Source organism: Coptis chinensis, chromosome 2, assembly GCF_015680905.1.
Source record: "Coptis chinensis isolate HL-2020 chromosome 2, ASM1568090v1, whole genome shotgun sequence".
NCBI classification, from domain to species: domain Eukaryota; kingdom Viridiplantae; phylum Streptophyta; class Magnoliopsida; order Ranunculales; family Ranunculaceae; genus Coptis; species Coptis chinensis.
This window is the reverse complement of record NC_141457.1, coordinates 29702369-29774457: the sequence shown is the minus strand read 5'-3', so window position 1 is coordinate 29774457 and position 72089 is coordinate 29702369. Positions and strand designations below refer to the sequence as shown.

The 72089-nt window shown below is 36.7% G+C and overlaps 4 protein-coding genes, 1 long non-coding RNA gene and 1 pseudogene across 5 annotated transcripts; 2 read left to right on the top strand and 4 right to left on the bottom strand.

The window, feature by feature from the left end:
• LOC147515713 (uncharacterized) overlaps positions 1 to 2262 on the bottom strand; it is a 3177-nt pseudogene extending 915 nt beyond the window's left edge.
• A 13531-nt stretch (positions 2263 to 15793) lies between these two features.
• On the top strand, positions 15794 to 21351 carry LOC147515712 (golgin family A protein). Its single transcript, XM_086588552.1, has 3 exons — positions 15794 to 16667; positions 16761 to 16886; positions 19738 to 21351. Exons 1-3 carry the CDS (start codon positions 16215 to 16217, stop codon positions 21031 to 21033), a joined length of 1875 nt encoding a protein of 624 aa, XP_086444678.1. The 5' UTR covers positions 15794 to 16214; the 3' UTR covers positions 21034 to 21351.
• Positions 21352 to 22752: 1401 nt separating this feature from the next.
• Positions 22753 to 31152, top strand: MCM2 (minichromosome maintenance (MCM2/3/5) family protein). Its single transcript, XM_086588551.1, has 18 exons — positions 22753 to 22821; positions 22895 to 23094; positions 23180 to 23361; positions 25802 to 25983; positions 26069 to 26258; positions 26348 to 26567; positions 26654 to 26861; positions 26947 to 27081; positions 27171 to 27362; positions 27452 to 27624; positions 27708 to 27896; positions 27978 to 28094; positions 28600 to 28684; positions 28765 to 28917; positions 29462 to 29587; positions 29678 to 29860; positions 30404 to 30565; positions 30649 to 31152. Exons 1-18 carry the CDS (start codon positions 22819 to 22821, stop codon positions 30763 to 30765), a joined length of 2817 nt encoding a protein of 938 aa, XP_086444677.1. The 5' UTR covers positions 22753 to 22818; the 3' UTR covers positions 30766 to 31152.
• Positions 31153 to 32787: 1635 nt separating this feature from the next.
• On the bottom strand, positions 32788 to 34781 carry LOC147515710 (ATP-dependent DNA helicase PIF1-like). Its single transcript, XM_086593022.1, has 4 exons — positions 34162 to 34781; positions 33725 to 34061; positions 32936 to 32995; positions 32788 to 32796 (listed from the first exon to the last, which is right to left on the bottom strand). The coding sequence occupies exons 1-4, from the start codon at positions 34779 to 34781 to the stop codon at positions 32788 to 32790; spliced, it is 1026 nt and encodes a 341-aa protein (XP_086449148.1).
• Positions 34782 to 35260: 479 nt separating this feature from the next.
• Positions 35261 to 36675, bottom strand: LOC147515709 (uncharacterized). Its single transcript, XM_086593021.1, has 2 exons — positions 36036 to 36675; positions 35261 to 35796 (listed from the first exon to the last, which is right to left on the bottom strand). The coding sequence occupies exons 1-2, from the start codon at positions 36673 to 36675 to the stop codon at positions 35261 to 35263; spliced, it is 1176 nt and encodes a 391-aa protein (XP_086449147.1).
• A 3908-nt stretch (positions 36676 to 40583) lies between these two features.
• LOC147515708 (uncharacterized) lies at positions 40584 to 41013 on the bottom strand. The gene is made up of 3 exons (XR_015213500.1): positions 40944 to 41013; positions 40732 to 40866; positions 40584 to 40629 (listed from the first exon to the last, which is right to left on the bottom strand). It is a non-coding gene; the product is annotated as an uncharacterized LOC147515708 (long non-coding RNA).
• Between the last annotated feature and the right edge of the window lie 31076 nt (positions 41014 to 72089).

The window sequence follows — 72089 nt, the reverse complement described above, 5'->3', positions numbered from 1 at the left end:
ATTGAGTTCTGTCCGTAGCACTAAGAAGCAAAATAATTTATCATATGATGATGCATGGTATTCAGGGATTTTAATAAGCTATTACTGATAAAAGAAAACCAAGATAAGCATTTAAAATGAATCTCTTTGTCTTAAGTAAGCATGCCTGTTTTGCAACGAACTCCAAGACTTAAGCTGCACTTAGATTACTACCAGGTTTTCTCACAACAAATGCCATGGGAATCTGCCTTGCTTCTTCAACATGGTACCTATCATAGTAATGCAAAAGAGTGAATCAGAAAATTATGAGCAGCAAGTTAACAACATGGAAAATCAATTAGCACGAACGCACGACTGCAACTCGTAATTAGTAAATTTTACAACAAAAACAAAACACAAAATTGTTTGATAGTTCAAAAACTTCAGATTTTCTACAGAGCTAGTTTCCACGTGTACATTGTTAAGGAAAATGTAGTGTGATCATCAAATTCATTTACTTATAGGTATATTTTGTCTTCTGTGCATGTCAATTGTTATTTTCTTACAAGGTTGCCCAACATTTTAACATATGCAAGAAGAAGAAGTATAGCAAAGTTAAATTTGTCAAACACATACGGGATTAGAGCAACATCAACAATTTTTGGGTGGGACTGAAGCAGATGTTCCAACTCAGCTAGAGGACCTGTAAATTATCTCACAATATTGGTTATGATGTGATAAATCAATAGATACTAACTTAATGTGATCAATCTAAACAGTTAAATGGTACCTAGTATGCCTTATATTTTATTAATTCCTTTAGTCTATCAACAATGTAGAGGAAGCCATCAGAATATATATAGCATAAGTCACCAGTCTTTAACCATCCATCTGAATCTATCGTAGAAGTAGTTGCCTTGTCATCTCCAACATAACCTGCAAATACAAGCATTATGTTAATGAAACAAGATGAACTAAGGATTTTTTTTTGAGAGCAGTAACTTTAAAAACAAATCCTCATGACCCCAAATAATCAATAACACGATCTCTAAACCGTGATTTTAGACCTAAGAATTAAGTAGTTACTTTACTTCACAAATTTTAGAGAGTGAAGAACAAGATTATAAAGCCAAGAGACCAAATAGATATAACTTATGGTTAACTATTTAAAAGTGATAAAATCCAAAGTTCATGTCAACGCTCAAAGTAAATTTCTTCATTTCAAGAAACTTTAACAAAAATAATATACCTTGCTTAACTACTAACAAAAATAATATTCCTTACTTTTTTGAGCTTTTGAGTGAAACTTAACTACTCAAGTGTTGGTGACCAAAAAACTAATTAATCGAGTTCTAATTCATACAACCCTCCAAATGACTTCCCTAAACTTTGTAAGTAAGCTAAAATGAATAGAAAAGTCCAATAAAATCAAGTATAATAGATGGCGTCATTCCTAGTCAAACAACATGCCTAAGATTTCAAGACAGAGAAAAGGGTTTTCTCGAGGACTTAAGAGACATACAATCTAATACACTTTTTTATGTACACAGTATCACTATATACCATTAAATATAGAATAATACAGCCTCCTTCCATATTTGCTATACGAATATACAAGGTATAAAATTAATTGACAAAAAGGTGCTTACCAAGTCTATGATTAACTTAAAATAACTAGTAGTGCTGTAAATATTTTTATAACCATCGCCCAAGCAAAGTTCTTGTTAAATTATGTAATTGGTTTTTAAGCACATCTACTAACAATGGAGTTAAGTCTATCATTTCATAACACTTTCATCAAGTCCAACACTGTTATTCCCCAAAGAATGGAAGGCTTCCATAGTATACCTTGGGAACCACATCAAGGAAAAACAATATACTACTAGAAACCATGGTACGATGAAAACAATTAGAACCAATCATCTTGAAATGGTAACCAAACTATTCAGGAAAAAATGTACAAACTTTGCTATTCCCATACAACATAGAGAGTCTAACCAATTGTTGAGTGTGGAACCTCATTGACATCATTAAGGAAAAATACAAAAAGTAAGTAATAGCTAACAAACAGAACATAAAACAGTGAGATGTTAAATTTGTTCTTACCATATGAATCTCAGAGATGGCAGTTTGCCAGCCAGCTGCCCACAACTGAGGGCCCTCCACTGCAATAGCAAAGGGTGTGAGAATCAAAAGAGACAACATAGACAAACAAGCATAGTAGTTCATCCCACCAACAGACTTCCTTTTCATTCCTCTCTTTGAAAATATGTTACGGAATACAAACGCCAAATTCAATATCATTGCTCCCATAAACCTTATTAAACGACAAATTCCACCCAACCTCATTCAAAAAAAAAAAAAAAAAACAACCATTCCACAAAGTAAAGCAAATAAAATGCCCAAAATGAACAAAATGGATCAAATCAGTATACTAATCAAATTGTACCAAAATTCTTCAAACAAATAAATAACTTACCAATCATATTGAAATTAAGTTCAGTAACAGTAGCAAATGCGCAACCACCAATAATCGGAAGAAGCGATAGATAAACCGGCATGGGAAACGATTCACCCAACAAAAACCTCGAAACCAAAACACTAAAAGCAAGTTCACCACTCTTAATAATATGAGTAAAACGATATAGCCACCTTTGACATACTCACTGTATATTGAATTCACTGGAAAAAAAAATAGTAACAAAAATAATAAGTAACAAAAATTCGATAATCTGCCTGTGTCCGTCAAAGGAAGAGAGAAAAAACTATGTAGCAGTCACAACCTAGGAAATCAAACGTAAAATGTAAAACGTTTTATTTCCTTCTTCACGGGCGGGGTTTGACAGAGGAGACGGGGAAAGTGTTTGATGGAGGCTTGAAGACAGAGACGAGAATGGGAAATCATCGGGCACTATTTTTTTCTATTTAATTTAATATTGTCCGTTAGTTCTGAATATACCCTTCTGGTCATTATTTTAGTTGTTTGCTAACAGATACAATTGTTACCAAACATTAAAATACCGGCTTCAATAATAATTAAAAAAATCAATTGAGATATACTAACGGATACCAACAAACCTCACAGTTATGTCCGTTAGAACGGTAGTAACGGATATATTCGTTACAAATAAAATTTTTGCTCTGTTACAAAATGGCCCTTATGGTGTAGTGTATGAATAAACATATATACAATGAGTAATACTATGAGATGAACTAGCAGGTCTGTTTCTGAAAACTCGGAATAGCGTCCTTAAGTCTCACATAAATGTCAAGACAAAAACCACTTTGATTTTTCCGCTCAAGTTTCGCTACTCTAGTGTGCAGTGGGCACACTTTACCTTACAATCTCAATGATACACAAGGAAGCCGGAGTCGATCAAATACATCTGCCACTTACTATCACACTAACATATTCCTAATTGAGCTAGAGGTCTTTATTAGGTGTTGCGGGGATTAGGAGATGGGTTAAGAAGGAAGGAAATGGATATTCAAAGAGGACAAGTCTGAGATAATAGAGTCTTCATATTATGTAACTAGAGAAAACCTTATTCTTTACTTTTGCTTCTACACTTTGTTTCCATCCTTAGCCATTTTTTTTTTCTTTTTCTTTGGCTTTTGGCTCTTTGATTCTATTTTTGGAGTCCTAACTCTTTATTTCCTTTTATTTATTTTTTTTATTTATTTTTTATTTTTTTATTTGGATGGAAACTTACTTTTTTCTTCTGAAGCAACTAACGAATTCTTGATTTCAAAGGTTCTTCTCTTTTCTATTCTTCATCTCTATTCTCATACTTATTCAAAGAATTAGGTAGGTTGATTTTTTATTTTGTTTTGTTTTGTAACAGTGTAAAGGATTTGTGGTTTGTGAAAGGCTCAGAGGGGCGACTAGCGGAAAATAATTGGCTATATCGATCCAAAGAGGGCCTGAATTCTCGCTTAGGATATGATATAGTGATCAAGTAAGTGGACGTGTGATTTCTCTATCCGGATTTTACTTCTCCCTTGTGTCATTTCTCAAATGTTCACTCATATAAGGCTTTAGGCTATATTCTCACGGGATTTGTAGAATAAATACTCTAGCCTAGATTTCAAAAACTTATTGCCAACAATCATACAGACTCATGTAACATATTTATAGATAGATACAAGGATTATTACCTATATATTAGCCTAAGTTTCTAAAAACTATTATAATGCAAAAGCTACGTGAGACTTCTAGATTATTGAGAGCATAGAGAAAGAAAATAATATCCATATTCCTAAGTGTATAACATACTTTTTATTTATATTTTTTTTAAAATTTTGAATTTTTTAACTAGAAAATAAGTGCATATTATACATATCTATATCTTAACAGATGCCTTAATTACACGTATTTCTATCCCCCCCTCCCTCCCCAAACAAGAAGCATGCTTTGTCCTCAAAGTATTTTAAATAAAGAGGGTAGGAAAATACCATTGAAACGCGTGAAATTCCGTAACATCTACAAAACAAGGTTATAACATACTAATATATAAAAAATAAAAATTGACGCAACTCTATAGGAGTTCCACCCGTTATGGGGTTAATTAGAAATAATTTGTTTGGGACATAAGCAGACACTAACTAAAACTAAAAACTTACCTACACTCCCACTTAATCGTTAACCTCCTCATCATCCTCTTTAAAGAGATGAGGTTCCTTCGTGTCCTGCCATGCCATGATAATTTGCTAGGCTTTACGCCATGTATCATCTACAATTGCTAACCTGTTTAGTGCCACTTGGTCGGATGGGGTGTAAGGGGCAACCAAATGAGGTTGCACCTGCCATCCCGGCCAAGTCATTGCACGGAAAGATCGAATAATAGAATTGGTAGGTCTCACAGTGTCGACCCCTACCTGATCCGTGTAACGGGCATAAAAAACAAGGAAGAAACATAGCATAATATGGCAAACTAAAACAGGCAGAAGAAGATACTTATGCCTCATGTTCTGGGCTCGTGCTAAACTAGACATTAATGTCTTGGGAAGGTCATATAGCAGACGTCCCTCAGCTAGAGCAAGGAAAACATCGCAAGTGGCGTCATTCGCAGAAAAAAAATGCCACTCCCCTAATATGTTTAGCATTATAAAAAACATCACTATGCCCACGTTCATGGACAGGCTACCAAGGGCGACGTTATATTCCCCTTGGTCCTCTATCCTAAAGATTCCTGCCCCATAATACTCATGCAAATCCTCATAGTTATAGAGGTACATATTATCTACCAAATAGGCCCATGAGTCTTGTATTTCAGCTCGCATAGCAAGTCCGAGAGCAAATGCTAACAAGAACTTGGTAATTTCTATCGTTTCATCCTCAACGGTGATGGAGAACACTTGTTCTCCATCCGGTCTATCAAAGAACTTACAATTATCATAAAAATAAGATGTAAGTGCAGGAAAATAAAGTTCATTAGGACTTAGCATTAGTGGTTCCCAGCTTGCTTGTATGATCACCTCGCGAAACCAAGCACCATAGGTGTAACTCGAAAACAAATCTTCGAAAGACTGTTCCGGTATGACTGTAGGAGTTGTCATCTCAAAACTACTTTCTATAACAGCTGCAACTATCCTGGAACAACCCACAAAAAATTCGATTTTTTCGTGCCCACAGAGGTCAGGGTGCTGGGTGCGCTCACCTATGCCTGGATAGGGCGCGGGGTGGTTTGATGAATTTCAAGTTCCAGGCACTTGGGCGTAGGGTGCGCTCACTTTGTGCCTGGTATGGGCGCGGGTCGCGCTCAGGATGAAAACTAGAATTCCAATATTGTGGGCGCAGGTCCCGCTCTGATGAAATTCTATCAGAGAGTGCCTAGGGTGCAGGTCACGCTCCACTGGGGCGCAGGCGCGCTCCGTGCTTCTTATAGTGCTAAAATGGATAAGAAGATGGGAATCGTGGGAGTGAGAGGTGAGAGATGAAAGTGAGGTGTAGTGTGGGCTGTGAGTGTAGAATGAATGAAGTTTTTATAGGTTTTAAGTTGCTAAAACGAATCGAGAAGTTACAAAAAAGTTTTAAGGCAATTGCCGAAAACAAAAAAATTCCAAAACCAAAAACGGAAACAACCCATATTCTCTATTCCGAAACAAACCTAATATCTTTTAGGTTGAATTTAGGATAGAAACTGCCTAATTCATTGAGATTTCATCCTATCACAATATCTATTCATAGTGATGCCCATATCGGCAATATTCTCAACCCTCACTCCAACACAAATTCTAAACCGGAGGATCATATCAAAAATCATGATAATACGTAATACCACCCCCAAACAATTCGGGAAGGTGGGATTAATGATAAAAACAATGCACAATTTAAAAAAGAACCGGATTATATTAAAATGGAAATTCAAACAACATTTAACAACCAAATTCAAAATTAAATACGAAATTCATAAATTAACATCCGAACTAAAATAAAAAGCAAATACAAAACAACATCAACTCATAATATTTCTAAACCACTCGCTGCTGGTAGTGGAAGGGACATGGGAAGGTGATGTCTCCTGAGCTCCTGATGGGCCAGAGTCATCCGTCCTGCGGCGACGACGCTCGTGCCTCACCGACTGCTCCTCAGAAGAAGCACCCCCCTGGGGTGAAAAGCGTGCAAGCATATCATCTCGGAACTTGCGTTGAGCTTCCATCTCGGCCCTCGTCTGTTCCTACCGCTCATCCACGCGCTGGGCACGAGTCTCAAAGTTATGATGCATGGTAGCCTGTCGAGTTCAGAGGTCTTCATAAATAGTATTGAGAGAACGCATGCCACGATGAATCACAGCCATGCGTTCGGCATCCGACCTACACCTCTCCAAGGCATCGGCATCAAAACATGTCGTGTCCTCCTCATCCTCCAAGTCATCCTCTTCGACTACCCTCTCTTCAGGCAATTTCCAAACTCGTTGGATACACTCCGTATAAATATGGGGATTTCGGTGCTCTTTTAGGCAAATCCTATCAAAAGTCGGAGTCGCTCTCAAGGTCATCATGATCTTGGTTATCAAAACAGGGAGAGGTGCAATACTCTTCTCAACTCCTATAATCATGTTACCCAAAAACTCCAAAATACAGAACTTGTACTTCTACTTTTGGAGTATCCATAGAATGTGAAGGCAGTTCAGACCGATGTCAGTGACTTTCTCCTTCCCTATGACATTCCTACCAATCCACTGAGCTGGTTGGTTCTGAGAGACGACTGGCGAACACAATGCGAGCTCGCATTGTAGTTTCCTTCCGAAATAGTTATGTTCATCAAAGGTTCAACCCCAGTAAATTAGGAATCCTGTAGTGTGGCATCGAGATGGCGTCTAGGCGGAATGCCTAAAATCTCAGCTAACAACCCAGTAGATACTTCCCTCCTCCTCCCATCCACCTTAACAAAAATCCTATTTCCATCTAACTCCCTCGTCCTATAAAACTGTCGGACCAAATCTTCATGGTAAAAATCCTCTGTCGAGTACCACAAACCACTCCAATCTCTCCTAGCCATTTCGTCACCGTAAAATGGCGCGAAGTAGTCGGCAGTAAACGCATGCTCCGGTAAAATCCGACATCTTTGAGCCATCTTAAGATTTGGGACGATGCGGGGATGTAGTTTGAGACAACCTCACTAACCAAACAGTGGTGGTGGTGGCGTGGCAGTTCAAATTCCACAATTTATTATTTTTTTTTCTAATGTTTGGTGGTGGGAATTGGTGGGGGAATGATTTGGAGAAGATTTGGGGTGGATTTAATTGATGGACATGGGTGTAATTAGATTTTTTTTTTTTTTTTAATTTTAGGTTAGGTTTTGAAGTTTAAACTTTGTTAATGGCGGTTTTGAGGTGAAATCGCAACTGTTGGGTTGAAGGAAAGGGACGCACGTGCCCGTGAGATTGGGCCCAAGCCCAATTTGATTTTGTCGTTTTTTCACGCAACTTCAAACTAAAATTGCCGCTTCGTTACCAGTCCGATTTTTGCGAATGAGCTATGGAAATAATTAGGAGAGAATTTCCAATCCAATGATCCATAAAACACCCTATTCCGACTGTAGATGACATATAAAAAAATGGAAAATGTCTCGAAGTGCGTGCATGACATAAGTTATGCGAACGAATGAGCTCTAAATTCATAGATAATGTCACTTCGAATCGAAATACGATTAAACGGCCTAAGCAACACAAATGGAAAGTTGAACAATCTATTATAGAAAAACGAACATCCCACCCCCAAATAAATTTTAGACAACGAAGTTTAAAAAATTTGTTTTAAAAGTGGGTATTTTAAAGTCAGATTCCCGAGACTTTCTAAATTACTATTTTTATGATTTTAATAATTTTTATTTTTTATGAATAAGGTTTAATATAAGAAAAACAATAAAGCAATAAATGCATAATTCACACCATAGAAGAACATGACTCAAAATCTGAGAAAACATGCAAGAGTGGAAAACGTGAATTATGTTTAACGTGGACTTAGGATCCAGTACTTACAGCCACACACTCCATAAGGAGGGCCCGGTTACCTGAATGGTGTACTTACCAATATATGAAATTGAAATGTAGCACACCGAAGAATAAAATGAGACTTTTATAGTCAGATACTCAAGACTTTATCTAACACATATGTATATAATAAACATGTAGTTTACCATATATTAATAACCTAAAGAGTTATGGGTCTTTCCATAAATAAATAACATGGATCTAGAACGTAACCGAGTATGCACCTTCTTTTTATTCCAACGAAGAAGTGTCCAAGTGAATGAGTGTGAAAAAATGGATGGTTGTGGAAGATATGGTGGATATGGATGAATTTTAGAAGTAAGGAATTGAAAAAATGAGAATGTGGGTTTAGCATAAAACTCATTTGTGGCATGGGTTGGTATTATCACACAATTGAAAATGAAGGTGTCAGGTGGCTCTTTAGGTAGTATTTTCTTAACAGGAGAGTTTAGAAAATCATGAAGCACAGGAGAAACAAGAGGATCCAGTGCAAACTTTAAGTTCCTTTGAAAGGGTGGAAGGAGGGGAAGCGAGGCGGTTAGTGCGCAAGGTAGTTCTTGATAGGGTGAATCATCACTTGCTCTAAGAAACTCGTCGAGTTCCTCATCCAGCTTGGTCATATCCACATTACTATGGTATTTCTCTGTATCCTTGAGAAAGTCATCAATCTCGTCCTCATCCATAAGATGGTTATCGACTGGTGTAGGGACGAAAACGTCAGAATCTGAACTTCTAAAGGAAAGAAATTTGGGTATCGGATTATCAGGAAACATGTTGTCGAAATAATCTTGAGCGAAGCTCTCGATCATGCTAACCTCTCCATCGACAGTCGTATATGGGTACTGTTGAATCGTCTTAAAAACATTTACCTCAACAGAAAGATGGCCAAAGGATAAGGACATCGAACCATCGCGGCAGTTTATGAGCACGTTGGCAGTAGCCAAGAAGGGACGCCCTAAAATGATAGGAATAGAGTCGTTAGCGACTTCTGTGTTGAGGATAACGAAGTCAGCTGGGTAGTAAAAATTTTGAACTTTAACTAGCACGTTTTCAACCACACCCCCTTAGGATACTTAATAGAATGATCCGCTAATTGCAATGTCATTTTTATTGGTTGTATCTCTTGTAAACCGATTTGTTTATATAAATAATAAGGGAGTAAGTTAACACTCACCCCCAGGTATAATAGAGTAGTTGTCGTGTGATTATCTCCCAAGGTGCATTGTAGAGTAGGACAACCAGGGTCCTTGTATTTAATGATTCCATTATTTTCCGATAGAGTTGGGAACTGTTCAGTTAAAAAGGCGTCTTTAGGAATATTTGTCTTGCACCTAGTAGTGCACAACTCTTTAAGAAACTTAGCATGGTGAGGTAACTTTTTTATCGCTCCAAGAAAAGGAAGGTTTATCGTTAGATTTTTGAAAACTTTCCTAATCTCATTGAAATTCGTATCCTTGGTTAACATTGCTAATCTCTAGGGAAACGGTGGTTTCTCTCTATATTTAGCATAAGGGTAAACAGAATGTTTTACCTTGGCTTTTTGTTTCTTAGGTTGTGGTTTAACTGGTACCTCTACAGGGGTAGGATCTTCAGTTATCATTTCGGTATCTAGTTCGATATTTGGTGTAGGGACTACTGGTGGGATAACCACAGGCATACTTACGGCATTATCAACCACTCTGCCAGAACTGAGAGTGGTGATAGCATTTAACTCACCTACGTTTCTATTTTCATTACTAGTATATCCGATTACCTCAAAGGCTGTATTTGGTGTTTTAGGATTAGGTAACGCTTGACCTGGAAACACGCCTTTTGGTTGGGCTTTCTCTTGGGCTAAATGTTGGGTTAAATGGTTAATTGATTGTAAAACCTGTTGGTTAGATTGAGCCATGGATTGGAAAAGTTGTTGGCTAACTTGTATGAAGGCGTCAAGACGATCCGGTTGTGTAGGTGTAGTGGTCACAGGTGGCGTGACTGGAACTATCTCATATTGATTATTAACAGGTGGTTTGTGATAGTTATTATTAACCGGAATGATACCTCTATTAGCATTATAATTATTATAATTATCTTGTCTTTGTCTCTGGGGAGCTTGGTTGTAATTGGGTGCTGGCATAACATTTTGATTATTATACCCTGGAGGTGTAACTTGTTGATTATTTCGCTAACCGAAATTAGGGTTTTGTCTCCAAGGTGCGTTAGGTTCGCTATTGATGGAATAAACATTGTCCGGCTGTGCGGATGGATGTTCATAGACTAGAAGACAATAGGAGTCGGGATGCCCAGGACTCAAACAGAAATTACAGGGAATAGAGTTGACATTCATGACAGGGGTAGGCTTTTGTTGAACAATAATAGCCTCAACCTTTTTAGTGAGAGATTCGATTAAGTTTTTAAGCTTAGGATCGGGTTTCATCTCTAACATCCCAGCGGCCTTAACTGTTAAAGAAGAACTAGCGGAACAGGGGATATCGTCACTACCCCCAAATTATTATTATGCTTTGTTTGATCTTTTAGAAATTTATAAGCCTCTGAGGCTCCTTTACTGAAGAAACTACCCCCGTTCATTATGTCAAGCACCGCTTTGTGGTGATGTAACAATCCCTTGAAAAAGGCACGAACTAGCGTGTCTTTCGCGAGGTTATGGTGTGGACACTCTATAAGTAGATCGGTGAAACGATTCCAAGCCTCTGAAAATGATTCATGAGGATTCTGTCGAAAGAAATAAATCTTGGAAAGCATTTCATTGGTCTTTAGTGGAGGGTAAAAATGTTCCATAAATAGTTGAACAAGTTTAACCCACGAGTCCACAGAATTTGGCGCTAGGGCAGTTAACCAAGACGCCGCCTTATCGGCTAAAGTGAAAGGAAATACCTTCAGTTTAATTTGTTCAGCACCAACTATAGGATGGTGGAATGTAGTAAGGACTTGGTCAATCCTATGCATCTGCTGATAAGGCTTTTCATGGTCTAACCTATGAAAAACGGGTAACAAATTAAATATATTTGGGAGGATTCGGAAATCCCCAATCGGTCCGGGATAGAATGATGCAAGATTTAGGGGCGCTGCTCAAGGCTTTTGTAAAAGTCGAGAGAGGAGACTCTCTTTCTTTAGCCATTACTTCAAAGGTGTGTGGGTATATTAGTTAGAGGTGTAGTGAGTGGTATACTAGAAATGCGTGTTTGTTGACGTTCTTGGTTGATTACGTTAGGCGTTTTTTCGGCCCCGACCTTAATCTTATGCAAGGCTAAGCCAATCTTAATGAAACACAACAACACTCCAAACAATCCTGATATGCTAGTATGAATCTCTAACAGGAGATGCGAGGTGTGGAAGAAAAGAGTACGTGAATGCCTCCTTGCTTCGCTTATAAATAGCGTCTTGTTTACGCGTGCTCAGTGTGTATAACAAGTTAAAACACTGAAAACTATGCAGAAATGGAAATTTGAAACAAACCTGTGGAAATCGAGCAGTTTCAGCAGAGGGTGCAGGTAGTGCTCAGGTTCGAGCTAGAGTTCTAGGCTCTTAGGTGCAGGGCACGCTCCAATTTAGCCTTGGTGGGGCGCAGGTAGCGCTCAGGGAAAACCTCGAGGTCCAGGCGCTTCAATGCGAGGGGCGCTCGTGTTTTGCCTTGGCAAGGCGCGGGTTGCGCTCAGCCAAATAGTGGAGTTCCATGCACTTGGGCGAGGGTCGCGCTCCGTGTAATTTTTCAAGGAAAATTTTCAGTGCTGAAACGAACAACCACAATGAGAATCAAACAAGGGTGGGTGGGTTATGGGACTTTGGAAAATTAACAATTCTAAATAAAACAATGCTAAAGGCAACTAAGATGGCAGCGGCGCCATTTGATAATCGTAAAATTGATAATTTTACTAATAAATAAAGCGATGAAACTCTAAACGCAAGTAAAACTAAAACTCGACTATACTCATGATTATCAAAGATTTCTACTCTCGATACTATTGAAGTAGAGTTGGAATAGAAGATTCGTTCCACTCCTAGTTCTTTAGCACTCAAGTTTCCTACGACTATCAATCCTACCAAAGTTAATGAGAGAATTACGAATTATACTACGAAATGTTACAGAATACTAAGGTTTAAGTCTAGAATAAGAATTAGGGGGGAATTGAATCCACCTTGAATCCAACTTAAGAACTAGCATAGATTGTTGTAATCCAATTCTTACGTTCTTATGGTAAGAATTGGTCGTTCTAATCCCTAATTATACATGGCATCTCTACCAATTCATAACTAGCATGTGAGGAAGTCCACCCATTCTCATGGCGAATCAACTCCCTTCTAGAGTGGAATAGACTCTTACAACGATTTTACACTACACAATCAAGTTTTCATCAAGGCTTTATCAAACCCCTCTAATGGAGGTTTAGCCTTGATTCATCAAACTATCATTTCCAATTGAATTAAAACTAGACATCATATAAAGATTCTAACTTTACTAAATTCAACTAAACAATAATTGAAATCTAAATTAACAACTAAGAATTCATTGAATAACAAGAATTGAAATTAGATCTAAACAATTTTAAATAACAAAATCGAATTTAACAAGAACTAATTATTTATTTATCTAATCAATGATAAACAATGATTCAAATACTTAATCTAAAACAAGGAATGAAACTAATTAATGGAATGGAAACTAATTAATTAAATCCAAAAACTAGATCTAGAACTAAGCTTTTTAATGGCTACCTTCTAACCTAAGCTAATTCATTAAGAGCTAAGTCTTGTGTGTGGAAATGGAGGAGACCAGATCCACATTTTCGTGCATGGGCTGAGGGTCCATGTTTTGGGCCGGAAAATCGAGCCCAAAGCCCAATTTCTTCAATCCACAGGGCCCTTTTCAGCTAGCTTTGACTTCAATAGGCTTTTCATCCAATTTTTCTCCTCCGATTGGGTCAAGGTTTGGACCATTGGAAAGCTCTTTCCGATCCGGTCGTTTTGACATAAGGTACGCCCAATTCCGAGGTCTGAGTCCAAATATACAATCTTCGGACGTTCTGCTGACTTTTGTGTGTTGTTTCTGCCCGTCTTGGCTTTTAATCCCAGAACTTAGCAACCAACCCTTTGCTCATTTATATCGCCAAAGTGGCACATTTCTGTACATAATTGGCGTCAATGCCTGAAATACATAAAAACACGTAATTAGCATTAGCTCTTATTTATTACTTGCATAATTGGTCTAAAAGTATTATTGTTAAGGGGTTAAAACTTCAGTTTTGGGCTCTTATCAGATAGCATTTATGACCTCTTTTGGTTTGACTCCATCTCTACTTGATCTTCTCAGATACAAGAATCATTTCCATAGCCACTAAAAAATCATAGAGGGTGAATTAAAAAACTTTTATGGGGTGAGTTAAAAGGTTTTTCTCACCTCACCCACCCCACACTCTCACCAAAATATGACTTGGCAGATTCAAGTGTTTAGTGGGTTTGTGCAATTTTTTTAAGTGCAATCAATACCATGAGATTTATTCAAAAATTAGCCAAAAGTCCACAATTGCGGCTGGACTTATAAACTGTTGGGCCTCCAAATTTGACATGGTACTGCATAATTGGCTGACTCAATTGATGTTATTGGACTTATGGATAATGGGCAATTGAGCTGGTTTTGCGCCACGACTAGTTGTTTCGCGTTAAAGGCGCACATACGCCTTGCGCTGAAGGGCATGATGAGTTGTTTTGTGCCGAAGAAGCGACGAATTGTCGGAGATAACGCGATAGGTGCCTCGAGTTATCGCGGGCTGTAGTCACGGGCATACCCTAGTTTTTAATATAACACAAGTCCAATAAAAAAACAAATTGTAGATGGCGTTACCATGTTCACGTCTCATAAATTACATATTTCGGTAAGACTGGTACAAACTAGCACGTTCAAGTAGCACAGCCAAGAGAACACTTGGCAGCATTATTGGAGACAAAAACCAAACTATTGTCATCATTCAATATTAAACTCATTTTGGTCTGCAGCACTCTTGTGTCAAATGCTTTTTTATATATCCTTTCAATTGTAATGTGTTAATATCTCAATTTTTAATCCTAAATAGAGAATATTTTCTGGATGGATATGTTCCCAAGCCATGGCACGAGTCATGATCGGATCATTATCTTAATTCACAATGCACATTTTAAACAATTTATTTAACAAATTAATGTACTACAGGGCTAATTAGAGAGTGACTGCCCACAACTTTAATGACCTTCCCATTTCCATGAGCAACTCAGAATCTTCAGTCTCATAACCAGAAACGGCTACCATTTTGGCAATTTTTTAACAAGTTGCTACTTTAGCAGAGCGATAGCGTATATAATTTTGGGCTCGTTTTACTACCTTCACGGTGGGTCACTATAGCAAAAACTATTTTGATACGGGTTACCCTTAAAATCAAGATAGCCTCTGATTTTATCCACCCATGTTGCCTTGACATGGCTGAGTGCTGACCACTGTCTCAACTCTTGAAACACACTGGCACGTATCTCAAGGATCTGTTCGTCATATTTTCACAATCTTCTTATCTAACAAAACAGGGAGGAGTGAGAGTAAAGATTCCACGTCATAAGGTGAGACGTGGTCGATACACCCCCTAACCATAGTCACTCAAAACTCATAGAGGGTGAATTAAAAAGCTTTTATAAGGTGAGTTAAACAGTTTTTCTCACTTCACCCACCCCCACATAAAAAAAGTCAACATTGGACAAAATTTTTATGGGTTGAATCTTTTATGGGTTTGGAACCATGAACATGGGCTCAATTAAAAAAAAATTGTAATAGTGGAGATAGACATCCAAAAATCACCCAAAAGGTTGGGCTTATAAACTGTTGGGCCTATAAATTTGACGTGATGCTACTTGACAATTAGGTCAACCCAATTGATGTTATTGGGCTTATGGATAATGGTCAATTAGGGGGCCTTTAGCGCCGACGAGTTGTTTTTTGGCCAAGACGACATACACCTTGCCTCATACCAAAAGTGACGAGTTGTTTCATCTGCGGCGCGCTGGCCGGCATTGCGCCGAGGCACGACGTGTTGTTTTTCAGATCAAGACACCGCGCGTTTTGGCACGCGTCGCGCTTTTGCGACCGGGCGCAACAACGAGTTGTTGGGGTGGGTAGCGCCGTTGAGGTCTCACGGGTCGTAGGCACGGGCATGCCCTAGTTATTTACATTAGATGACTTTATCCAAAAAATAAAAAATAATTTACGTGCAGGGTGTGTGGGCCCTAGTTATTTACGTTACATGACTTTATCCAAAAAATAAAAAATAATTTACGTGCAGGGTGTGTGGTGTAACTGGTGTCACTGACAGAACAGAGATGTCTCGGTCAAAACAAGTATGTATCTCAGTCTCACTCGTGTAAACTCTGACGGCGCCCCCCCCCCCCCCTAAAAAAAGAAAAACCGGCTCGGACGCCTATGTTTCCAAATCCAGACGTCCACACTTATATCTCTCTCTGCTCTTTAGAGCAATCAATTTTGTTTCAAAATAGTAGAAACCAATAGTTTAGGAAACTAGATAATATCACTTCCCTGCCTGCCTGTCTGCTTTTCTTTCTTTCTATCTATTTCAAGACCCCGGTATCCAATTTTGATTTAAAAAAAGTTGCTGGTGGGGCATTTTATATCATTACCAAAATACTAATACTAATCACTAATTAGATCATCAACTTTTTGTTCATTTCGCTTTTTTCATACATAATTCACCACCAATATACAAAGTAAAAGAAAATTCAATCAAAATGCCAAGGCACCACCGAAATAGTCTGGAGAATCTGATAAATGGAAAATGCAAGATTCGGAAACGAGGATGTTCCTCATCATCCTCCACAACATCATCACTAGTACAACCAAATTACAAATTGAAGCGTGCACTTTTAATCAGTAAAAGAGGAGGATCAAGTACACCTGTACCAAGATGGAGGATGAGTTCTAAATCTCCTGCATCTGTTTTTAAAGTCCCTGAATCACCGAATCATCACCCATTAATGTATAATGGGAAACAAGGTCCTGTTTCTGCTAGAAAGCTTGCTGCTAGTTTGTGGGAAATGAATGAGATGAATTCGCCAAGGTTTAAGGATAATTCTGGGTTGAAAAGAGTTAAGAAGGAGAGGAGGAGGAGTGTCGCGAGATCGGTTCAATCTGGGTATCTTCCTCAACATTTATCCGATCCATCACATAGTCCTGTTTCTGAGGTGTGTGTTTCTGTTGATGCTTTGTAACTTAGATGTTTATGTTTTGTTAAATGTTGTTTTTTTGATTGATGTGTTGTTTTGATTTTTTTGTAGAGGATGGAACGTTCTGGAATTGGTGGTAGTCATTATGGAAGAAATTCTATGTACTCTCAGAAGGTTCGGGTTCCAGGTCGTAAAATTGGTGGGATTGATTCTATTAGCAATGCCAGTTTAATGGAGGTATATTCATATATTAGCTTCTGTTGATGTCATCTGAATTTATAGTTGATATTTATTGATACTAGTTAGCAATGTCGAGTCCATGACACATTACGGATAACATTCTTCTTATGTCTATAGGACCACAAGTATAATGTAGTCAACATCAATATGAGATTGCTTTTCATGGAAAAATGACCTTAAAAAGAAACTATTTCACAACGTAAATTAGTAAGCATGCATTTTGGCGTAATAATCATAGATGAATTTAGCCAAACCATAATAATAATCATACTTCTTAGCATCGTCACGTGGGTAAGTATAAATTAACATTCGTTGCAAATAAATAACATAACTTAATAGCAGACGGAGATAACGCCTTCCCAAGGTTTAAAAAAACAAAACGCGCTGAGGCTTAACCCTCAAGGCGCGCCTTAAGCCTTTTATGCTTTATCACCTTGAGACTTAAGCCTCACATGCTATAATATTGTGTTTTCATCTTTTCCATTTTTTATGACTTAACCCCTTGTAACTTCTTTTAAGATTAAAATATCCCTATTAGGTTATGTTTAACTAGTAAAACACCTCATTTCTATTAGAAATCAAAAAAATTCCATCATCAAATACCATTTCGTCTCATTCTCTTCTCTCTCTTTATTGCAGTTGAGGTTTGAGGGGTTTGAGGCTCGCCTCAAGCCTCACAGAGGCAGAGAGCCTTGAGGCTTTGATGTGTTTTTTTAAAAACTGTGCCTTCCTCAACATTATTTTCTTTTATGTCCTTTTCCTTTACCAAGGCTCCAAGTATGGACCAAAAAGCTGTTTCGTTTGAACAGTTTTTTTGTACATGGAATTAGGTTCTTTTCATTCACAGCAAACAAACACAAGCAAACTGTGGAAAAGGCGGACGGCTCCATAGATTTTCTTTTCTTTACTTGCTTAAATGGGATTTAGGGTTTCCTTTGATGAAATTTTTGCCTTTCCTTCTTCTTCTTCTTTTTCTCTTTTTCTATTTCTTTGTTTGCATGATTTGCAGCAGTAATAAATAAAATGTGTACTATATCACAATGCCATAGTTTGTTACTGAAACTTTGTAACGTTGGATACTTGGTTACAGTTGATGTATTTATAGAAGTAACAGAGTTCAAGAGAAATGTGTGTGTGTATTTGTGTGTGTTCACGAAAGTGTTGGTTTATCAACTGTTCGCAAGAGTAATGACTTGATTTCCTTGGAATGGAAAGTATGTCCAACTAATAAACAGGTAAAAATTTAGACTTGGTATGAAGCTTTGATGACCTGTTACTAATATTTGGAAAAAATAGGCATCATTGATGGTTTGTCTCAAAATGGATGTTGTCTTGCGTGACGATCAGGGGTCTTTGATTTTACTAATTTGGATTGATAAGAATGAAATAAATTTCCGTAGGACCTTGCTTTAACACAATGAACCATTAAAGGAAGTTTTCCGCATGTGTAATATGAGAGAGAGAGAGAGAGACTATTCACATGAACAAAGTAACAGCACAGTTTAGTTTAACAATCGTATTTGAATTCAATCACAGCAAAATAAGAATATTAGCGATATAATATGTGTTTAAGGCTTCTAGTAGCGGCTGAACTGAATTTAAGAATGGCTTTCAAGGATCTTTTATATTCTTCTATTGAGAAATTAAGGTGCACTTTACTAGTTTGTATGTGATCTTAAACATGTTTAAAGAAAGAAACCACCGAGTAAAAGAGAAATAAGTTAAACATAAGCAGTGAGTAAAGTGATGCTTTCCTTTTCTTGAAATGCTTAACGAAACATTGAGCGAGTAAAACCGACCCGTCCTGTATGCAGTCAAAGGCTTGCCTAGGCCCACTTAGGCTCTAGGCTCACCCCTAAGCACTTTACTTAGGTCCACACTTATCCCCTAGGCTCACGTCCAGTGCCTTTAACAGGATAGCTATGGTTTGCTTGCTTTTTATTAATCATCCGATTTAGTGTTTTGATGCATAGCGTAAATGAAGTCATTTTTTTAAGGGATTAAATTGCCGTTTTGTACCATGAACTTTCATGTTTTTATCACTTTAGGCCACAAATTTTTTTTTCGAATGATTTAGGCCACGAACTTTATTGAACGTTTCACTTTGGGCCACTGGTGTAGTTCCGTTATAGGATATGCCTATGTGTACAAATGGGTGCCTATCTGCACTAACAGAAGCTGGCGTGTTATTGGATGTGGGGCTAAGATTCAACTCATGGTATAGTACACAATCAATGCACATTTGAGGCTTGTTTTGGAAATGTGTCACGTAACACAAGCATGGTGTGCCTGAGGCGCGTCCCATGTGCCATGCATATTAGGGTGTAAAGAAGGCACACCAACATGTGTAGAGATTCGTTTGCGCAGGTAGAATTTGTATGGAGTACCTTTCACACTATAAATGGATTACGTTTTTGTAATGAGTGGCAATAGACTCGTGTTAAACAAAAAATGTTGTAGAAAATGACAAGTTTACTATCTATTTTTACTTTCGTAAAGTACCTTACATAGGGTATGTAACTTTGCTTTCCATATATCACTATCATTTGATTAGCATGCAAGGGAATCCAGTGTAACCTTTCTATATAAACTGTCGTATCCTCATTTTTTATGTGATGTATAACACACATTGATACCAGCTTATTTACATCTTAGCTGTGGTGTCTGCTTTTGTTACATGATTTAATAGTTGTTTCATATCATTTGGACATGACAAATTTACAATTTCTAATTAAAGAGGGGAAAAGTCAAGTTAATTGGCAGACCAATGGCCTTTGGGTTTTCTGTAAGTCTTAATTTAACCTTTAAAATGAGGCCAACGGTATTCACTGCATCTATTATTTTGCAGATTGAGACACGATCCCGGGGAGTGACCCCTACAGGCTCAGTCTTGGGAGTTAAAACCCATTTGAAGGACCTTGGTAATGTTCTGACGACTTCTCAAGAGCTTTTGAAAATACTTGGTCGAATGTGGGGTATCGAAGAACATTATTCATCAGGAAAAGCCCTTGTCTCAGCCCTTCGTGCTGAGGTTGAGAGGGCACGCGAGCTGGTTAATCATCTTATCCAAGCACAACACTCTAACCACAAAGATATCAATCACCTTATGAAGCATTTTGCTGAAGAGAAGGCTTCATGGAAGAAAAAGGTGCATGAGAGGGTTGAAACAGCTGTTAAATCAATTTCAATTGACCTTGATATGGAAAAAAAGCTCAGGAAAAGAACCGAGAGCTTGAACAAGACACTCGGAAGAGAAGTGTCAGACACGAAGGCTGCTCTGTCAAATATGGTCAAAGAACGTGAGAGTGAGAAAAGAGCAAGAGAGATAATGGAGCAAGTCTGTGACGAGTTGGCTAAAGGAATTGGAGAAGACAGAGAGGAAGTAGAACAATTGAAGAAAGAATCAGTGAAGGCTCGAGAAGAGGTGGAGAAGGAAAGGGAGATGCTTCAGCTAGCAGACGTGTTGCGTGAAGAAAGAGTGCAGATGAAACTCTTGGAAGCTAAGTATCAATTTGAAGAGAAAAATGCGGCAGTGGACAAGCTCAGAAGTGAGCTTGAAGCATTTCTTAGAACCAAAGACGCGAAAGAAAACCAATGTGGTCCTAGTAATGGAGGTGTGGATGTTGGTGGCCACTCTATTACTACTGTGGCTGCGTATCAGAATAAAGAAATAGGCAAAAGCAAGGGACAAACTGAAGATGGACAAGGGTGTAAATATTTAGAACCTGAAGACGACTCGACTGAAAGTGATCTTCATTCGATCGAATTAAATAGGGATAACAGCAACAGGAATTACATGTGGAACTATGGTACTGGGATTTCTGAAGAAGATCAAAGGAGACTTTCCGGCGATAAAGAAATCAAGGGAAGGAAGCCCACCTCTGGAAAAATGACTAGGGGAAGAATCTCTCTTGAGAGGTGTACCTCGGATGGGATCGAGTGGGACTTCAGCACAGGAAATTTTGCTCGAGATGGGTACGATCAAGAGACATATTCCAAGACTGAAAAGCAAGCTCATGGAAAAAATCGCGATATTGAAAAGCAGAGATACAAGTCAATTAAAGACCTTAGAGACTATATATTGTCTAATTCAAGGTTGGCGCCAGCCCATGGCTTTGCCAGTCCCACAAAGCAGTGGGGCTAACCGAATCCTGGCAAGGCATTGTCGTGAAAAACTTGATGTTGTGCAGAATAGAAGTTTAGTGTCAAAGCCAGTTGACCCGGAAAAAGGAAAGGCCGGCATCAAGTACCTCACTGTTGTTATCCTTGTCTTGGCATATAGAGTTACTTTTCCATCAATACAGTTTTGAGGCAAGGGTAGTAGAAGCCAGAGGATTCTAGACAGGTTTAGTATACTATTATTTGTCTTTTTTGCTTTGTAATTCGACAGCATTTGGTATAAACTTGTACAATTTTATTCCAGACTTATCTATACAGGAAACACCAAGCTTTTATTTTACAATCTGACTAGATTGATGCACGCACAACCGTTTTGCTTAAAATATAGAAGGGCAATATTATCCATTGACTAAAAAATAGGGGTACAATAGTCAATACAATGATTTTACTTAAAACATAGAAGGGGCAATATTGTCAATCGACTAAAAAACAGGAAATACAATAGTCAAAACATAGACGAAAAGATTTAAAGTTATATTAAAAAAAATATATATATATATACTATTTCACTTAGGGGTGTTCATGGGTCGGTTCTTACCTGTTTCGGTTTTGGGTCTATTTTTAGCGGTTCCTATTAGGTTCGGTTCTTTCGGGTTTTTTTCTATATTTTGAAAATCCGGACTCATACCCATTAAATAAGTCGGTTCTGGTTCCGGTTTCGGTTCCTTATTGGGTTATATATTTTTATTGCTAAAATTATTTTTTTTAGTTATATAACCGATAAAAAAGTTGGTTTACGGGGACTATAACACTTGTCATCGATATTTTTGTCTTCTCATAAGAAGTAATGATCCTAAATTCAATAATAATATTTGAAAGTTATCTAAAAATTTTAAATACATTCTCATACATTATATGTAAGTGTATATTTTAAATCGAACATATGTATATTATACTATACATAATGCGTCATATATAGAATAAATACCACATGTACTACAATTGTTAGTTAGCATTGCATGTATTCGTTATATAATATATATACATGTAATATATCAAGCACGTACACGTTCATGTATTAGTTAATATAGACAGTGCATAAGTTAATTCATAGTATACGACTATACGATAGACGTGAACACGTAAATATTATTATTAATATTTATAATACACATATTTAATGTAATATTATAAAAGATGCATTTAATAACACACATTCACTATTATGCTAAATGTTATATATATTTAGTATAATTTTACACCTAACAAATATAGACTATATATAATACTATATATAATAATAATGTTTGGGTTTGTTTTTATTTAGTGTAATATAATACTAAATTCTATATATCAAAATCAAACTAATCGGTTCCGGTTTCGGTTTGGGTACCCATCGGTTTTTTACTAATCGGTTCTAACGGGTTCGGTTTTTTATCGGGTCGGTTATTAAAGACCCACTTTAAATGGGTATAACATTTTAGGATCCACACCCGCTATAAATGGTTCCGGTTCGGGTTCGGGTAATTGGGTATCCATGCACACCCTAATTTCACTATTGCGGGACTGTCTATGCAGTATATAATGTTGACACGTTGAACTTTACCGATATTTTGGGCCCAAAATTTCAAAGTTCACTCGGTTCATTTTGGCAATTTGGCATTTTGACAGTAAACTAACGCAATGACACGTAGACTTTTTTTTTGGCGCGAAACCTCCCGCCAAAATAACTACCCACACGCCTCATTAAACCCTAAAACAAACACCTCACCGCCACTCACTTCACTCACACAAACAAAAAAAAAAAAAAATGGTAAGCAAAAAACTTCCCTCACTCATTTCCCATTTCTTAAAAATCATAACTAATTATTTTTTTTGTCTTTCAGGACAACTCAGATAATAACCCATCAACACCAGGTTCACCAGGATTCAGCACAGATCGACTTCCACCAAACACAAGCCGCACTTCCGAGTCATACTCGGATGAAGATGAAGCCGCGGTGGACCCGGAAATTATACGAGACGTTGGTGATGATGAAGAAGAAGAAGGAGAAGGAGAAGATCTTTTTAATGACAATTACATGGAGTAAGTATTGTAAAATAATAAATAAAAACGTTTTTTGTGTTTTTTGTTGTTGTATATTAATTTTTAATGTTTGTGGTGGGTGTAGTGATTATCGAAGAATGGAGGAGCATGATCAGTATGAGTCACTAGGACTAAATGATTCGTTGGAGGATGAGAGAGATTTGGATCAGATTATGGCCGATAGACAAGCGGCTGAACTAGAGCTTGATGCGAAAGAGGGAAGGAGTAAGAGTAATCGGAAACTTCCTCGACTTTTGCATGACCAAGGTACTAAAATTTTAATGTGTTTAACTAATTGTCCAAATCATTTATTGCCTTGGTTGAATTTTACTGCAGTAATAAAGTGTGTTACTAATATGTAGTTACAGAGTACATGACTTAGAAATATCTATGTAGTTGGTCATTTGAGAATAGAATTAGCAGAAATGGGGCTGTGATAGATATAGTTTGAAGAAAATGGGTATTTTGGTGCTCTTGAGGTCACTCTGAGTTAAGAGCAAGTATGTCTAATTATCCAATTCCATGTTTTTAGCAAAACATCTCTAAGTTTTCTTTATGATTTTTCTATATGAAAACTAATCAATGTGCTGGAGTTGATAAACATGTTGAATGCGATGTTCAGTATTTAGGGTTTAACTCTTAGATTAAACTTTAGAGGTTCAATCACACTATATCTTTCCTGTCAAGTATTCGAACCCGATAAATTATATTTTCCTTTGTAGTTTAAGGCTTCTGAACTTGGATGTTATATTAGTTGTGGGTATCAAACAGTCATAATGCTGTTGTGGTATCTTTAATTGATAAAATCCAGAACAGCCATCAATGGCAATCACTGCGTTGCTGTGTATGCTGATCTTGCATATTGAGCCTGAGCAGAATAAGTAAAATCGTTGGACATGCCTTTACGTTTGATATATCTTGCAAATACCTTAAGTGTTAGGTTTAGGGTGTGTTTGATATCCTTGGGACATTCTCTAGCTCAGCGGAATCTTGTTTAAAATGCAAATGGATGTGGGAGCACTTTACTGCCTAGGCAACCTAAAGCTAATCTATCCTGGGAGAATTAAACGTAGAGGGAACATGTGAGAATTAAGTTTCCGAGAGTTTAACCGTCAGATTGGTTCTTAAGGAGAAGTCTAAGTGAATAAGGACAATTGTCAAGACTTGATTGGTGAATCAGGAGTAGAAGTGGAGAATCACCCACTGATATATTCTGTGGTTATAAAAAGGACCTTAGATACTTATTAAGAAGGTTTCTACAACACGAGCAATCATGAGTATATTTTCAGACTCATAATAAGGATAACTCAATCATTATTTCACAAAGATAAGAAGTGTTGTCTTTGGCTTTCTTAGGATTTGTAACCTATAGGATTGGTTAATCTTCTATCCATTACATACTTTTGCTGTCTGGGAGTTATCAGCTTGACAAGCTTAATTAAAATTTTCCATTTTACCTATATAATTGTAGAGGCTTATGAAACATACGTGACCGTATAGACTGCATGGACATATCTGGTGCATTTCATATGGTAGAGGATTTATGTCTGATGACTCAAATCATTCAGCTGTCATTGCTGAATGTTATTTCATCAATGTTGCCATTATCTTTTCCCAACATAAGATCATTGAAATATTGTATTTTATGATTGCGCTTGTCTTTTTCCCTGTTGAACTTCTATTTAGGGATGATAAACCATTGAAAGAAGGAAGTTAGTGATTGTGTACATCAGCTTTGACATTTGACATTGTCACATTGGAATAAGAAAGTTAAGTGGTCGTGTACATTAGATTTACATTTGATGTGAAGTCCACCAAAAACATAGTGAAAACTGTCTTCATTTGAGATGACTTGGATGGATCCCAACTTATCTGCTATACTTGTCTGAGTAGTCATTATACGGACGCTATTATATTGTTCTGGAGTTCTCCTTTGCTGTTTGCAAATGGTTATAAAATGTGCTTTTCCCCTGATTAAAATCTAGCAAGTCTCTGGTATGAGATAGTAGGTTGTTTTTTAATGCATCTGCTACATTTAGTTGGACGAGAGGATGAAATGGCTGGTGTATAGCTATTTTTGTTCAAATCAGATCTTTGAACTGTCAGTTGATGTATTTTGCTTAAAATTGGGAGAACACTTCAGGAGGAGAAAAATCCATTTGCTGAATAAGTTTGCGCGGTGCAGTTATTCTTCCATAACTGAATTTGGTCTGTCTATTTATGATCCCAATGAGGAGGTTTGTCCTAAACGTATGGTTCTTAAACCAGCTTTTCCAATTGCGAATTGTGACGCATACATGGAAGTTGGATGAAAAGCTGCTGTGTGATGCAAGTATTTTGAATGTCATAGCTGTAAAATTGTAGGTTTATAAAAGGGAGTGATTTAATTTTGATGAGATATGTAGTAACTAAGGATGTGTTGAGATTCTTATTTTCCTGTCACTCGTTGGCCTTAATATATAATGCAGCAAAATTTTTATGTCTTCATTCTTTTCTGGCAAAACTGTGGGTACTTAACTGTAATATGCAATCTTGGATGGTGGCTTGGTTTGTGAACAAGATTGCAACGTAAATGAATTTCTATTGCATACAAATCGAGTCCCTTACGTGGAAAACATTGTGTCCTTATCCAGTTTCATTGACCTCTGGTTTAGTGAATAACACATGGGAAGTCTTGAATCTTGACATATGAGAGTTTTGAATGCAGACACCGATGAGGATATCCCCTACAGGCGTCCTAAACGATCTAGAGCTGATTTCAGGCCTCCAAGAGATGCAAGAAGCTACGATGATACAGATGCAATGCAAAGTTCGCCGGGAAGGTCACAACATGGACATTCTAGAGAGGATGTACCAATGACTGATCAGACAGATGATGACCCCTACGAGGTTAGTATATATGCATCTGCTTATTTTTCTTTCCAGGTGACAATTTCTAACTAATTTTTCCCACCACAATTGCCTCTCTACACAGGATGAGGAAGATGACGAAGGAGAATTTGAGATGTATCGCGTCCAAGGAACCCTAAGGGAATGGGTGACTAGAGACGAAGTTCGTCGCTTCATTGCAAAAAAATTTAAGGAGTTTCTGCTTACGTATGTGAATCCAAAGAATGAACATGGAGACTTCGAATATGTTCGGCTGATTAATGAGATGTCATTAGGTATTATATTATGTCTCATTAAGATAACCATTTGTTCTCCAGTTGTTCCGTTGTGCTTTTTATGGACTAATTTAATATAACTACTGCAGCTAACAAGTGCAGCTTGGAGATCGACTATAAGCAGTTCATCTATATTCATCCTAACATTGCCATCTGGCTTGCTGATGCACCCCAATCTGTTATTGAGGTCATGGAAGATGTTGCCAAGAATGTTGTGTATGATTTATTCCCAAAATACAAAAATATGCATCAAAAGATATTTGTGAGGATAACCAACCTACCAGTCTATGATCAGATACGCAACATTAGGTATTATAATTTCTCTCTTTATTAAGGTAAATCTATTTCTCTATGACTTTTCTTTATAGTATAATATTTATTATGATGCACCTCAGGCAGATCCATTTGAATACCATGATTCGTATTGGAGGAGTTGTTACACGAAGATCTGGGGTTTTCCCCCAATTGCAGCAGGTCAAGTACGACTGCAGTAAATGTGGAACGGTTCTTGGTCCATTCTTTCAGAATTCATATTCAGAAGTGAAGGTGGGATCTTGCCCAGAATGCCAATCAAAAGGACCATTCACTGTCAATATTGAGCAGGTGAATTTTCTTTGATAATCCTTATGCTATAAGAAGGATAGTTGAAACTCGAATATTAAGTCCATCTTATTATGCCATGCTTCAGACGATTTACAGGAACTATCAGAAACTCACTCTTCAAGAAAGCCCAGGAATTGTACCAGCTGGTCGACTTCCAAGATACAAGGAAGTGATACTCTTGAATGATCTAATTGATTGTGCCCGCCCAGGAGAAGAAATTGTATGAAAGAAACTAAAATTTCCTTTGTTCTATTTTTCTATTGAATATGAGTGTGATTCCAACCATATGTGTCTACTGGAAATTTTCAGGAGGTCACTGGCATATACACAAACAACTTTGACTTATCTCTGAATACAAAAAATGGTTTTCCTGTATTTGCCACGGTGGTTGAAGCAAATTATGTCACAAAGAAGCAAGATCTTTTCTCGGCTTACAAACTTACTGAGGAAGACAAGAAAGAAATTGAAAACTTGTCTAAGGATCCCAGAATTGGAGAAAGGGTATGTTATACACATTGACCCATCAACTTCCATTGTAAGACATTATACATTGTATGCTCATCATGTTAAGATTTATTTATTTTTTTCAGATTTTTAAGTCCATTGCCCCATCAATCTATGGACACGAGGACATAAAAACTGCGATAGCCCTTGCAATGTTCGGAGGACAAGAAAAGAATGTTGAAGGGAAACATCGCTTGCGAGGGGACATCAATGTATTACTCTTAGGAGATCCCGGCACAGCCAAATCACAGTTCCTCAAGTAATAATGACCTATCCGTTTCCAGACTGACCGACTTACTAGTAATTTTGTGTAGATAAACTAATTTATATGGTTTCTCCAAGGTATGTTGAAAAAACCGGGCAAAGGGCTGTATACACTACTGGGAAAGGTGCTTCTGCTGTTGGGCTCACTGCAGCAGTGCACAAGGACCCTATCACAAAGGAGTGGACCCTTGAAGGAGGAGCTCTTGTACTAGCCGATAGAGGTATCTGTCTTATTGATGAGTTTGACAAGATGAACGACCAAGACAGGTAGAAAAAAGTAAAAAAGTGTCTTCCTGCGTTTGAGCTATCTATCTATTACTGTAATAACCATTTTAAATGCTTTATCAGAGTGAGTATTCATGAAGCTATGGAGCAGCAGAGCATTAGCATATCCAAGGCAGGGATTGTCACGTCTCTACAGGCTCGTTGCTCTGTTATTGCTGCTGCAAATCCTATTGGCGGAAGGTATGGCCCTAACCCGGCTAGGACTAATAATGAGGCAGTTCAAGAACTATTAGCTCTATGTAATTTCTGGAGGGTATGTGATATAATTCCTGGCCCCTGGATGCTAAATATACTTAGAAATATGTATATAGGTTCAAGTGAGCTATAGATTAAAATTATTCTTCAGGTTTAATTTTTCTGTTGTTTAATAAATGTGCCACATTATCTTGTCCATTTTAACACCAGAAGAATCACCTTGTATGATGTCATATAAGTTGTCATTCTTTTTATGAAGCATAAGACAATCATTTGTTTTTTGCAATACACTCTTTAAACATTTAGCATCTCGATGTTTGCTTAGGAAATCCTTATTTCCAGTCACATTTGATTATCAAAGGATTTATCCCACTATTGTCATGAGAGGCACCCCATTATCACTCTGTGTTCAATTATACTTTTTTCAATAGTTTAATGATTTGATGCATGTCTTTGCTCCTCGAGCTTGATGCTGTACACATTTTTCCAGATACGACTCCTCGAAGAATTTTTCACAAAACGTTGAACTGACAGATCCAATTGTTTCACGTTTTGATGTCCTTTGTGTTGTTAAGGTCATTCTCTCTCCAAACTCTTTTGTGTACTTTTCACTCGAGCAGATTGATTTTTTTATCTGAAATCATATTACATGCAGGATGTGGTTGACCCGGTCATAGACGAAATGCTTGCAAGTTTTGTTGTTGATAGCCACTTTAAGTCACAACCCAAGGGTGCCAACTTAGACGATACATCTGTAAACAATTCCCAAGGAGATTCTCCAGCCTCTGCGAGGCCAGTTGATCCTGAGGTCTTTTCTAAATAAATCTCTTTAACATTTTTAAGTTATACTGCTAAGCTGTGTTTGGATCAAAATTGGTGAATACGATGGAGAGAGATAAAAACATAATAAATATGGAAACAACTTGCACACATTTAAAAAGAAGTTGATCCTTATTATTCTCTGGAAATATAGCGTTCTTATCTACCCCATCTCCTTCGTACTTTCTTTCCCCCATTTTATTTCCTCCATCAGGTTTTCTATTTCTTTCCTTTTTTTATCCACTTTCCATGAATTTGGGATTCCCTGATCTAAACACGGTTAAGTAATTAATGTAAGTAAAAGCAGACTAGCTGGTCAACATCATTATTGATCTTGTTTATCTAGGTAAATGCAGTTATACAATATGTCAAGGGTATAATAACTGAATAGATACCCTAATGAGGATGTACTAGTTTAGTCAGTGACTTGGTTCGTTCAACATCTGTGTGGCTACACGAAGCTCTAGCATTCCATATTGTTTTACCTGCAATGAATAGAATATTGCTTTATTTAAGATCAAATTGTCTATCAGATACTCTCTCAAGACATGCTAAAGAAGTACATAACCTACGCCAAATTGAATGTGTTTCCATCCTTGCACGATGCTGATCTCAATAAGTTCACACATGTGTACGCTGAACTGCGTAGAGAATCTTCGGTGAGGCTCACAAAAACCTTGTTTGTAAAATCTTTTAGTTGTTTAGGCCATCTTATGAAATTTGTTATTACTCTTCAATTATCTGTGTAGCATGGACAAGGAGTTCCCATTGCTGTTAGACACATAGAGTCAATGATAAGGATGTCTGAAGCACATGCAAGAATGCACCTCAGAATGCATGTCACACAAGAAGATGTAGATATGGCAATACGCGTTCTACTCGATTCATTCATTTCAACTCAAAAGTTTGGTGTCCAGAAGTCTCTTCAAAAGGTATTGAGAGTTTCCAGTAGAGATAATTTTTTATTAAGCATGTGGTACAGATTTTTCTTCTGTTGCGCGGGGACATATTTTGTGCCGTGTCCCCTGTTGGCGTGTGGACACACGACTCAGATACGACACTGACAGTTCTAGATGAAGAGGTGGATGATAGTGTACCTTAAATAAGATATGACCCTAAGAAAAAAAAAAGAAATAATAGAATTGAAATCTTGTAACTACAAACTTTTACTTATCTTTTATATAACCTTCTTGTCATATAGTTTTTTAATGAAAGAGTTAAAATTAAATTGAATATTTGCCTGTACCCAATTAGTAATGGAGATGAAGGATATTTATCTCGATGCATAAATTATGTTAGGTTCATTTACATATATATGTATCCTGGACATTTCAGAATAGAAGCTGTTTCGGACACCATTTTATAACTGAAATGTGGTGTCAATTACTTGCCTGGGGCCGTGTCCTAGTGTCATAGGCACGTCTATTTAACATATTATAAGTACTGATGTAAAAATTTGAAAAATCCTGCTGCAGAGCTTCAGAAAGTACATGACTTTCAAGAAGGAATTCAATGACTTCCTCTTGTATCTTCTACGTGGGCTTGTTAGGGATGCCTTGCACTTTGAAGAACTTGTAAATGGATCGTCTGCTGGACTTACTCATATTGAGGTGAAGGTGAATGACCTGCGGAACAAGGTAACTGGCTGTCTTGCTCCACTGCATTTCTTTGATATACGTTAACCAGGGTGTTAAGATGTGGTGTACCTTATCCTTTTCAGGCACAGGACTATGAAATTTACGATTTGAAGCCCTTTTTGACTAGCACCCAGTTCACTCGAGCAAATTTTGAGTTGGATGAAGAGCGAGGAATGATAAAGCATCCCCTTGCAAGATGATGGAGGTTTCCGTATTCCAAGAAATTAATTTGTTTTAGTTCAAACAAGCAAATTCAGCATAATCTTTGAATGCCGAGTTTGCCAAATCTGGAGACCAGGGCTTACTTGATCTGAATGTAGAGGGGAATGTCAAACAAGATCCAATTGGGCTGGATGATGTAATTTCTTTATCTGGTTGTACTGAGAATTATTTGGTTGTTGGAAAGAGAAATATGATATAGCTCTTAAGGAAGTAAGATATGCAGGAGCCTTGCTTTTAGATGTATTTTTTTTCTATTTTCCGCTAATTGCCATGCTTTTAGATGGAGGAACAGAATATAAAACCGGGAATTAAGGTTTGGCTGGGCCTGTTAAATGAACAGTGTTATCCATTTGGCATTGCTGCAATTCTTCAGTGCATTTTCTTTGATTTACCCAACTAGTGGTTCCCAATGTCATTATGGTGTTTTTTGGTTGAAAACATGATTATAGAACACTTTGAAGAGAATGAGGAACACTACTGGTGGCTCTTAAGTCTCCCTCCAGCCAGGGAATAGCAGCTTCCCTCTCCTGCAACGCTAACTCTGTAGAAGCAGCCTGAATTTGAACACACCCCCCTTCCCCGTTTTGATTATATTATACTTGGTATTGTTCCATTTATGGTCAAGAATGATTATTAGGCTGAGAAACTCGACATCACACTAACTTGAACCACCTGAGGGATAATTTGGATAGAACCTCCTCATTATTTTATGACTTTCCAATGTCTTGGATAATGTTAAAAGGTTGCAAAGACAATTCTCATTCAATAAATCCGGTAGTGATTTGCACAGATGCTCTAGACTCATTCATCTAAATGGACTTAAACATAGAAGAACACCAATTAAACCAAATGAAATAAGAACAATATGAGAAACAGATACATAATCAGACTCCCACAAGTGGTTTGAATGAGCACATCAAAACAGTACCAAAAAGAGCACCCACAAAAGTACGCCAAATACAAAAAAAAGTAGCGAAAGTACAGATAACATTGTTGACAATCATAACTCTTCCAGAAACCCTATCCTCAGTCGCCAATGTCAAGGTTATTATCATAAATCCCAAGCCTTAAGAAAACTTCATCGAAAAAGTATGTAATTATCTGTTTTAAATTCATTAAATAGAGTGAGTAGGAAATACTATATATACTGAAGGGAAGAAGAAATTGACAATTTAGAAGTGAAATAATGAACGATTGTATTCACCTCTAGACTCTTTTCTAGTTTTGGAACAAGCAAATATGTAACGCCCCAAAACTCAAACAATTACAAACCTGACATGTGGTTTTATAGTAAAATTTCGGCAGCATCTCCTCTGTATTTTTGACATTTCATAAATATAAACCTGTCATAACCTGAAAATCACAATAATATATTTCTCATTGGTTAATCCAGTTACTTAACCGTCTCGACAGATGCCAGAGCAGTCAAATAACTGGCTTACAAAAATGAGACCACTTCAACATTATGACTTAGTACGCCAAAGTATTTGAATGTCTCAACTAATGCCAGATCATCAAAGCACCTCATACAAAGTCATTACCGAAAACACAAGTAAAATACATACATCCGAGTCCCATAACTATCAAAAGGTCTACACCCTTAACAAATGATATTTACAATGTATACATATACCATATTTCCTAAAGTTTCCATTGGGGTAGTTCCATAAACACGACTTTCTGTAACAATACTAATAAATCAAAGAACAAACAATAGCCACCGAAATGCTACATGCACTAAAATACCTATAAAAGCAGCATAACTAAATCAAAGCTCAAATCAATCAAAATTAATACTTTTCGACAAACCCAAAACCAAAAAATAGAACCCTTAATAAATAAGCAAATAAATACCTGTAACAACCAGAAGAAGCTCAGACTAAACCTTTACATAGAAGAAAATAAATAATTCATCTCTGGCTAAACGATTTTAAAACGAACTAAATCTTTATATATAAAATCAAAAAGATTGAGTTATAAGAGATGAGATGTTACCTGTTTCACTTGACCTGAGAATCAGCAGAGATCACTAAGTTATAGTGATTGGCCAAGGTCCCATCGCCACGTTCATGGATGAAAAAATTAAACAACACAATAAGTAGAGAAAGACCAGGGAAGGAAAAATGAAAAAAATGAAAAGGAACATACCTGAGAATCAGCAGAGATCACTAAGTTTGAAGATATGAGAATTGAAATTTCTTCGTTCAGCTAAATACCATATAAGCAGACGTCACCATTTAGTAGGAATTGAAATAGATTTGTATAGAACTATAAATTTAGGTGTTGTAAGATCAAAAAGAAGAAATTAGGGGAAAAAAAAACTAACCAAGGTTCGCAAAAAGTTATTCAACGCAATACTGACAAAATGTAATTACACACCAACTCGCAAAACCTACATAATTTGAACGAAGCAAATTAACAAAGTAAGAGCAATTACAAATGTATCAATTTGATGACTATAAATTCAATGAGAAACTACTCAACACGTGACTATAAATGAAAAGAGCTTATGGATTATAGTAAGGCTTTTGGGTAAACAAAGTTTGGGGTGTGACTTTCCGAATTTGGAGGGAGGAGAATACTGATTATGTCTGAAGAAGTGCACCTTGATAGTGCGACATATAATTGACCGTGGCTGAAAACTTCAGTGCGAAGGTCAATCCCAACATATTTCACCGATTGTCCTTGTGACTTATTTATAGTCATTGCATAAGCAACACGCACAGGAAACCGTCTTCTTGTCATATGAAAAGGAAAATCAGAAGACGACGGTGACAAAGATATTCTTGGAATAAATGCATGATTACCCGCTTTTTCACTAGTCAAAATTCTTGCAAAAAGAACGTGAGGTCGACAGTGGACCACCATCAATCGGGTTCCATTGCATAATCCATCTTTGGGAGCAATATTTCGCAACAACATTATATGACAACCGACTTTTAGGTTGAGACGAAACGGTGGTAGACCAGCTAGATCAAGTGAGTTTAGGTACTCATTTGGGTATTGATTAATATTGGCTGGATTCGTCACATCCTCATCTGCCATCTTGTCTGCAGCTAGAAAGAGAGTACTTTCCCCTGGGAACATATTTAAAGCTGCTGCATTAATATCATTGACATCATCATTGCGTGCAGATAGAATTGTGCACTCAGTTAAATATTCCGGTGTAACTGTGGTAGGCTGATTTAGCTGAGGATATGTAGTAGAAATGAGATCCTGAAGATTTGCACATCGATGAATTGTTGATGGTAGTTCAACTGTCTCGCTTGGGTCACTTCAAATTTGCAAACGCAATATTTGTAGAGTTTCCATTTTCCAATCGCATGTTTTGGGCAAGAGTTAGAACATGAATGTGACTCCAGAGGAAGGAAGACCGCAAGGAAGCACGCACAATCTGTTCTCGAACCCCTTTGGGTATAACTGGAAGGCATTGACGGAAGTCACCACCAAGTACGACTGTTATTCCACCAAAAGGTTTATTATTGTCGCGAGTATCCCGAAGTGTGCGATCAACTGCCTCCACACAAAACTTATTTTGCATTGGGACTTCATCCCAAATAATAAGTTTAGCTTCCCTGAATAATTCGGCATGCATTGAATTCTTACTAAACCCACAAACAGAGGTATCAAGATTATCTAGTGGGATGCGAAAGGTCGAGTGAGCATTACGACCGCCAGCCAATAGTAATGAAGCTATTCCAGATGAAGCGACCATAATAACAATATGCCCCTCAGCATGACACGTAGCAGCAATTGTGTTGTAAACAAAAGTTTTGCCTATTCCTGCTGCTCCATTCAAAAAGAAGAGTTTCCCTAGATTTTGGAAAACGGAATCTATCATTGTTTGATATGAAAAGTGTTGCTCTGCATTTAGGAGAACCTTGTTGCCATGTGCTTTTGCATTTTGAGGATCAAACTGAAATTGTCGCTGGTCCCATATGAGTCGGTTTGCAACAACTAAGTTCCATCTTGTAGTTAACAGAGGCAGTGACATTAGAGGGAAATTAGCCAGTGATTTACCTGACTCTATCAAAATCTCATTTAAGAGAAATAAACCATAATCTTGCACTTCAGCGGAATGTTGAACATTGTGCGAAGCTTATGTGGAAGGTCATCACATATATTTTCCCAAAAATCATTCCACAATGTTTGGGGTTGCAAAGGATTGCACTCTGCGAGAATAACACAGAATAGTCGGTGAAGATGATATCCAGTCTGCATGACTGAAGCTTCCTGTAAACATTGCACCCATTCGTTGTCATCTTCCAGAAGTCCGTGTGCAACACATGCATCTTTAAAAGTTGGAAGTGGAGGACCATTACCAATCCTTTTCAGATCATCAAATGATTGAGGTCCTTTTACAACGGTTAGAAGTAGGCGCAGGTAAAATCGCTCACCGGAATTAGGACTGGTGAAATACATTCTACCAATAGCAAATTTTCCCTATCGTATCCTTCTTGTCCAAGTCTAAGATTATTTGTTCCAGACATAGTATTCGGGGAACTCTTGATATGTGAGGCTTCTTGCTCTTAAATCTGATGCACAACAATCAAAGAAGGCAGTCAAAGTTGACTTTTGGCACTCCGCCCTTGGTAGTATATCATGTATTGGTTCATCAGCTTTATAAACTACGCAGTGCATTCTAGGGAGATGAAGTGCCAAGCGCACAACTGTGGGAATCTCCTCATGTAGATGGAAACTTAATAATCTCCAAACTGCTTCCGGTGGGCCAATATATCTCGCATCCAAGTATTGTTGGATCTCATCCAACTCATCCAACACTATTGTTGTCATGTCATGCCCTTTAAATATATACTTGTGAATGTATTTAACACAACGGATCCCAGCACAAACTTTGACATTAATATGACAATTGAACATTTTAGAAAGATAAGGATTATAAGGAACAACATCCCTATTATCAACTATATGCCCCCTCACAATATATGATCTACCATTGTCACGACGACGGTAGATAGGATATCCATCTTTATCCATGGTGGTAGCATCTGCAAAAGTCCAGGGATAGTGATGCTTACATCTACCATTTACCATACATGTGAGGACGGTCTGAAATAACTCAGGTTCGGTTTCTGGATCAGGAAACTCTACGCTTACAATGCGATCAACTTGAGCAGGTATACGGATCTTGTCGGAATGTTGAGATATATAAGTGCATGCATATGGGGCAACCCGCATTTTTGGAACTCAATGGTGTAGACATGTGCAATGGCAGTACCAAGCACACCTTTCTTTTTAATTTCCTTCATCAAGGCCCTTCGCTTTAGTTCAAAGACACGGGCCATGACCTCTGGTCGATGAGTTGTAGTTTGGTGCTCAGACAATGCCTCTACAACTTCGTCCCAGTACGGATTTGCAGTCATTGTGAGAAATATATCAGGATGCTTATTGTAACGTGTGATGGCCATTGAATCCTGAAAAATTTCAAACATGTGTCTAGGGTTGCCCACACAAGATGCTGGTAAGACCACTTGTCGTCCAATCTGGTTTGGGTCGAAAGCTTCAACTGCAACATCAGTGATACCTTGATAAAGTTCAGCCTGAAGCTTGTCTTGCTGTAGCCTATAATATCTCATTTTGTTCTCGTTCACCACCACGCCCATCCATCCACCAGAAACTCTTGAAACAGGTTTGTTTGCCCAGCGTAAGATTGCAAAATATTCTCTAGGGCGTTCAAATATCCGATAAGAGTAGAAATCCATCTGTGTCAATCGGTCATTAGTATTTGAACGCCTCATATCAGGTGACCACCCAAGCTCTCCATAAGGAAACATTAGCACATAATGCAAAGGCAAGTAAGCTGGATGACATTCACTGATCTGCATGAATTCTTGCCCTCCTTTAAGATATATCACAATATCCCTCATATTATCCCGCTCGCTGCCATCCCTAGGTAAAATGATAGCAATCTCATCTGCGGTTGGCAAGTTGTAACGACATCGGGCCTCTAGTAGCAATCAGAATGCAAATAAGCAGGTACATTGAAGTTCTCACCATGTTGAAGAGAGGCAGATCTAAGAACATCGTATGCGTGGCGAAAAGTAGCAGAGAAACAATTATACTGGAGCATAGTTGCATGAATTATCTTCAAAACATCTGTGTTCAAACGGGGATTACAAAGTTGACGTATATCCAATGCAGCACTGGGATCATATATGTAAAGCTGAGAGTAAGTTGGCTGCCGCCCAGTGTTAGGAATTAGAGATCCAGTTCTATGACGCAACTGACCATGTATAGTAAAAGGCCTTGGACCTCGTCCAGTAAAGACACGCTCATTTCCTCCAATGCTCGTAAATGCGAAAGCTTGGTTGTATTGTCTCATGTACTTCCGGAATGACTTTGACTTGCGATCACTTCCATCATATAAAGCTTTAAGGGTTAGAGGTAATGGCCGTAGTGGAGGCAATTGGACTTTCCCTTGTGAACAACAAGTCCCGAATCGAGGACGTGATAATGATGAATCTTTTAGTCGTTCATCCATCCAATGGAGTGCATTACAAAATGGACACTGAACATCCATTCTCCCCAAGGAGTTCTTCCTTGTTCAATCAGGCGGTTAGAAACAATATTGTCAACTTCGTCTTCATCATCACTTATGTCAGCATTATTAGCAGAAATTGGACGGTCAAAACCATTATGGTGAAGCTCCTCACAATATTGTGTAGGATCCCCAAATGGTTGTTGTTTGCAAGAGAAATAATTGTATATATTTAGACAAAGGTGCCATTTTTTTGGTATTCCAATTTCAATAAATGTGAAGAAGTATACCACGAATTTCGGTTAGTTGATGATGATGTAGAAGCAGCATTTGTCGAATGTGATGTTGGATGGACAAAGGATGAGGTAGAAGACCTACAGTTACGCGTACTGTGAAGAAACTTGTGATGTTAGGTAGGATCTTATGGTTTTCTTTGAAACTATAAACCAAACCACAAAGAACCAAGACAAAGATGTAATAAACCACGTACTAACCTTGCATTTTGGTGAGACAGTGTTGGTACAAAGTTCTCATTGGTTGAATGTGGAATTGCATGAGGTAAGGATACGGAAGCAAAAGAGATACATGTAATGCAATGAAACTTGCAGAGGTTAGTTATATATAGATTTTGATTAAGGAAAACCGCTAAGTGAAGTACTCACGTGTTGTTTTGATCCGATGAATCAGCATGGGCAATTGATGTGACACGTTCTTCGGGGAGCGTAAATAGCCTTATAGGATTAAGGAATGATAGAGATTTTCGAAGAGACTCTGAAGAAGAAAGACGTCGGTATGGTGTTGCATGAGATGTAACTGGACTATTATGTATTTGATGATTATCAGCTTGAAGTGGAGTTTGTGGAAGTGAATAAGAGCCATTCAATATTGAACTCATCAGTTGGTGGTCAATGACATGACGTGTGACTACTTGTGCACCTTGGATGGTGAAGTTTGTGCTGCCAATTAGGTTAGTGCTCCTTTCTCTTTCCTTTCGAGCACGTTGTCCTAGTATTCTATTTGTTATCTGCACCTAATTATAAGTATAATCAACCAAATAGATTGGGATAAAGAGGAATGCATGGATGATAGCAAAGATGGCAATTAGTATTAAAATTAGAAAACGTGAAATGTAAAGATGGATGACCACATGCAACACAGTTGGTGGGTAAATATTATACATATAAGCAGGCATTAAATGGAAGTTATTAAATGGCAGTGAATTTACTACAATTATAGGGTACAAAAACACTTTTTTGACAATGCATGAGCAATTATAGTATTAAAGCTCATCTTACATGAGAACCGGATGGCGGGAGAAGTGCTTGATGCTTGTCAGCTTGAAGTGGAGTTTGTGGAAGTGAAGGAGAGCCATGCAATGTTGAACCCATCAGTTGGTGGTCAATGACATGACAGTTGCCAATTAGTTTAGTGCTCCTTTCTCTTTCCCTTCGAGCACGCTGTCCTAGCATTTTATTTGTTATCTGCACCTAATTATAAGTATAATCAACCGAATAGTAAAGATATGAATGTATGGATAATAGCAAATATGGCAGTTAGTATTAAAATTAGAAAACGTGGAATGTAAAGATATGAATAAAGTAGTCAAGGATAATAAGTGATCGAAGACCCAAAAATAAATGCAAATTGTAAATGAATAGATGGATGACCACATGCAACACAGTTAGTGGGTAAATATTATACATATAAGCAAACATTAAATGGAAGTGAATTTACTACGATTATAGTGTACAAAAACACCTTTTGGATAATGCATGAGCAATTATAGTATTACATTTTAATTAAAGCTTATCTTACATGAGAACCGGATGGCGGGAGATGAGATAGAGGAACACTATCTGATGGGCGCTGCACATTTATAAAGCAAAAGAAGAAATAAGACAATGCAATATACATAAGCAATAGTGTAGAAAAATAATTCGCAAGTGGGGAAATGAGATTCATAAAGTCAGTATATTAAATGGCAGTGAAACACCTTATGGACACGATACATCAGGCCATTACATTTTTTTTTAACCAGATGGCGGGAGATTAGATAGAGGACATTTATAAAACAAAAGAATAAATAAGGCAATGTAAGCAAGAAATACCTGGAAGCCAAGGGCGGTTGAAGATTGAGCCTATCTTGGGGGGCAACAAAGACATGTTTGTTTTGGTTTGAAGGTTCCTCGCGCCATTTGATAACAGTGATTTTACGTATTCTAACTATCTATGCGTAAACACAAATAATCAATTTACGTAAATACGTGTTTATATCAATATTCCTACTCTCAATAATGAAGTAATATAAGAGAGCCAGGATTTGTTCCACTCTTAAACCTCAAGACTTAAACAAATTCAACTAATCAAACCCAAAAGGAACAATGGTGAGAGTAATGATTTGATGTGAAATTTCTATACTACCATTCCCAACACAAGAACAATAATAACAATAAGACATAATTAAATTAAACTAAAATTAAAACTAATTTTGAACTAAGATTGTGAATAACTAATTATGAATTTAAGACAACTAAATCCAAATAAGAATTTAAGTAATAATCTAAATTGAAATGAAGAACTAATACTTTATTCTAAAAACTAAATATGATTATAAACTAACTAATTGAATGAATGTAAAAACTAGATCTAGATCTAAAAGCTAAGGTTTAATGGCTACTTTTCTTATTCTAACCTAATTTATTTTCTAACCTAACTATCTACCATTAACAAAGAGTCAAGCTTTTGTTTTTATACTTTCAGATCCAAAAATCGTGCATGGGCTTGGATCCATGTTTCGGGCCAGAGAATCAGGCCCAAAACCCAATACTTTCAGTCCAAAAAGGCCTCTTCAGTTGCAGTTGACTTCGACAGACTTTTCGTCCACTTTTGCTCCTCTGATTGGGCCAAGGCTTGGACCATTGGAAAGCTCTTTCCGAGCCGGTCGTTTTAACGTAAGGTAGGCCCAATTCCGAGGTCTGAGTCCGAAGATATGGTGTTCGGAAGTTCTATTGACTTTGTGCACTATTTCTGCCCGCGTGGACTTTGACTTTTCATCTTTTGACCGGGCTTTACAGAGGCTTTGTCTTCTTGAAAATTGGCCTTTAATCACAGAACTCCTTAGCAACCGACTTTTGCTCCTTTATCTCGCTAAAGTGGCACATTTCTGCACATAATGAACTTTGAAGCCTGAAATGCATAAAAACACGTAATCAGTATTAACTCTTACTTATTATTCACATAATTGGTCTAAAAGTACGATTGTTAAGGGGTTAAAACTACAGTTTTGGGCTCTTATCAAGTCCATAGGGCGTTTTTCTTTGTCAAGAATTGGTCGCGTAGGAAGCTATAAATATTTGAAAGAGGGTTAAAAAATGTGATGTGAAACCAATAAGAGTGTTAGAACAATTTGGGTAACTCAAAGTATGTTAATAGAAGTTATCAATACCTGGGGGCGAGCAGGTCGTTGAGGAGTAGGTGGCTGAAGGTAGAGTCCATCTTGAACTGGAACATAAATATTGTTTTTCTTGTTTGAAGGATCCTTATAAGGGTCCATTGGACGTTTACCCTTATCTATGGGATCCTGTAGAAACAAATAGAAATAGATACTTAATAAAACCTGTAGAAACAAACATAAAAAGATAGGTGGGGATAACATACCATTGAAAGTCGAATCTGCAATGAAAAAAGGTGCCTAAAAAAAAAGACAAAGCAGTAGTGATTATTTCGCATGTAAAGGTAGTAGTAATTAGGCGTAAACACAGATAAAAATTAGGTGGCAATAAATAAAACAAAGGGGATTTAAAAAATTAGAGGGTAGCTGACGATAGGAAACCACGAGTAGTGATTATTTCGCAAGTAAAGGTAGTAGTAATTAGGTGTAAACACAAATTAAAATTAGGTGGACTTGTGAATGCAAAGCATTGGGAATGAGTTGTGAAAAGTCAGTGACATAGTGCCTAGATGGTGAACTTATGAAGTGTCAATTCCCGACCAGCCAACACAAGCAATAAATAATTTCTCATGTTTATGCAGGATGAATTTTGTTAAACTTGGAAAAAATTTAGTTTGAAAGTGAAGAAACTTCATGAAGACAGAACTGGAAGTCCTGCACCGAAGGAGCCTGGAGAGTTTCCAAAGCTGGAGGAGAGTTTCTACGCTAATCCGTATCCAGGATGTATATGTGAAACAACATAAGAAGTTAAGTAAAGACTGCAATTACACACTCTGTAATTTTTAGTGATGGCTCAGGCCTTGCTCAAAGTCGAGGATTACAGCAGTTCTCGAGTTGCTGCAAAGCTCGTCTGACGATATACTTCAAGATTAATAGCCAAAGAAACATCAATCATTTCCATCCGATAAGTATTTATTACCAAAAAGAAGAACAGATGCTTTGGGCAGTTTGGGGGCACATTTAATTCTAATTCTCCATTGATTTCTAACAAAATAGATAGTAATAAATACAAAAACTTGCGCACACACCTTTTTGTGCCAACTGCATCAATTTCATCGATAAAAACAATAGAAGGCGAAAGATCATCCGCAACTCTAAAGAGTTCCCTCACTAATTTTGGACCTTCTCCTAAGTACTTTTGAGTCAATTCACTCCCAACAACACGCAAGAAAGTTGCTGATGTTGAGTTTGCTACTGCCTGAGGAACAAAAAACAAACTTCCATGTCAGCACATGCTAATAGTCCAATACCTAATACATATATCTGGAAAATGGAAACAACTAAATTGTATTAATAGACATGAAGAAAGAGCAAATGGAAAAAGTGAAATGCCCCACTCAAAGAGGACGCTCAAACATGGAAGAGGTATATGCTAAGCTACTAATTAATAGACATGCTTTATTTACCTAATTATTAACATTCTCAAACATATGATAATACAGTACTCCAAGCTATAAACAATGTATTGATAGCTATAAACAATTCTCATAACTATAAACAATTCTCATAGTTATAAACAATGTATTGATATGCTCTTTGGGATTGGGATGTGATCTTATGCTCTTACAAAGGAGTAAGTTCGCTTGACAACTGGTGTAACATATCAATTTTTTTTTTAGATGGTAACTTATAATGTATATTGCCTTCAGTTCTTTACATATTGTTTCACAAGCGTTACAGAATTGGGAAATGAAACATTCCTCTATTTTTTCTTTCATATCTGCCGTTACTTTTCAGTTTTTTTCATCAACTGAAAAGAACTTCATCTTTATATCTCACGTAATGGAGTAATTGTACCTAGAAATGTATCAGCTCATATGTAGGCAACTCGGTTTTTATTTCTAATGGTAGTCCTGGACAACCGTATCCATAACCACAGAAGCCCTGTGATGCGGCCCATGTTACCATTTTATCAATGTTGTCAGTAGTAATATGATTGTGGTTATCGTGAGTCCTACTTGAACAATTCATAATACAACCAAACTCCTATATTTTCGGGAAACACTTACCAAAACTTCAAAAATCATTGAATGGGTATGAATAGGACAAACCTTTAGATTCGCTTAAACAGGTAGTGTCAGTACTCAAACCACCTCCAGTAGCAGATATACTCAAATCACTAAATTTACTCTTGACTCTTGCTGGACACGTAGACTGGAAAGACACAGACCCTCCCTTCTCGCCTGTAGTGAAGTTTTGTTGAAGCAGAGAGAAGACACATACCCTCAAAAGAAGTTTTGTTGAAGTAGAGAGAAGTAGTGAAGTATGCGTGTACAATTTATTAGAGTGAAAGTGTTACACAGAAAAACATCAAGGAAGACAGACAACAGTGTGACGGCGACAGGAAGAATAGGGCATAGATGTTTTGTTTGATCCAGTAGATCCGAGTGTTAGGGCATAAGGAAGCATACTCTTTGGGATTGACTTATTTTGCCATGTCACAACTTAGAAAAGACAATGACAACCATTGGATGGAGGCCCTGTGGGCCCCACACCATTGCTTTTTATTAGATAGATATTTTCATCTGTTTTTTCTTGCTCTCAGCTTGTAAGTGATTCAGCTTTTGATTAAAACAACAAGTTGTTTATTAGGAAAAAAAACAAAAAACAACAACAACTGAAGTTTCAGCTCTATATGTTATGAATTTTAATTTTTTATTCTTGTTAGGAACTCGTTCAATTGTCCGTATCTGTTTTTTGAAGGAGTCCTGTATTGGGCGCCACACAAATTAGATTGGGCAGCCTCCAACCCAAGCCCAAACATCGAAGCCCAAAAAAAATCCCAATACACCCCCCACCGTATCTAAATCGCGAAAATCGGGAATTTTTTTTTCAACTGGTATCAAAAACCAACTCAAACCAAAACTCGTGTACCAAACCAAAACTCAACCAAAAATCAAAAAACAAAACTTGATTTTGTGCAAGGATAGTTTCGTTGGTGTAAACAAGATTTCTTCAGTTTCGAATATCTATTGGTGAGTGCATTTTGTTTAATTTTTTTTAATTCAACTCTAGTTTCTCAATTTGTGGTTTCTATTATTGAATAATAAGTATGATTGTTATTGTTGAATAATTTATGGTTTCTATTGTTGATTTTTACCCAATGCAAGTTGTTTGGAATGTTGGTTTCGTATTGTTTGAGAAAACTTGAAACGACTCGGTGAGGTCGTTTTGTAGAAACACCAAACAACTCAGTGAGGTCGTTTTGGAAATGGCCCAAATGGCCCAGTGAGGTCGTTTGATTGTAATGCTGGAGGGGTTGTTATTGGTCTTGGAAAATTTGTTTTGGTGGAATGGGATAAGCTTTTTAGCCATGCGTGTCTTGAGGATGGGTACTCTATTGTATTGAGAGAATAACAAAGTTATTGCCACACCATTTGATTGACATATTGCACCCATCTGAAGGTATTCATTAGCTCTTATCCATGGATTATGGTCTTTGGCCGAAGTTAGCTTCTGGCGAATTTCCTAGCCTCTTTGTCGTAAGTGTCTATCTTCTTATATCAAAATAAGTTTTACTTACAAAAAAAAAAAGAAAAATTTGCTTACGATTCACGATTCTTTCACACTATCCATTGGTTACCCTTAAAATTTCTTTAACCATATATATGAGTTTACCTTTTGTCAATGATAGTTTCACATCTCATGGTTAGTCCTCATTGATTGTGTCTAACATTTTTATTTCCTATCTTGTATTGGGTAAACATAGAATCTATAGAGTCTCATTTATGCTTAGTTAAATGTGAAAAGCTAGTCTGGAAGTATTTTGGTTTGATAATTAACCTAGTCTAGAGCTAAGTTTTCTTTGAATTGATTATGTTAGCTGAGTTTATTTATGGTTGTACATCTATCTATTATGTATTACTTGTTGTTTCTATCTATTATGTGAAAAACAATTTATTTATCATAGTGATTATTGCTAAAATGGGATATTTCCTGTTTTGAGGATTTTATTTGTTTGATAGGTTTCTTGTCTTTCATCTTATTATTATTGACAAATTTTGTTTTTCATGATTGAATTTTTACGTGTTATTTTTGGCTTGCTCCCTTATTGAGTTAAGGAGCCAATTAAAAACAGGTTATCATTCAAAGGTAGTTCTCCTGGTGCTTGATGTACAAACATGCATAGCGAGGGATACACCTCAATTCCTCCATCTTGTTGTTCTCATAGTGCATAAATTCATCCATTATTTATAGTTATTAAATTCCTAAATTATTAATTTATAGTTACTAATACTTGTTTTATTTTTCTTTGTAGCAATGGGTCCTCGATAAAAGAATGTGAGGAATGTAGCGAAAACTACATTCAAGGGTGTGAAGAAGTTGTTCGGTGGTTCCTCTAGTGGTGACGCAGTTGGAAGAAAGAGACAAAGGGCAGAGGGCTTAACGACATCAACGCGTAGAGGGGACCACAAAGAAAAAGAGGTTCCTGAAGTTCTTTCATCGAGCGAAGATAGTGTAGATAGTATAGATAGTGATAGCAATGTAGGTTTAGATGTAAATATGGATAAAGGGAAAAGTATAGTGGAAGAGGAGAGTGAGGAGGGTGAGGAGGGGGAAGAGGAGGATGACGAAGAGGATGTGACAATGGGGATGAGGAGGAGGAGCAGAATGATGATGTGGAAGAAAATGTGGTAGAAGTTATACCACCAGTGGAAGAAGCACCTCTGGTATTGGATTTTGTAATGATGATTTGGAGTTTAAAAGAGGTGAGTATGGGGGTGGCCCGTATGAGTCAGAGTTGTTGTATGACTATGCGGTGCATGTCGCTAGCGATGTTTGGGAGAGAAAGGTAATATTTTGATTTTCTGTAGTACTTTGATTTTCTTTTACAAAATCTTTTGTTTCTGTTCATATATATCTAATGCGTGCTTGGTTGTTTTAGGAGGATTGCGGAGCGTTGAAGTGTGTTTCGCACTTAGCGAAGTTCTACCAATGGGATTTCATGAATGAATTTAGAAGGTCTCCGAGATTTGCCTACGAGTTGAGAAGGACTGAGTTGCATGATCTCGTGTTAATTTATCATGAGCATATGGATCCACCATTGGTCTCTGCGTTTGTGGAGAGATGGCATCCGGAGACCACCACCTTCCATATGCCATTTGGGGAGATGACTGTGACTTTAGACGATGTTGTGCAAATTTGTGGAGTCACAGTTAGAGGAAGAGTGGTGCAAATGGACAGTGAGTTGAACTTACAACAATCGATAAATCTCCTACATCGTGCTCTGGGTCTCCCCATTGCTTTGATAAAGGCGGAGATGGAAGCTATCAAGTTCACTTCAAAAGTAAGGCTAGAATTCCTCCAAAAGCATTTTGCTAACAAAGTTCATGATAGCCCCATATGTGATGCTAGCTGCTGGAAGGTGGTGGAGAAGGCCTCAAGTTTGTAGGAAGTCCAACGGGCTGTCAGAGCTTTTATCCTGTTTTTCTTTGGATGTGCTATTTTTACTGACAAGTCTGGGACTGCAGTGCCTCTATGTTATCTGAGGTCGTTGTTGAAATTCAGTGAGATAGGAGAGTATGCATTGGGTGCAACAGTTTTGGTGTTTTTGTATAAAGGTCTTGGGGCTACCACATGTGCAAAGGTGAAAGGGGTTACAGGCTATATGACTCTTCTACAGGTAAAACTTTAGTATTTTAGAGTTTTTTTTTAATATTATTTAATTTTATTACTCTATCAATATGTTAACTATTTGTGTGTATATATATATCTAGGCGTGGATCTATGAGTACTTCCTGCTATTCAGACCAATCCAAAACATGGACTATAGCTTGTCTCAAGCGTGTGCTTATAGAGACACAGTAGTTGCTCTACACTATGACGATATAACGCATGCATTACAGTATTATCGAGCGATACTTGATGATATGAATTGATTCAATGTAAGTAGTTAAGTTTGATTATATATATATATTTTTAGTAATTGATCATTGGAGTTATTAATGACACATTTGATTTTGTTTCAGGTTGATTGACATCCCTACAATAATGTCAGAGCTACAAGCCCGATCGATGACATTGCATTTTTTGAGGGATTGCTATGTTTTTTCAACATTGTCGAGCTTTACGCTATCGCAAGGGTTGTGCGTCAGTTGGGTCACGTGCAGCTTATACCCCTTAGATCCTTTGGCCAACACCAAATTGGAGAACAAGAACTATAGCAGGACGCGGTTATGAGGTGAAATGGACTAATATTGGGCCAACTTACTGGGAGTCATGGAAGAATCAGGTGATCCAACCCTGCAATCAAGGACTTATCTCGTCTTATCCATGAGAGTGTCATCCAAACTACATGACTTGGTATACGAGGAATTCTCACATTCCATTGGTGAACCCTGAGCATCTTCCTATTCATTTCTCCCTGGAGACACTTCCTAACTATTCACCAATTGTGAGTATTGTGATTTTTAATTGAGTTTCTCTAACTGTGAGTTTTTGCATTCAATTAGTAACTTATCTTGATTTCCCTTTTTTCTACAAAACAATGTCATCAATGAAACTAGTCGCATGCTAGAGAGATGTCTGCAATTGGCTGGGAATAATATTCCAGAGGAAGCAAGGTGTTCCTTCGAACAGGCATACAACTTGACTAGGTGCAAGTACAGTGGTGGGCGTTATAATGAATGAATTTGTAATTTGTAAGGAATGGATGGATGTTTGATTTTGGAATTAATGATGTTTGGAATTTGTTGTTATTTGATTTTGAATGAATGATGGATGTTTGGAATTTGTTGTTATTTGATTTTGAATGAATGATGGATGTTTGTGTTTGTTGTTAAGTGGAATTTGTTGTTATTTGATGTTAAGTGGAATTTGATGTTTTTGTGGTTGTATGGATATGAAAGTGTTGTAAAAATGAAATGAAATTCTAATTTTATTTTGTCCAAATGACTTAACCACATTGTTTGGTATAAAGACCAAACTACCCAGCCACATCGTTTGGTATAAAGGCCAAACGACCACTTTAGATCGTTTGGCTAAAAGAACAAACAACTTTTCTAAAACGACCAGCTCAGACCATTTGGCTTAAAGCTCAAACGACCTAACCACATCATTTGGTATAAAGGTCAAACGACCAACGCAGATCGTTTGGCTAAAAAAATAGACAACTTTTCTCAAACGACCAGCTCAGATCGTTTGGCTTAAAGCTCAAACGACCTAACCACATCATTTGCTATAAAGGTCAAACGACCAATGCAGATCGTTTGGCTAAAAAAATAGACAACTTTTGTCAAACGACCAGCTCAGACCGTTTGACTCAAAGCTCAAACGGCCCAGCCACATCGTTTCGTTCAAAAGTAAAACAACTTGACCATGTTGTTTGAGGTAAAATCAAGTAAAATCAAATCAAATTACACTTATTCCAAATTACATCAAAATATCATATTGACAACATACGAACATTATTTCCAAATCACTAGATTACCGTCCGAATCAACTTAGTCGATCACTCGATTTCCAAATCAAATCAAATAAAAGCCTTAACATTATTTCCAAATAACATAAAAATAAAATAAAATTACACTTGTTCTAAATTACACCAAAATAATATGTCAAAATGAATTTACAAATTACATCAAAATACCATATCGACAACATACGAACAACTTAGTCAATAACATGTACTATTGGGTCTTCAACGGGATCATCTTCCCATATTAGATTGGGAATGTTCAATGCCATAAATTGCAATTGCCTTGCTAGCTGTGAATGCCAAATTCCAACTTTCAGCAATATCATACCGAGCTCTAAGCCATTGGCGCATTACTGGAGGAACCGGACAATCTTCAATAAGTTCAATATTGACAAAATGATTTCCACCAATATGTGCGCTACCCAACACTTTTTTTTCACTCTCTTCGGATTTTCTTGGGTTCTCAGCGACATGATAAGGAAGTGTTGACGAGCTCCTAAATGCAGGAGGACAACATTAAATCTTGAAGCAAATAGGTATCCAACAAAGGGCATGCTCATCAACTTATTTAAGGGTGCGTAACCTTCTTCATGTAGGATTGTTTTCATCACATAAACAACCTCATTTTGAGTGTGCAAAGTACAATAAAGGGGGAGGTGGTCAATAAGCTCTTGTTTCAAGTCTTTACTCATTTGCGGCCAATCTTCTTGACTTCTTCCTAATGCAATGCACAAAGATTTATAACCACAGTTGCCATCGCCAATAGGGTCATCGACTCTAACAATGTATTTGTGCATTTCTTCAGGAATATCCAACCCATAATCCTTAGGACCACTCATCTTTCCAAAGTCTAACCCATCTTTCACATTTCCAAAGGAACCTCACTTCTTTATAAAAGAGGAGGACAACGCTTAAATGATGGATATGAGGTAAGTTTTACTTTTTGTTAGTGTCTGCTTATGTCCTAAGCAATTTAATTTTTTGTTATTCCCATAACGGGTGAAACTCATATAAAGTTGCGTCTGTTTTTATTTATCTATATTAGTATGTTATAAATTTGTTTTGCAAGTGTTCTAAAATTTTCACGCGTTTCTATGGTATTTTCTATCCTTTTTTTTTTCTATACTTTGAGGACAAAGCATGTTTTTGTTTGTGGGTGGCATAGAAACACGTGTAATTTAAGGCACCTATTAGGATATATATATGTATAATATGCAATTGTTTTCTAGTAAAAAATAATATATATATATATATATATATATATATATATATATATATATATATATATATATATATATATATATATATATATAATAATAATAATAATAATAATAATAATAATAAGTATTTTTACTATGCACTTAGGAATATTGGTATTGTTTCTTTCTCCATGATGATATTAGTCTAGAAGTTTCACGTTAGCTTTTAAATTAGAATATTTTTTTAGAAATTTAGGTTAATATGTAGGTAATAGTCATTGCATCTTTCCATAAATATATTGCATGAGCGTCTATGTTTGTATTAGCAGTAAGTTTCTGAAATCTAGGCTAGAGTACTTATTCTACAAATTCTATGAGAATATAGCCTTAAAGCCTTATGAGTGAAATATTTGAGTAATGACACAAGGGGGAAGTAAATTCTGAATAGAGAAATTACACATCCACTTGCTTGATCACTATACCATATCCTAAGTGAGAATTTAGGCCCTCTTTGGATTGATATAGACATAAATTCAAACCTATATGAAATTATTTTCCGCTAGTCGCCCCTTTGAGCCTTTATTTAGCCTTTTCATAAACCACAAATCCTTTACCGTTTTATAAGAAACAAAACAAAATAAAAATCAGCCTACCTACTTTTGAATGAGTATGAGAATAGAGATGAAAAGAAAAGGAAAGAAAAGAGAAAGACCTATGGAACACCAAGAATTTGTTAGTTGCTTCAAATAAGAAAAGAAAAGAAAGTTTCCATCCAAAGAAAAGAAAAGAAAAAATAAATAAATAAAATAAAAAGTTAAAACTCCAAAAACAAAATCAAAGGAGTCAAAAGCCAAAAGAAAAAGAAAAAATAGCTAAGGATGGAAACAAAATGTAGAAGCAAAGTAAGAACAAGGTTTTCTCTAGTTACATATTTTGAAGATCCTATTATCTCAGACTTGTCCTTTTGAATATACATTTCCTTCATTCTTAAACCATCACTTAATCCCCGCAACACCTAATAAAGACCTCTAGCTCAATTAGGAAAAGGTTAGTGTGATAGTAAGTGGCATATGCGTTTGATCGACTTCTTCTTCCTTGTACGTCATTGAGTTTGTAAGGGAAAGTGTGCCCACTCTGTACTAGAGTGAGCGAAACTTGAGTGGAAAAATTAGAGTGTTTTTGTCTTGACATATGTGTGAGGACCTACTTAAGGATGTTATTCCAAAGTTTCAGAAACGGACCTGTTATTGCATTTCATAGCATAGTTTATTATATATATGCTAATCCATAGATGATTGATTATTATGCACGTATTAGCTTAGATTTCGAATTGATTATTCTGTATTAATTGCTAGTGAGATGTATAGATATCTGAGAATAAATAAGGAAATAGTAATTTTATTTTTTAGTTGTTGTAGTATAGATGAAGTTTGTGAGTACCTTCTCTGGAAAACTCTCATGAGGCTATAACTTATCCACTAGGGAATTCCTAGTGGTTTAAGGCCTTATTGCATATGGTCAATGCAATCGCACTCGGCGAAACGAGAGTAGTTAGATCTCCATTTTTGGTCATTTATTTTAATTTCTCATATTTTCTTGAGGACAAGCAAAATGCTGTTTGGGGGTGGTTCGATAAGAGCCCAAAACTATAGTTTTAACCCCTTAATAATATTATATTTAGACCAATTATGTTTATAATAAATAAGAGTTAGTACTGTTTAAGTGCTTTTATGGATTTCAGGTATTGGAGTCAAATATGTGAAAAAATATATCACTTTTGCAAAAGAAAGGAGAAAAGGTTGGTAGCTAAGAAGTTCTATGATTAAAGCCCAAGTTTTAAAGAGAAAAAGCCTTTTTAAAGCTCAGTCAAAGCTGAAAAGTTAAAGTCAACACGGGCAAAAATAGAGCATAAAAGTCAACAGAACTTCCGCAAGCCTTATCTTTGGACTCAGACCTCAGAATTGGGTATACTATATGTCAAAATGACAGGCTCAGAAAGATCTTTCTAATGGTTTAGGTCTTGATCCAATTAGACGAGTGAAAGTGGACGAAAAGTCTGTTGCAGTAATTTCTAGGAGAGAAACCCTTTTTGGACTTAAGTAATTAGGTTTTGGGCTTGATGTAATGGCCCAAAATATAGCTCCAAAACCCATGCACGAAATTGTAAACCTAGCCCTCTCCTATATAAAAAGGACTAAGGTAAAACTCTAAGAAGACTCTCCCTACTCACTTAGAATAATAACCCCTTGGTTAATTAAGCTATCTATAATTAGTTTTCATTAGTTTTAAACCCTAGTTATTGTTTTATTAGCTTAGCCACCATTAATTCAATTCAAGTTATTCTTAATAAAATAGTTCTTCATTATGTCTTATTCTTATTCTTTCAATTATGATAGTCTAATGAATCATAGCTAAACCTCCATTAGAGGGGTTTGATTGAAGCTTTGATGAGGATTTGATGTGTTAGTGTAGAATAGTTGTAGTAAAATATTTCACTCTAGAAGGTAGTTAATTCACCATGAGAATGAGTTTCAATTGCCTCACATGCTAATTATTAGTTGGTAGAGATTGCCATGAATAATTAGGGATTAAAAAGACCTAACCTTTATGTGAAAACAGAAAGATTAGGATTGCAACAAATCTGTACTAGCATATTAAGAATTAATCAAGGTGGAATCAAATCCCCCTAATCTCTTCTTCTCATTCACATCTTCTCATTAAATTGCCATAGTATAAGTTAGAATATCTAAATTAGTTAATTTCACCATATTAGTGTAATTAAACCATTGCTCTCATTGATATTATAGAATTGCTTAAGTTAGGGATATTTATTACGTCTAAGCAACTAAGAGTGGAATGAATTATGACTCCACGTTATTGTATGATAATTGAGAGTAGAACTTTGATAAATATAGTTTAAAACCACGTTTTTACTTATTCTTAGCATAATTAGTTAAGAGTAGGTAAAACAAACCATTGTTTTTATGTTTATCAAAAACCAAGCAGAAAAGAGTACCCATTGGGGCGACATAAACAATTCCAGAACAGCCCAACCCAGTACATCTAAGGCTAGTGGTATTTTTGAAGTGAAATCAAATCCAGAAATCAAAACCCTAATAGAAACCCTCACAAGAAAGATAGATGCCTTCACAACCAAACAAAAAGACCAAACCCCTCATCCTGTCAATAACGTAAATACCTTATCATGCAATTTCTGTCTAAGCTGAAATCATATAGATGCCACCTATCCCTTGATCACAAACCTATCATCACTTCAACTAGAAGAAGTATGTGCTTTCAATGTACCAAATGCACCATGGAGACAACATCCAAACTTCGCATGGACCAACATTCCACAAAACCAAACACCACCAGGTTTCAACAAACTAACAAATACCTTCAGACAAGGACAAGAACAAGGTACCTATAACAATTAGAACATAGCATTGGTTCCATCCCAGTTTAATCAGAACTATCAAAACCCACCTATTAACAACCAAAGAGACCTAGTTCCCATTACACTATCAACTAGTTTTGAAACAGATAAGCCCACCAAAATAATGCTATCTGTCATACAACAACAAACCCAAATCCTAGCATCCATGCAATAATCTCTGAACTTGTTAGCCCTAGATAAAACCCAGAAAGGTGTGTTCCCAAGTCAAGCTATTCCTAATCCCAAACCAACAAACACAGCCTTTGAAGCGACAAGTGACATGAATGAAGCTGGAACACTAAAAACTCTTTCTTAAAGATCCCATCTACGAGGATTGACTCCTCTTTTCCGATGTATCTCATTCCATTCCATCTTTTCCTTTAAAGGGATACATCAATAAGGTAACCAGACCTCGCTACTTGGAGGGTGTGGTTGTAAGTGCCGAAGCCTTGAGTCCACAGTATATCTTGCGCATTCCACGTTAGAACTTTTACTCATCGTTTGAGTAGTGTAACCCTATGTAGCAAGTATATAATTTTTATTTTCTTTATTTTACACTTCTTTTTAGAATAATTTTTATATTCCTGTCATTTACATTCCTGTCTTTATTTTTCACTTCCCTGTTTTCTATTTTTACATAAGCATTTTTCTTTAAATCTTACCTTTGACGCTGAGTAGTCTTTCCTCTATAAAGAAGAGATGTGAAACAAAGTAGAGGGTTATGGGGATTGAGTGAAGGTGTCTTATGATTGTCTCTCATGGTTGTTTAGCATGTCTCATCTTCTATAGGCATGCCATACCGTGGGATGGTTAGCAGCTGGAGCCCTTGATTTCGAAAACATTTTCTTTCTATGGGTGATTTCTAATAGTCTCTAGCTTCGTCTTTCTCTCTGGTTGGAATGACTTTAACTAGGGCTAACTAGAGAGTAGGAGAGGAGAGACTAGATTATCTAGAAATAGAGCTAGTCCTCTTCACAAGATTTGCCTACTTGCAAAACAAGAGGTAGAAGATCTAGGGAGGCCAAACCATAGGATGGTTCGCAATTAGAATCACTTAATTTCAAGCACCTTCTATTGGGAGGATCACTTTCGTCATAGTGATTTTTCTTAGTAGTTTTATTGTTTATATTTTTCTGTCACAGTAATTAGGAACATAAAAACCAAAAAGCCAAAAACAAAATTTTCTTTTTTTTAATAAAATGTTTGTTTTCTTTGCGCTATTAATGATAGATTCACGATACATCAATACTTAAGTGATTTTTTAAAACGGGCAATTGATTTTACACAGACCAACCCCTAGAACAATGCAATCTAGGGGCGGTTTGAGATCAGCTTTGCTTACTAAGGGTCACCTATATCACCGAGCTATTCGCTTGGGTCAGGACATTCCATGTCTTGCGCAGTAAATCCCCCAACTCGTGTAGCTGAAGCTTTGTCTGTCTAGATTGGGTTCGCCATAGAGCCAACATGAAAGTTGCCTAAGAATATCTGTTATGATTTGTTATAAAGTAAGTAACATCTAGAATCATTGCTTTTGCGTATGAGTCTATTATAATATCTCTCCATAGTTTTCAAAACCAGAAGATATTAAAATTATACGTATGGAGTAACCAAAATGATACCGGATTAACATATAATTTTATCTTCTTGGCAAAACCTCTATATGGATAGTGATATATTTTGAATGAGAAAACCAACTAAAAAAAAAAAAGACGAAGCGTCTCCAAACGAGAATTAAACAAATAGAATAACCCAAATTAATACTATTCTCTGTTTAATTTTATATTTTACCTCGAGAATCTGACATTAAAAGATTAAAAAATTTCCAAAATTTTCAAAAAAATTTCCTTCTTAAAAATCTTTCCCCCTTCTCAATCTCTCTCGTTTCTGAAAAACTTTTCAAAAATGTCATCTATAGCAAACAAAAACCCTCCACCCTGTAAGACTAGATGGATCAGTTTCAATGATCATGTGCAAACACTTTTTAGAGAAGTACAACTTAAGATATAGACACATATACCAAAAATCATTCCTGGTTTAGGTAAGGGTTCATACGCACGTAAGAGACGAGCTAAGAGAGAAGGTTGGTGCTCGAATTGTCAAATATCAACTTGGCCCGGTCTTCAACCTCATAATAATTCAGTTTTTACGGTTTTCATGTGCCAGCCACCTGCTCATCGAGCACAACTAAAGAGAGTAATCTAACCATCTTGTTGGGATTGACTCGAGTTTTCAAAAACTTCCAAGTCTTGGAGATCTGACTTAAAACGACCAACCTTTTTAAAATTTCAGTCAAACTTATTCAAAACCTAAAAAAATTAATTAAAATTTTCTTTATGTTCTCTGTACATATTTTCTGTACAATTCCTGTACAGTTCTTTCCATCATCTATTTTTCATCTACTGTTGGATATGAATGTATCCTAAACTATTACGTTGCACTTTCGATGCTGATCGTTTTGGTACCTCACGAGTCAAGATCGGACGAGTAATGAAGCATGGATAAGCTCTTGAAGTTGGTAAGGCACTGAGGACAAGATTAGAATTTCTTGATTTCAATTGGGCTTGGGAAAAAATTTCAATTTCTTAAAAGAGGCACGTGCCATCAACCCTTTAACCTCACGCGATCGCCCACCTTCCTTTTTTCCTCCCCAAAAATTTCCAAACCTTACCCACCACAAGTGACTCGCGCCTGCCCCTACTCTACTCGCAGTCGCGACCTCACCTCAACACATTGATAAGAGCCTAAAACTGTAGTTTTAACCCCTTAACAATATTGCTTTTAGACCAATTATATGATGAATAAGTAAGAGTTAGTACTGTTAGCGTGATTTTGTGTATTTCAGGCATTGGAGTTAATTATATGCAGAAATGCGTCCCTTTTGCGGGATAAAGGAGCAAAGGTTGGTTGCTATGAAGTTCTATGATTAAAGGCCAAGATTCAAGGAGAAAAAGCCTTTTTAAAGCCCAGTCAAAGCTGAAAAGTCAAAGTAAACGTTGGCAGAAATAGCGCATAAAAGTCAGCAGAACTTCCAAAAGCTGTATCTTTGGACTCAGACCTCGGAATTAGGCCTACCATATGTCAAAACGACCATCTCGGAATGAGCTTTCTAATGGTCTAAGCTTCTACTTAATAATAGGAGCAGAAGTGGATGAAAAGTCTGCTGAAGTCATTCCCTATAGCTGAAAACCCCTTTGTGGACTGAAGTAATGAGGTTTTGGGCTCGATTTTCCGGCCCAAAACATGGCTCCCAAGCCCATGCACGAAATTGTGGATCTAGTCTCTTCTATATAAAGAGACTAAGACTTAGCTCTTAAGCTACTTAGTTACTTAGTTAGATAATTGATAAAATTAGTTTTTACATTCCAATAATTAGTTTTTAGAACAAAGAAATGAATTTGATTTATAATCATATTTAGTTTTATAATAAAGAATTAGTTTTTCATTTAAACTTAGTTTTATGATTCAATACTTAGTTAGCTTTAGTTTGTCTTAATTTCATAATTAGTTTAGTCATAAACTCAAGTTCTAAATTAGTTTTAATTTAATATTAATTCATTTCGAATCATTAGACTATTGTTTAATTAGATTTATAAAGTTTCATTTCTATTCAATAATGACTTGTTCTTATTGTTCTTGTTTTAGAAATGATAATATAATGATTCAAGGCTAAAACCTCCATTAGAGGGGTTTGAGGAAGCCTTGATGATGACTTATTTTTGTTAGCATAGATAGAGTTGTAATGTTCTATTCTACTCTAGAAAGTAATTAGTTTACCATGAGAATGAGTTTGATTACTTCATATGCTAGTTATTAGTTGGTAGAGATTACCATGAATAATTAGGGATTAGAAATACCCAACCTTTACGTGAAAACGTAAAGATTAGGATTACAACGTATTATATGCTAGTTTATTAAGTCGAATCAAGGTGAAATCAAATTCCCCTAATTCATTTTCATATTGTCAATTTAGTATTGGATTGCCGTCATTTCATTTATCACATCTTGATTAGTTAATTCACCATCGTAGTTAAATTCAATTCCATTACTTTCACGACTTTGTTAGCTTACACGAACTAGGAAACTTCACATCTAAACAACTAGGAGTGGAACGAATTCTCTACTCTATACATATTGCATTGATAACGAGAGTAGAAAACTTTGATATATAATCACGAAAATAGTTTTAGTTTTACTTACATTTGAGTTTCATCACTTATTCGTAGGTAAAACTATCATTTTACATTTTATCACACACCATTATACAATTTTTTCATAGCCTTCCCCATTTTCAACCCCCATTCCAACTCAAAACCCCAATTTTTTAAATCCCTACTCTAAATGGCTCGAATTCTTAAAATCGTGCCGGAGCAAAATTTGCAAGACCTCTTCTATTTCGATATGTTTGAAGTGCACTTCAGGGCTGAGATCAGAAAAAGAGGATAGGAACCCTTGGTTTTGTTGGAAGATGTGTCTTATTCTCCCTCTCTTACTCTTTCTTTTTATAATGACATGATTAGAGGGGAGGATGACCGCATTACGGTTGTTAAGGATGGCCACTCTCTGGAAGTCACCAAAGAGGTGGTGAGTGTAGTTCTGGGGATTCCTCTAAAGGCTTATGTTCAGACGGAACAGTCCCACTGCGCTTATCAGAGTTCGCTATGAAGGAACCAACTAGCAGTATCTTAGTGGACAACCTACAACCTACTAGGCTCAGCCAAGCCTTCGGATATAGGTAAGGCGATACTTCATCTTTTATAGATTCTTCAAGAGCAAAATAATATCTTCTGCATCGTCTCCTTTATCTTCGAGCAATTCTGCAAACCGAAGAAGTCAACTGCCCCTTGACCAGTGCTGGTCACCAAGATCATGCAGCACTGGGGGGTTCCAAGACATTGACGCCCTAGTAGAGGTCAAGGATGCTACCACAGGTCCTATCTATGCCCACTGCGTCCAGAAGTCATGGCTTCCACCTGAAGCCAGAGTTGCTGAGAAAGCACGCCCGACCAAGAAGGTGGAATACTTCGCTGAAGATGCCACTCGACAGTTCACTCAGCCCATGGACGAAATTCACTTCCTCCATGGAGGCTAGAGGATTCTGTACTCATATCTAAACCAGCTCAGAGAAACTCAGCAGAACATCATAACGGAATAATCCGAGCAGAACAACTTACCCTTAGAGAGGAGCAGCGGAGTTTTAAGCAAGAGCAGCGACGTTTTCAGCACAGTGTCACTAGAACACTACAGAGCATCAGAGACGCGCTCTCACATAGTGATAGACTTGTCAGGCCTCGACGTCAGTAAGGAGAAGGATCTTCTAGATGTCGAGATGAGTCACACAAGGATTCTGACTAGGATTCCTAGTGTCCATATAGTTAGATCTATTTATTTTTATGTTTTTTTTCACGTGTATGACGTAGTATAGGTTTAATTTTATGCTTAATATTATCTGTTTGTTTTGTTTTTCTTATGGAATTTGGTTTATGAGTAGAAGGTAAAACAGATACATCATGCCAAAATTTTCCATTTTCTTTCATGCATGTTTTCAAAAATACAAAAACCCAAAAATATTTTATAGTAGAATAAATATCCCTAGTATAATAAACCATGTATTTCTCATTCTATATCAAACAACCCACGCCCCAAACTTATTTGGGGGTGGCATATTTTCATCATGAAGAACTAAATACAGGTGTATAGCCATTTTTGCTCATGTTTTTATGGTAATCTCTTTTCTTATCTCTTCATACTTTGAGGACAAAGCATAGTTCTATCAGAGAGTTGGTATAGTAACATTTTGCAAAAACTAGACATTTTCTATATAATATATATAATAGTATATTTATTCCTTTCTAAATTTTTTTCAAAAAGACCAAAAATATTTTTCCTTATAGTATTAAAAAGTCTTATTTCATTTTTCTATGATGAATAAAAAGTTTAGAAATCTCATTATAGCAATAGAGTAAGGGCTTGTTCTTCGTACTTAGAGTAATATACGTATAATAGTTTTTGCATCTTTTCATGAATGACATACATCAGTATTTGTTTGTATATAGCAGTGAGTTTTCGAAGCCAAGGTTAGAACAATTAAGTTCCATATCCAGTGAGAATCTAGCCAAAAGACTTATTTGAATGAATATTAAGTGATGACACCAAGGATGTCCGGATAGAAAGACCACACGTTTACTTGCTTGATCACCACGCCATATCCTATGATGGAATTTTGGCCCTTTTTGGATCGATATAGCCAAATAAACGTTAAAAACCCAAAAATATAGTTTTTCTCTAGTTACCCCTCTTGAGCTTTCACCATTTCTAAAAGCTTTTTTATTCTTCACCAATAATTCCTAACCTGTTACAACCCACCATAAAAAGCTTACCCAACTGATGAGTTGAGAACTGGATGATTATCAGAAAAAGAGAAGATAAGACCTTGTACAAAAACAGAACAATTATTTGCTTCAAAAAGAAAAGAAAAGGAAAAGAAAAAAGAAAGACTCATTAGAAACCAAAACTCCAAAAAATTCAAAGGAGTCAAAACAATCGAATCTCCCAAAAGTTCAAAATCAAAAAGAGATGATATCAAAAACAAAAAGAAACAAAAGCAACGTTAGAACTCCCAAAATTCAAAATCATATGGAGTCATAAAGCCAAAGGGCTAATAAAAATGTATCACAATTCGGAAGCAAAACAACAAAATGAGGTTCTTTTTTGGTTACACGTATCTTGAAGGGAGTTTCTTGACTTATCAGATTTTGTTTTTCCCTTCTTTTTTCTTTCTAAACCATCACCCTAGCCCCGTAACTCCTTATAAAAGACCTTTAGCTCAATTAGGAATAGGATGGTGTGATAGTAGGTGGCAAGCGTGATCAATCGACCCCAATTTCTTTAGACGTTATTTGAGTATATGAGGAATATAAGTGGTAGCTGCACTTGAGAGAACAAACCTTGAGTGAATCTATCAGAGAGTTGTGATTGCAACACACCCCTGTGAGAACCTACCTTAAGGAAGCTCTCAAAAAGCCTCGAAAACGATGACTCTATTTTTGCATTTCATTGCTCATGTTTTGTGCATTTATCTTTAGATTATTAAATTACTGTATATATATTATTCTAAGTTAAAAGGAGCTTGTCCTTATTCCTCGTTAATGAGATGTATGAACTTATGAGAATAAATAAGGAAACAAGACCCTTTATACTAAATAGAAGAAGTTTGTGAGTACCTTCACTGGAAAACTCTCACGATGCTTAAAGCCTATAAACTAGGGAATTCTTAGTGGTTTAAGGCCTTGTTGCATATGGTCAATGCAATCGCACTTTGCAAAACGAGATTAGTATAACTGATAATAATCATTCATTTGAAATCTTAGTTTTTTCTCTCATTTTTACTTAAGGACAAGCAAGATGCTATTTGGGGGTGGTGATCAGCTCCCAAATGTGCATTTTTTTTACCTGTATATTGCTGCATTATAGTCCCTCTTACACTTAACGAAAAGACAACTCATAGCTTTTACTGCCTTTTTCAGGGTGAAGAGTATTTCTGACCACTTATCATAAAAGCTACATCTTAGCACCAAAAGGAGCACTAATCACGCTTATTATAAAGACCAATAGCTGCTATGGAAAAGTGCTAAAAAAGTCAAAGTCAACGGTCCAAGTCAATGGTCAAAGTCAATAGTCAAAGTCCTCAAAACTGAAGACCAATGATGGAGGCCCTTATCTTAAATTATGAAGACTTTTCTCCCTAAACCTACCTTGGTCATGAAGAAACCAAAAAGCAAAAACAAAAGCAAAAGCAAAAGTGAAAGGATGAGGTGTCTAGTTTGTAATGGAGAAGGGCAAATCTGTAAATGGCAAATGTAGGGGTATATAAACAAAAAACAAGGGAGAGAGAACTCATCCATTGTCTTAGGATCCAAACCATTTGGTTTGTTTATTTTCTTGTTTTGTTTTTCAATTCATGTTTTTAATTTCTTGTTGTTTTGTTCTATTTCATTTCAATCAACTTATTATTTCCTTTTCTTTATTTCAATCAAATTATTATTTTCTTGTTCTTTGTTTTAATCTTCAATCTTGTTTGCTTGCTTTCATTTCAATGTTTTAATCAATCTTCCCCTTTCATGTTTTCAAGTTATTTCAATACAATAATCAAAGCTTTCAAGTTCATTAGCCTAGAACCATTCTAATCCTATAAGAGTACGTCTACTTTTCTTCTCCATATCTCCCTCACTCAAACTCTAAACAATTTAGGATTAACCTCAACTTCTAAACAAAACTTTTTTGAAGTATACTTCCACCACTACTAAAGCTCCACGTAACAACCAACAACAACTAGGACCTCCAAGTTTCACCAATCAACCCTTTAGGCCAACTCCAAACTTCAATTCATATCTGTGAGGATATAATCAACAATTCAAACAAGGACAAGCCTAGTTTCTGAGCACTTCTAACTCTAATTTTAACTGCAATCTTGTGCCCGTCAATTCAAATTTCTCACATTAACAACCCATCAACAACTACCGTGATTTTGTTCCTACAGCACCACCTGTGCAAACGTCAGTAGATAAAATCAGTGAAAATTTTCTGATCTACATGTACCAACAATTTGAAATCCTGACACCAATTTAACAATTGTTCCAACTATTAACTCAAGACAAAACTCAAAAAGGCGTGTTTCCTGGACAAACTGTCCCAAACCCTAAACCCACAGACACAACCTTTGAAGCTAGCAAAACACCAGGTACTAGTAATCTGAATCAGGGTGAGGTGAACGCAATTACCATTCTTTGTTATGGCAGAACTGTCGACAATCAAATCTGTATGCCTGATATTCACCCAACTAAAGCTGAGACAGAAAATGTACATGCATCTGACAAGGAGCCGATAGCTGAAGCGACATACCTCTCTAAGTCCTACTTCAATAAACAAGACAAAGAGTAAGTTGATCCATTTACGAAATATAGACCAAATGCACCATTTCCCGCACGTTTGGAAAAAAATAAACCCGATGAATTTTTTTATGAAATTTAACTTTAAGAATTTGACAATAAATCTTCCATTTCTTGATGCTCTCAAACAATACCAAGAAATGCTAAGTTTCTTAAGGATATGTGCACTACCAAAAGACGAACGCACGTTCCTTAACAAGCATTCCTCACAGAATAATTTCCTTATATAATGGAATTCAATGGTATAATAAAGTACAAGGACCCTGGATGACACACCGTTCCATGCACTTTGGGAGACAAGTACACTACTACTGCACTCTTAGACCTGGGAGCAAGTGTCAACTTACTTCCCTACTACCTGTTTAAATAGTTAGGCTTTCATGAGCTAAAGCCTACAACCATGACATTGTAGTTAGCCGATTGCTCTATCAAACATCCCAAAGGAATTGTCAAAAATGTCGTTGTCAAGGTCCAGGAATTTTACTACCTCATTGATTTTGTCATTCTTAACACCGACGTTGCATGTGACTCGATTCCTATCATCTTAGGGCATCCCTTCCTTACAACTGCAAACGCCCTCATCAACTATTGTGATGGTTCTATGACCATGTCCTTCGACAATCTCTCTATCGAGGTAAATGTTTTCAAGTTGATGCAACAAATCCTAGATACTGACGTCGATGATGAGATCAGCATGGTCGAAAGTCTAGCACATGAGTATTTCATCAATGCTTTTCTAGGAGATGAAGTGTTCCAATTTCTTTTTTTTGGTGAATTCGAGTTTGATGTTGACTCTTGAATTCAAGAAGTCAATACTTTACTAGAGTCAATAACACTTTTTGACTCAACTAACGTGATATACAATAATATCGAATAACCTCAGTGCGTCTTTTCAATTGACGATGACATTCCTCATGAATCCTTGATTCCCACTCCTCCACCTCCTGATTTAAAACCTTTTCTTTCCTATGTGAAATACATACATCTTAACCTCGATGGCAGTCACCCAATCATCATTTCATCACAGTTGACTACCGATGAAGAAACACATTTACTTTATGTTATTAGTGAACACTGTTTTGCAATCGGGTGACCTTTGGATGATATCAAGGGCATTGACCCTAATGTGTGCACTCATCGCATACATCTCGAGGAAGGAGCCAAGACATCACGTGAACCACAATGTCGTCTGAACCCTCATTATGAAGGAAGTGCTGCGGGAAGAAGTTCTAAGATTGCTTGATGTTGGTATCATTTACCCTAACTTTGATAGCATTTGGTTTGTCCAGTCCACATTGTTCCAAAAATGTCAGGCATTACAATTGTACAAAATGAAAATGACGAATGCATCTCCACTCCCGTGCCAGTAAAATAGGGAATTTGAATTGATTACCACAAACTTAATGCTGTGATTTGAAAATATTATTTTCCTCTTCCATTCGTTGATAAGATGCTTGAACGATTAGCCGGACATGCGTATTATTGTTTCCTTGACGGATATTCCGATCTTGCTACTTTCAAATTGTCATTGACCCAGTAGACCAAGAGAAAACCACTTTCACTTACCCTTTAGGAACTTTTGCATATAAACGTATGCCATCTGGTCTTTAATTTGTAATCCACCTGGTACATTCCAGCTTTGTATGCTTCATATTTTTAGTGACATGATTGAACGTTTTATGGAAGTGTTCATAGACGATTTTTCTATCTATGGAAATTCTTTTGACGACTGTCTTTCCAAAATTTCCAAAGTGTTTAAGCATTGTCGGGAGAAGAATCTGGTTCTGAACTGGAAATAATGTCACTTTATGGTCCAAAAATGAATTGTCTTAGGTCACATTATGTCAAAAGATGGTATAGATGTCAATATAACCAAGGTAGCCAAAGTAGAATCTCTACCCATACCATGGATTGTTTGTGATATTCGTGCCTTTTTAGGGCACGCCGGATTTTACAGGAGATTTATTCAGGATTTTTCCAAAATTACTAAGCCTCCTACCAACTTATTGTTTAGGGATGCCTTATTTGATTTCAACTTTGATTGTAAGAAGGTCTTTGACATCCTAAAAGCCACTGATAAGCACCTAAAACTGTAATTTAAATCCCTTAATAGTAGTCTACTTAGGCCAATTATGTTTATAATAATGTGAGTTTATCACTATCTATTTGTTTTTGTGTATTATAGGTCTTGGAGCTGAATATGTGTATAAAGACGTTACTTTTACATGGAAAAAGAGATGAGATGATTGCTAAAGAAGTTCTATGATTAAAGCCCAAGTTTTAAAGAGAAAAAACCTTTCAAAGCTTAGTCAAATCTGAAAAGTCAAAGTCAACTCGGGTAGAAAAAAAATAGAAAGTCAACAGAACTACAACAGGCCATATGTTTGGACTCAGAACTCGGAATTGGGCCTATTTTATATCAAAATAAGCAGCTCAGATAGAGCTTATCTAGGACTCAAGCCAATCAAAGTAGTAAAAGTGGACAAAAAGGGCAGTGTAATAAATTCCAGTCGTTTGGACCCTTTTGGACTTAAGTATTTGGGGTTTGGGCATGATTTGTTGGCCTAAAACACAGCTCCCAAGCCCATGCACGAAATTGTAACCTAACCCTCTATTATAAAGAGGATTAGGGCAAAAATAAAAGATGATTTTCTTCCCCATTAGTTTAGTATAATTTAGGTTTTATATTGTAGCCTCCACTCTATTAAAATACATTCAAGTTATCAATTCAATTCAATTTCTATTTTACATTATGTCTTCTTTTTATTATATAGCTTATGATAATCCAATGAATTAAAGCTAAAACTCATAGTAGAGGGAGTTTGAATGAAGCTTTAAGAGGACTTGATTTGTTAGTATAAAATTGTTGGTTAGAACTTCAAGTTTAGGTTTTTCTTGACTTAAAAATAATGACAGTTTAACTTAAACTAGAGAATTGTGAGTTTTGTCATAAGAATGGAAAACAAACTTTCACTCATACTAATTAGTTTATTACTAAAGATAGTATAAAGCAATTAGGATCATTAAAAGTCTAGGATTTATATTTGAGCATTGTGTGATAATATAAAGACTAGGTTTTTCTCAACAATTTATGCTAGCATGTTAAGAAATTAAAAATTGGATTTCAATCTCTCTCTAACTTTCTCTATATTTGATTCGCATATTTATATTGCTTAGTTTAAGTTTAGTATAAGTTTAAATTCATAGTATAATTCGTAGTATCATCATCACCATGTAGGAACCGTTACGGTTGTATGTCATATATTACAAACCGTGAAAACCCATGCGTAGCGAAATAAGGGTGTTCATGATTTTGTTAGGAATCATACCTTTGATCAGCTGTGATAACTCTGAGAATCAGCAATCTCTTGATCTTCTATTGTATTCCTATCTTGGAATGGACGTTGTGTGGGCAACGATCTACTAGCCCCTTCTTTCTCTCTTGGCCAAATTTTTGGGACTAATTGTACTTGAACAATAACTCAGTATTTGGCCAGGAAAGAAGGGTTTCTTTATATAGGTTACAACAGGGACCATGAGGAGAAATTAGGGTTAGGTCTCTTGACGGGCTTGGGCTTCACATGTTCCCCTAGAACACACGACCCAAGTCCGTCAATAAATGAGTTATTCCACTAAAGGCCATTGTTGCACTACCGCCTAATCCCAAATTATGTGTATTACGTTTATGGGCTCCATATTATATGCTTGTTGATCTCCCCGTGTTAAGATATCAAATGCCCGTTGATTAAGTCAAGTTATTGACAACTACATTAATCAACTTCTTTTGTCCTTGAGTAGTACCACTCAACCTCATTGTCATGTCGGATTAAATCCACCTACATGGTTTACATTACAATCCTTATGAGCTCCTTAAGGGGTCATCATCAACCCGACTTCTTGCGGGTCACAAATTCCTTCTTTAATCAACAACACACCTTACATACAATGTCATTACCCAATCCATCGAGTTTGTTGATTCACAAATGAATCTCACTCATTGATGATTTAAAGAAATGTACAATGTACGTAAGTGCCCGTTATTATATCTGGATTAAGAAGACAAGCATCCATAATAACAGAGGTGTTTGTTCTTTTATATAGTCAGTATAAAGAGAAACAACCTCACTTTGTCCTATTCAATACACACAAAGTGTACTAGTGTAATCCTGTAGTCAAGATAGACTAATACCAGATTATACTACAACCATACCAATAGTTTGTCCAAATCCATCTAGGTTGTGAATGTTTACTTATACTTTATAAAGTACTGGTGATATGATCTTTTGTGTGTCACCACACACCATATCATCTACAACATAAAGTATTAGACGCATGCATATAACTAATAACATATATAATATGCATAACATTTGCCCATATGATTCTCATTCAAAAAATAGAATTAGAGTTAATACAAAAGTAATGCTTTTAGTATATAACCCTATCACACCATAGTTAAATTCTCATATCATTATTACTCTCATCATTGTTCTCTTGAATAATTAAGTTGAATTCATACGCGTCTTGTTGATTAGGTGTAAAACGAATTTGTACTTTTTATATTGCCTGATATGTTTGAAAGTAAGAAATTGATTTAAATGCATTAATTGCTATTATTACTCTTTTTTGTTTATCAAATGGCACCGCTGCCATCTTAATTGATTCAAGGCGTGAATTCCACTAGTGAATTCAAGATGACAGGCCATTTTCTCCCACCCACCCTGCTATTTTCTATCATATGTTTTTTCTTTCCATAAAATTTTCTACTGGATTCGTGTCTTTGTTTTTCTTTGTTGCAACATGTTCTGGCATACGAGGTCCCAAAACAGTTCACAGTATATCTACTGGAACTGTCTGGAGAAGTTTGGCGTAATGCAGTAAAAGTTGGAGGGCGGACGCCCCCTAGACCAGTACTCCATCTTTTACCTTTTTAAGTCAGTTGGACCACCTAGTACTCTTGTGAACCCGAACACATTTATAAAAAGGCCAGTATACCAAGCCCACAAGTAGTTGGATTTTCGCCTAGCCCAATCTAGAAATCCAATGGCATCTAGTGGATTTTCAATATACCAAATGATTGCTCCTGGAGCTGGCACAATATATTGATAGATAGACCGAGAGCAGAAGGGATATCACTTCATTTGATAGGAAATGGGTAAGACACAAAACTATGGAGTGACCCATGGCATCCGAGTGGCATATTCCAAGACAAATTCCCGACTGTGTTTAGATATAACACTGTATGCAATAGGAATTGTAAAGTGGCAAGCCTTATGGAGGATGGACAATGGTAGATACCACAACAGTTTAGAGTGCACTGCCCTGAACTCATTCATGAAATTGAGAATGAGGTCAAGTTACATCAGGGGAATGACGAGGTCATTTGGTCTGCTTCAGTGGAAGGACACTACACAATAAGAGACACTTATGAAAAGATGCGGCAAGAAAAATAACAAGTGAGCTGGGATGGATTAGTGTGGTTTAACAATCGCATTTCGAGGTATTCTTTTATTACTTGGTTGGTGTTGAAGGATGGGTTAAAGACATTACAACGTCTTAAGGAGTGGAATGTGGTTTCTTCTGATTCTTGTGTATTGTGCAACGTAGGCGTGGAAACAGTAGAACACCTATTATTTTCATGTAATTATGCACACAAGGTATGGGATGAATTGCTTAGGCAAGTAGGATACAACAAACCACGAGAGCAGAATTGGCAGGATGAACTCAAATGGATGATTAACAAAAGTAAGGGGAAGGGTGGATATCAGGATGCCTTGAAACTCACAATCACGAGATTTATATATTGGGTTTGGAATGAACGCAATGCGAGGATATTCAATCATAAAGCAAGAAGTGAATCACAGTTAGTGGAAACAATTCTTAGAGAAGTAAAGGTCAAAATCCATGCAACAGAAATTCGAATGGAGGAAGGGTCCGAGAGAACAAATTTTGAACAGATATGGAACAGGAGGGTTGATATATATAATAGAGGGAAGAATACTTAAATGCAAATGGAAGATGGCAGCACTAGGGATTCATGTATTGAACACTGATGGCAGTGTGCAAGGAGTAAGAGGGCAGTGGGGATCAGTTATAAGAGATGAAGAAGGGATAGTAAGGGTAGAAGCTCATGGGGTTTCAGATCATCATAACATAGCATTGGTAGAGTTACAGGCATTAGAAGAAGGCATCAAATTAGCGTTGAAGCATCACATAGCAAGGCTAGAAGCATAGACAGACTCCGAAAATGTGGTGGCATTCATCAAACACCAAAAATACCCATGGCGCACAAAGAAGCAGATCAAGAGCATACAAGCAATGAAAGAAGAACTTTTGTTTTTTTTCTATAGAACATGTATATAGAGAAACAAATATGTTAGCTGATGCACTAGCTGGACATTGTCCAAATGTTAGATTTCATGAAATCTTACCAAATTTATTAGCAGAAGATGTAATGAAAATAGCACATGATGATGCTCTAGGGAGAGAGTATGTGAGGAAGTGAATGTAATAAACATTTTATTTTTATGATTAATAAGAGGGGTAGGGGTCCCCGTTAACAACCTCACTTGCCAATCAAAAAAAAAAAAAAAAATCTAGAAATCCATTAAGCCAAACTCACAGTAATTTTCAAAGTCCAGTCCATCCCAGGAAGCCCAAATCCAGATCCACTGTATGGCCTAAGTCCCAACCCATTAGAACCCTTCAAAGCCCATTGGAGAAAACCTGTTTCTCTAGTCCATAGGTAAGGGACGCACACCCCTTATTTGCACGTTATTATAGGGCACACGCCCTCTTGGCTCTGGAAATGCGCTGGTACGGTGCTCCAGTCCTCTACAAGACACTGTATTTTGTGCTTGTAGGCGCGCTAGTAAGCGTAGCAATGAAGCATACAGGTTCTCCTACTTCCACTCCTCGTTTCTTCTGTCAGAGGAGTTCATTTCAAGTAATAATCAGGCTTGTTTGCATGCGTTGGTTGTTTCTTTAAACGTAGATTTGAATTTGCATGAGATTAAGATTTGGTAAGAGGAAATCCTCTAGCGTATTTTATCGTAAATGTAGATGCACTCGCCTATCTAGAATACCACAAACAAACCCTGTAGTAATGGCTGAAGAAGTGGAGAAACCCCTCTCTGACTTTTATAATGCCCTGAACGATGGGCCCAAGTTGTACATTGTTCTTGTGGACCCAAAGGGGATTTTTGAATTCCCCTGAACATATTTAACTTGTTATCGGTTTTCTATGGTTTAAATCATGAGAAACCTTATCAACACTTGCGTAGGATAGAGCAAGTTCTTACTACCTTTCATCATCCTAGCATAGGTCCAGAACAAGTTAAGCTTAGGGTGTTTCCTTTTACCCTGGCTGACAAGGTGACATTGTGGTTAATAGCCCAAACGCCAAACTATGTGGACACATGGGCGAAACTTGTTCAATTGTTCATGGAATAGTTCTACCCACCACTGAAGATAGAAGAAATGCTTCAAAAGATTCATTTATTCCACTAGAACCCTCATGAATCTTTTTCAGAGGCCTGGAATAGTTTCACTGATCTTCTTATTGAATGTCCGCATCACAACCTTGCAAAAGACACGCTTATCCATGGTTTCTTCAAGGGTCTTTCACACCATCATAAGGAGGTTCTTGATATCATGAATGGGGATAGTTTCCTTAGTAAAGGAGCATTAGAAGCCTACAAATTCTTAGATGATCAATATAAGAGAAACAACAACGGGGGGGGAGGGGGGTAACGACTACTCCCACTCCAATCTTTATTCATCGACAGTTAAGGCAGCCAATATGTTTGAGGTTAAACCTGATCCTAAGCTTAAAACTCTGATTGATTCCCTCACAAAAAAGGTTGATGCCCTTTCTATTCAAATTCAAGAAAAGAAACTCATTCCAGTCATGAACATAAACTTTACTCCTTATAATTTTTGTTTTAGTCCTGAGCATTCAGATTTCTATTGTCCTTTTGCCTATGAACAACTAACCACCACCACAGCTAGAAGATGTCTGTAATTTCAATAATATCCCTAACGTACCTTGGAGACAACATTCCAATTTCAATTGGTGTAAAAATCCATAACAAGTCACACCTCCAGGTTTTTGTAATAAAAATGTTAGGCCTACTGCTAACTACAACTAGTTTTAACAAAGACAAGGAGAAAATCAACGTAATTATAATAACAATAAAGGTATCGTATTGGTCAATAACAACTATCAAAACCCACTAGTTAATAATTAACGTGAGATAGTTCATGTTACCCCACCTGTGGCCGTTCAACCTTTTCAAAACGATAACATGTCTTCCTATATGTAAGCTCAACAACTGATTTTACAATCCATGAAGAAGTCACTATAGTTATTAGTCTAAGATAAAAACCAACAAAAAGGCGTGTTTCCGGGTTAGGCTATACCTAATCCTAAGACATCAAACATGACCTTTGAAGTAACTGGTAATCCTAGTAATGGTAATTTAATCTAGGGTAAGCTAAATGCAATCACTACCCTTCATTCAGGTAGGATCATTGATAACATAGTGATGATGCCTGATGATCACCCACAAATGGAAGTTAGGGATGAAATAACCTTACAAGATACTGTAATAGAAACTGAAGATCCCACATACAGTTGTAGAGGTACCAGTTAAACCACAACCTAAAGGGAAACCGACAAAAGATAAAGAAAAGATTAATAGCAATGTTGACCCCTTATGCTAAGTATGGAGATAAACCACCGTTTCCCAAGAGACTAGTTGTGTCTAATGATAACCACCCAAAACTGTAATATAAAACCCCATAGAGACATAACAGTTTGGTTAATTATGTGTTTAATAATCATGAATTAATTGTATTTTCATGCTTTTACAGGTTTCGCAATAAATGTAAAAATGAGGATAAAGCTAGTATTTAAGCACGGAATAGTGTGTCGACGTGAAGTATTTCAATTTAGCCTATGCAATTCTCCATGAAGCTTGACCAAATACCAGGACGTAAAGAGAACATTTCCAGATCAGAACAGGATCAACGTGCGGGAAAACATCAAACTTCTGAAGCCTATATCTTCTGAACCTAGACTACAAATCCGGCAAGTGAACCATCAAAATAATATGTGTGACAAGCTCTATCTTATGATAGATTTTGCAGAAATTCACTTACGGACCTGCTACTACACATAGCACATGGGCCCACTATGCAGACCCATAGACGGTCATGCTATCATCATGTATGCCCACGTGAATGCAAACTCTCAAAATCAAATTCTCAAGTCAAAACTCATTATTGCACTTAAGACTTTTGTGCACACAAAAGTCTTGATTAGGTAGGAAGATAAATTATTAATTAGAAAAAAAATCAAAAGTGCATTTAATGATATGGTTAGGAAAATCAAATGGTAGAATTAAATTAGGTGGTTGATTCACGTGGGTAGGAAGAAAATTAAGAAATCTCTTGTTTTAAAAGAGAGTCTTCATTGGCAAGACACAACTTTAGTCTCCTTAGTTAACTTTAGTTTACATTTTGTTCAGAAAGTTAGCAAGTTTACATTTTCTAATTCTAAGTTGTAATCAACCCTTGTTATAGTTTTCACAAGTATTCTAATAAAAATAGTTCTTCATAAAATTAGGATTCTCCTTATTATTCTCTTTTAGTTCTATCCATTCAACTATTTGTAATTCATAGATTCTAATGAATATGAGGTTAAACCCTCCATGGTGGAGGGTTAATGACACTTATGTGAAGATCAAACTCCACTTGAGGAGTCCTAGATCATGGCTTAGGACTTAGGCTATATTTAACATCTTGTCACAAACTGACAGTGATCGTTCAAGATTGGAACCTGGACCTAGAGATAAGCTCTCGTGCATGACCCAGGTGACTGATAAGAGCCCAAAACTGTAGTTTTAACCCCTTAATAATCATACTTTTAGACTAATTATGCGAGTAATAAATAAGAGTTAATGCTGATTACGTGTTTTTATGTATTTCAGGCAGTAAAGTCAATTATGTGCAGAAATGTGCCACTTTGGCAAGATAAAGGAGCAAGGGTTGGTTGCTAAGAAGTTCTGTGATAAAGGCCCAGATTCAAGGAGACAAAGCCTTTGTAAAGCCCGGTCAAAAGCTGAAAAGTCAACACGGGCAGAAATAGTGCACAAGTCGGTAGAACTTCCGAAGACCATATCTTTGGACTCAGACCTCGGAATTGGGCCTACCTTACATCAAAACGACCATCTCAGAAAGAGCTTTCCAATGGTCTAAGCCTTGACCAAATCAAAGGAGAAAAAGTGGACAAAACGTTGGTTGAAGTTGAAGCCAGCTGAAACGGGCTGTGTGGACTGAAGAAATTGGGC

Bases quoted from the DNA above. Each gene is read 5' to 3' on its own strand.
- LOC147515710 (XM_086593022.1), bottom strand. From the start codon at position 34,781: ATGTCACTGCCTCTGTTAACTACAAGATGGAACTTAGTTGTTGCAAAC. The intron at 34,062-34,161 runs GTCTTCCTTCCT...GCAAATTTGAAG, and splicing joins ATTGTGCGTGCTTCCTTGCG to TGACCCAAGCGAGACAGTTG. The intron at 32,996-33,724 runs GTCGGTTGTCAT...TATGGTATTTAG, and splicing joins CGTTTCGTCTCAACCTAAAA to CTGAACGAAGAAATTTCAAT.
- LOC147515709 (XM_086593021.1), bottom strand. From the start codon at position 36,675: ATGAGGGATATTGTGATATATCTTAAAGGAGGGCAAGAATTCATGCAG. The intron at 35,797-36,035 runs GTGTGCTTGGTA...GGACTTTTGCAG, and splicing joins GAAGGAAATTAAAAAGAAAG to ATGCTACCACCATGGATAAA.
- LOC147515712 (XM_086588552.1), top strand. From the start codon at position 16,215: ATGCCAAGGCACCACCGAAATAGTCTGGAGAATCTGATAAATGGAAAA. The intron at 16,668-16,760 runs GTGTGTGTTTCT...ATTTTTTTGTAG, and splicing joins CACATAGTCCTGTTTCTGAG to AGGATGGAACGTTCTGGAAT. The intron at 16,887-19,737 runs GTATATTCATAT...ATTATTTTGCAG, and splicing joins GCAATGCCAGTTTAATGGAG to ATTGAGACACGATCCCGGGG.
- MCM2 (XM_086588551.1), top strand. The intron at 26,259-26,347 runs GTATTATATTAT...TAACTACTGCAG, and splicing joins GATTAATGAGATGTCATTAG to CTAACAAGTGCAGCTTGGAG. The intron at 27,363-27,451 runs GTATGTTATACA...TATTTTTTTCAG, and splicing joins ATCCCAGAATTGGAGAAAGG to ATTTTTAAGTCCATTGCCCC.